At 43.6% G+C, this 64,240-nt stretch overlaps 1 protein-coding gene across 7 annotated transcripts; it reads left to right on the forward strand.

Moving 5' to 3' along the window:
• The first annotated feature begins 9,475 nt into the window (after positions 1–9,475).
• ARHGEF6 (Rac/Cdc42 guanine nucleotide exchange factor 6) lies at positions 9,476–60,296 on the forward strand. 7 transcript variants are annotated; one of them, XM_074962696.1, is made up of 21 exons: positions 9,476–9,628; positions 15,442–15,526; positions 21,912–22,039; positions 22,456–22,657; positions 27,679–27,749; positions 28,991–29,085; positions 31,638–31,733; positions 33,138–33,260; positions 35,408–35,546; positions 40,098–40,157; positions 43,469–43,615; positions 44,449–44,535; positions 45,509–45,587; positions 46,752–46,885; positions 47,990–48,127; positions 51,961–51,981; positions 53,122–53,215; positions 54,497–54,586; positions 55,956–56,055; positions 56,770–56,824; positions 57,713–60,296. In XM_074962696.1, exons 4-21 carry the CDS (start codon positions 22,459–22,461, stop codon positions 57,851–57,853), a joined length of 1,869 nt encoding a protein of 622 aa, XP_074818797.1. In that variant the 5' UTR covers positions 9,476–9,628; positions 15,442–15,526; positions 21,912–22,039; positions 22,456–22,458; the 3' UTR covers positions 57,854–60,296. The 7 variants fall into 7 exon arrangements, with proteins under 7 accessions (XP_074818797.1, XP_074818799.1, XP_074818800.1 ...); XM_074962698.1 differs by having other exon boundaries at positions 48,002–48,127; XM_074962701.1 differs by lacking the exon at positions 9,476–9,628 and adding an exon at positions 9,838–9,984.
• The last annotated feature ends 3,944 nt before the right edge of the window (positions 60,297–64,240 follow it).

The raw sequence follows: 64,240 nt of genomic DNA on the forward strand, positions 1-64,240 counted from the left end.
AGTGTTGTGTCCCTTTAACTCACATGTAAGCCAGCAGGCTGTGCAGGAATATAGGCTACAATTTTCAGAAGTGATTGTGGACGTGTGGGGGGGTTGCTCAATTTGTAACACATTATGGGGGGTTGATTTTTTAGAAGTGCTGAGGACTTTCATGAAAGTTGGGCATTGTTTGTACATTAGACACCCAAAACCACTAGTCATCTGTGAAAGTCTTGGCTGCTGCTTAATGGTTCTGGGGCTGTTATCAGAAGATTTTGAAAAATAAAATAACAGGAAATGGAATAACATTTAAAATCGAGAAGATCACAAGAGGCAATAGAATGGGGCTTTATTCCTGTGGAGAATCACACTTTTGAAAAAATGGGGAGTCTGAACTCATGTTAGAAGTTCCAGTGTATAGTAGAAATTTATAGGTCCTGAAATACCTGCCCACTCTCCTACCATGAAAATGCCACTTCATTGGATGCATATAGTGGGGAGATTTTATATACACAGAGAAGATGAAACAATGGGTGTTACCATACAGACTGTAACGAGTGATCAAGAAAGGATACAGACTAATGCGGCTGCTACTCTGAAATCTGAGAATAGACTCCCACATTGTCAGCTAAACAGGAAAGGAGGTACAAGTTCCACATGCAGAAATGGTCATGCAATTGTGTATCTGCAATTGCTTGGGTAACTAGAGGCACATTTTTGCTAAGGTCACACTTTCCCTGAAAATGGCACCTGTAGTAGTGGGTCTCAAACTGTCCATTAGTAATTAAAACTTTATTTTCAAATAGAGCTTATTCCTGCTGAGTGTTTCTCCCCAGCTGAGCTGTCAGTTACTGTTTTGAAGGAGATAGAAGTATCCAGCTGACCATTTCTGACTGACGCTTGGTGAGCCAGATTTCCTCTGCCATTGGGAAGCATGAACTTGTTACTGAATAGGATGCGGGTTCTGGCACTGCTGGTACAAGCTCTGAAGAGAACTATGAAGAGAACAGAAGAAAGGACAGTTGCCCTGTTCTAAATTGATACAAGCTCTTACGCTAATAGAATGGGCTTTACTCAGGGCCATCCTTAGGATTTATGGGGCCCTACACAGTATTATTAAATGCCTGCAGATCCCCAGAAGAACCCTCCTCCCCGCCACCATTGTTGACACACACTGAGCTTTGTATGCAGCAGACGCTGCAGCAGCCTGGGGTGGGAGGGAAGGACAACGCAGCAAAGTATACTGAGCTGTCCAGCCTGCCTCACGGTGGCGAAGAACAACAGTTCCCCGCAGAAACCCCCAAAACCTCCCTCTCATGCAGAATGCACTGACTGTGCTGGCACATTCGGTTCTGTGAATATGGCCCCTGCCTAAGGAGACTGCAGTGTGCGCTGGGTGTGCAGGAGCCAACCTGCTGTTCTGGTGGTGCCCCAAATTTTTGGGTTCCGTATGCAGCCACCTATGCTGTGTATGCCTAAGAATGGCCCTGGCTTTACTTTGTCCTAGATCTGTCCTGGGGAGGAGGGATAGCTTGGTGGTTTGAGCATTGGCTTGCTAAACCCAGGGTTGTGAGCTCAATCCTTGAGGGAGCCATTTAGGGATCTGGGGCTTGGTCCTTCTTTGAGCAGGCGGTTGGACTAGATGACCTCCTGAGGTCTCTTCCAACCCTGATATTCTATGTGAGTTCTTTATGCACACTGCAACTTTTAACTTTCCAAAGTACAGTGGAGTAGTTCATATGTGTTTTAGTATGGTGTGTCCTGAGTAGAACTTGTTGAAAATTGTTTAAACTCTCGTTTCCAGTGGAAAGTGTGCTTTCTTCTATGTTGTTTTGTGAAACTTTGTATTATCAGTATTTTTATCTAAAATGTTCATTTATCATTTTTCTGTGCTCAGAATAACTTCAACAGTGATATTTTTAACAAGGGGGGTGTGTGTGTGTACGGAGGGGAGGGCAGAAGAAATCTCACCATATGGCTAAACTGCCTGAAAAGCTCGTATTTCAGATTTTGAAAATGGAAAGATTCAATGTGTTCTATAAACATTTTATGTAAGATTTGTAAAAATTGTCTCTCAAAAAATAAAGTTATTTAAAAATGTTTTATGGATTTTTTTCAATTAAATTTTCAAGCTCTTAATTGTTGACAGCAGTCCTGATTCTGCACACACTTAAACATATGCATAACTTTACTCACATGTATTGCTATTGACTTCAGTGGGACTATACAAAAGGGTAATTACATACTTAAGATCTTGCAGGGTTGCTCCCCTATATAGGATAAATTACTCAGATAAGATACCAATGGATGTGATATAAATATCTAAACAGAGAGGATATTCATTTTTATTTACAAGCAACCGTCCAACCCAAAAGTTCTACTTACTTTCACCATATTTAAGCACAACAATAAAGGACCTGAAACCATTTATACAGCCACAAACTTGTTTCTTCATTTAGAATGAGCATAGCTTCTGTTTTTTTAAAAATCACAAGTTCAGAGGCTTTCAATGCAGAGTTAAAAGTTGTTTCAAGCTTTCGCTCTGCAGTCACTAGAAGAGGCAGGAAGATGCAATCACGGATGTGGGTTAGGGTTTGTAGCTGCACTAAACTGCAGTGAAGGCAGAATTCTTAACGATGAATTCAGAAGAGCGAATCGTGACATGGCTTATTTCATTAGGAGTTTTAAATTCCCCCAAAAAGATTATAGGTGATCCAGAGCAGTTCTTGAAAGCTTCTCTGAAAGATGGAGTAGTACTTTGCAAATTGGTTAATCGGCTTCTTCCAGGATCTGTGGAAAAGGTAACTTCTTAAGTGTATTTTGGTAGTCACTATGGCAGGAGCATCTTGCCACACTGTGCTGCATGTCTCTAATACTCTGAGAAACCAGAGCATGATATTTTACCAGCAGGCACTGTTTCTAATGACTCTGTTTTTGGAGGAGGGAAGAAAGGAAAGATGCCATCTGTGTTTCAGAGAGACTTCAGTATGTTATCTTGTGTCAAAGTTACTGTATTGTTAGTTGGATCTAAGTAAAATATAAATTTGGATTGTAGCTTTTTAAAATTTTGTAATCTCAGAGAAATTTTGTCAGCAACAAGAAACAAAACAAAAAAAGCATATTGCTTATATTTACAGTTGGAATTGGTTGAATTATGCATGCATGGCGTAAGTCCTGGCATGACTTTTATGCATGCTCTTGTATTGGAAGTAGAAATATTTACTCAACCAGAGGTCAAATCTCCAAGTCTTAGATAATGTATCTATGACTTGTAAATATAATGCTTGAATTTTAAAGACAATTCCATAAAGAATGTACTAATATCTTGCTAAGCAGGAAACATAATAGATAGAGAAGGGACTCAAATAGGAATAAAAGTACCTTTCATCAGTGCCAGTTTGTATTTGGTCTGGCCAATACATTTGCAATGTTTTGAAGCTGCTAAACCAAATCAGTACATCGTGTTATAGTTTTATTTGGTACGTAGGCAGACAGTTCAAATCAGCAATAAGTAACTGCAAACAGAAAAGCGGAAGGAGCTTGATGAGAGATAGGAAATGGCAACACAGAGGACAGGCTGTCAGTAAAATGATAGAAAAAACAGATTCCTCCCCATCCTATAAAACAGGAACTTTTAAAAAAATAAGTTGAACTAGCTGGATATATGTCTCCATTTATGTATGTAGTGGTGGTTTTGGGCAGTGTGCTGATAAAGGTCAAGCTTCTCACTATCACTTAGGGCAGTGTCATATGCTGACATTCAAAACAATATGCCGACCATTTAGATTTATGCATCATTTCCTCCAGTGGCTCTTCCTGGTTCAACAGCTTGCCTACCACCCCCGAGCCTCCCCCTAAAAAGCTTCCCTAATTCAGAATAAGATGCACATGTCAAATATCCATGCAAGTCTGGTGAGCAGAGACTTTCCTGATAGTAATACAATAATCATGTCTGGGTTTTGTTTCTTTAGTATTGTCTGGAGCCCAAAAATGAAGCAGATTGCATCAGCAACATTCAGGAGTTCTTAAAAGTCTGTGCCACACTTAAAGTGGAGGTAAGTTATTCCACTTATCTCCATTACACTTTATAAAATGATTATTCTGCTAATCTATTTCCCTTGTGAATGTTCCTAAAATGAGACCACGTAGCAGGAGATTAAATTGATCATTATTGATAATCTCTTGTTTTAGTAAAATACATGAGTTTGAATTCCTTAATATTCGGGACAGGGATTCAGACAAATTTTGCAAATGTAATAGGGTGTCTCAGAGTTGAATAGACTACCTTTCAAGCCTTTGAGATGGAGCTAAATGTTGAAATAGGAACATGTACTAAAAATAACATTCTTTCTAGAGAGAGCTGAGGAGTTTGATCCTGTTGAAGATTTTTTGGTACTAAAGAAAAATTCATTCAATCCTCAGCCCTGCTTTAGTTTTCCTTATATTGTAGTAATATTAAGACTACTTTACATTTATCCAAGGTCTTTCCTCACAAAGGGTTCTTGTGTTAATTGTGATAGAATAAATGGTTCCAGAGAGTCAAAAGTATTAGCATGACCCTGTCTCTGTACAACACTAAACGGTTAAATAAAACTTCCGGTTTTGAGTACAGAGACCTTGGCCTACTTAGTCCCATGTCAAACATACTAGAAAATTCATGCCAAAGTCTAGAAATTTGTTGATCAGGATACACAGGAGAAAAAAAGAATCAGAAGAAGACATTTTGGAATTCAAATTGATGGGTCAACAGAACAAACTTAATCAGAACCTATCTAAATCCCTTTTTCACATAGAGCATGTGTTAGTCTTTCTTTGTCAGGCAGCCCTTCTTAGTGGGGAAGAAAGGGTTGGAACTTTTTATAAACTTTCACCTACTTTCCAACAGCTAAACTTACAATTGGGGTAGGTCTGATAAACCCCGGTTATGACAACAGGATCCTAAAATGCTTTACAGATATTGGGCCTGATTCTGCAAAACATATTTGTATAGATATAGCCTTTACTCACACACAAAAAGTCAATGAAATCAAAGGAATTACTTACGTAAATATCATCTGATTAAATGAGTAGGGGTTGCAGAATGTGCCTTTTATATGGTCCCAAAGAGTGCAAGCTGATTCCTGTGCCCAAGCCTAGCCCCAATGTGAGTGGAAGGGTGTGCCCACCCACAAAAGGTTGTGGGATCAGGGCCTAAATGACTGTACTGATTCTTAAAAATAGAAGTTCAGTTAATTTTGCTATATACTTTCACACTGGTCATGTGGCATCCCTTGAGTTGATTTAAAAAAAAAAAAAAAAGCCTCTTATTTCACACAAAGGACATCTTACCGTGGAAGTTTATTTGAAAATTTGGCATTAACTTCCTCAGAGTGCTAATGATGAGTCTGAGGAAAAAATAGTGTTTTCAAGGGAAATAAGTAGAGCTGGTTGGGAATTTTTCAACAAAACTTTTTTTGTCAGAAAATGCTGATTAGCGGAAAAGTGCCAGTTTAGACTAAACTTTCTTCTGGAAGGCTTCTTGGGTCCAGGATGGAATTTCTGGTCAAAATGAGGGAGAAAGAGAGACCCATATCAGAATATCCAAGGGCACTCACCTGGGATGTGGAAGAATTACTCCAAATCAGGCAGAGTAGGAGCTTGAACCAAAGTTACCTACATCCCCAATAAGGGCCCTAACCACTGGACTGGTGGCTATTCTGTATATTAACTGAAGCACATGGCATTAATAAAAAGCCATTATTTAAACAATTTCTTGGTTTTCACATAATTATCAGAAATCCCAGAAACAGTCATACTGTAAAAACATTTCTAAAAACAGGAATTTTGCTTTTCCTTAACTTTAGCACAAAGGGGTCAGATACTGCAAAGCCTTACTCACTCAGGTACCACCAGTGAATTTTACTTATGGAAAGTATCGTCTCTGAGGCCAATAGGAGAATTGGCACTTCAAAATTTGAAAAATGTAAACTAGCTCTATAGTTAGTCAAAAATGGGAATTTAGCAAAAAAAAAATCATCTTTTCCCCCATTGTTTCCCAATTTCAATTTTCTGTCTAAATTGGAAGAATTTCAGCCAACTGTATTCAGTGGGGAGAGATGGGGAGGGAGATGGAATGACCAGTAAAAGTGAAGTCATTAATAGAGGAGCTCCTTCCAGATTTGGATTGAGAGACAGTGGCAGAGGGGTCTGCACTTACCAGTACCTGTGTTTCATTTCTGCTATGCATAAAGCTAGAGAGGATTCCATGCTCAGGGCTGTCTGACCAGCACCTTTCACAAGCATTACTTTCACTTGGGAAAAAAAAACAACTAGCTTTGGGACCCCCTGCAGCAGCTGTTTACAAATGCAAGAGCAAGTCTGAACTATGAAGATGTACACCTGAGCTTCAGCACTGATGAAGGTCATGGAAACCATGGCCTGTGAAGTATCGGGTTGGCACTTGGAGAATGGAGATAAAGGAGCACAAAAGAGGAGATTTGGTTGGGCAAGGCAGCAGTACTTGAGAGGCAACATCTGGATGGCGAACTTGGTGAGATGTAGGGATGGGTTGCTTTCCTCAGGGAAAGCTCAGACTCCCTCAGGCATGAGGGAAATGGCAAGCCTAAGATAGAAAATACAGAGAAGAGATGGAGAGAAGGAAGAAGAAAGAAAAAGAGTGGAAGGAAGGAAAGAAAAAAGAAGACAGGATATTGTATGTCATCTGGTATTACATAATCTACAATAAACTCCCCACCTCAGCATACCCCAGGCTTGTTCTGAAAGGACCATTTCTAGGGAGCGAGAAGGTTTCGGCACATTCCTTATTTTCTCTGTTGGGACTGCTGGGTGTGAATTACACTGGTGGTCTCTTGTGGAGTAACACCTGAACCTGATCTCCATGAACCGGAGTCAGACCACCAACTGTCCTCCACAGATCACTGGAAAGCCATCAAGTGTTCATGATGTTCAGTCACTATTGACTTTCTGAGTTCAAACGTGTAAACTCTTTTCCCACCCACCATGATTCAGATGTGAGGCAGGGCTGTGTAAGAACCAACTACAGTTGGGCCAAAAGATTTGTGATTAAATTGGGAACAATTTGAGGTGCAGTAGAAAGGACAATTTCTTTTGCATTTTTTAGGATGCCCTGGGATACAAAGCAAGGAGAAAGCTCCTGTACAGACTCACCAGATACCATGTACTCACATGTTTAAGGACACACTTAAAAGTCCAAGCTGGACCGAGTGATAAAAAGCGGCTCTTATCCCTTTTCCCATCCCCATTCTCTTAAGCAAACTCATCTCCTGAAATCCTGTTCCTTTTGAGGTCATCCAGCTTCTGCACTTTCTTTCTACCTCATGTCATAACATTTTGTTGGTGACTTCACATCGGTTTCCACAGCAATAGCGACACCACAAGCAAATCAAGGATAAGTTTATTCAGGTGGAGAATAAACAGTAGTATCTATTTTTGGTACCTACCATTACCATATTCTTTGAGTTCCTCACAAGCTTTAATGTATTTATCTTCACACCAGCCCTGTGTGAGAGGGCAGTTCTATTCTCCTCATACGGACAGGGAACTGAGACCCAGAGAGACTGAGTGACTTGCCCAAGGTCATGCAGGACATCTATCATGGAGCAAGGGATTGAATTTGGGTCTCCTGAATCCCAAATTCGCACCCTAGCCACTGGGCCATCTTTCCTCTCCAGTAGATTACATTTTACCTTTACATGCTTATGTGCAACTCCTAGCATGCACACACATGAGAAGGCTGAATTTGACTGGATGTTTGTTTATTTTAACAAGAAGGAGAACTTTATTTAGCAAGGTAAAATGGTTATTGGTGTGACAAAGTAGTTCCTACAAATGGCTGGATTTCTGAACCAAGCCAGGTACCTGCATCATTAATCAGATGTTTGGATTAAATTATATAGTCAAGAGTCAATATCTGGATAGTAGAGTATGGAACTTTGGTGTTGCAGTTCTGAGCAGTTGGAAATCTGGGCTGCAAGCTCTAAGGCCCTGATCCTGTAAACACTTTTGCATGTGCTTAACTTTAAGCATATGAGTTAGTCTCATTGACTTCAGTGGAACTACAAATCGGCTTAAAGTAAAACATGTACAGAAGTGTGCAGCAGGATTGGGGCCAAAATTTTGGTTTTTATATTAGCTCTCAGTCCAATACTTCCATGAGCCATTTCCTTTCCAAAATGCAGCCAAATACTTTGCTGAAGTGTACTGGGAATTTCACACTTCATGGAAGCAGGGTTGTAATTGAACATATGGACAGGAAGAGCCAGGAGGCTTTGAGGTTGCTGTTTGGGGCAATATTTTATTTTTTTAAATGTCACTTCCTTGATTAAATAGTGACTCTTTCCCAGGGCCTTGAATAGCAATTTGGCTCTCTTTTTAAGAAGTTGAGAAAAGCTGACACTTTCATTTTAACAGTCTGTTGTCTCTTTGCCTTTGTTCTCTTGATATTGGGCTTTTATTGGATTTTTTTCTGCCTTTATCCTACCTGGTTATTCGATCCATATTGGTTTCTATCACCTTCTCTTGATCGTTCTGACAGTTGTGTTGGTCATCACTACTACTAATTTTTCTTCTTAAGGTATTGTGATGGTGGGAACCACCAGCGTGTGCTGTTGTATCTTTTTCCTACCGCAGGAGCTCTGCTGGCTGGCTATGGAGAAAAGCTGCAGTGTTAGTTTGGTGGGTTTCTATTTGAGGGAGCTGTGGCAAGCGGTAGGAGAGCTGGTTTTCTTCCCTGACTGGAGTCAGTGCTTGGGGTAGAGCTGTTCCCTGGCAACCCTGCACTGGCGTTTGGGTGGAGATTCCCGACAGAAAGGATTACCTGGTTGATTTTGTGACCACTTTTGTGCCAGGACTGATGTAAATAAAACAATTTACACTAAGAAAATACTTTGTCTCCATGCCACAGACTTCTCCATCCCCAGAGAAACAAACTGCAAGGCCCCTGACAGATGCTACTCTTCGGCGGAGGGATGACAATATTTTAGAGGTAGTGATTAAAATAGATGGAAACAGGATGGGTGAGATCCTCTTGCAGCAGCCAGAGCGCTTCCCCCGTCCCCCAGCCAGAGCAAAGCAAGCGAGCTCCTTTTGCTTTGGCAGAGAGGGAAACGGAGTTTCTCCCGTATTTAACCTGTTCCCAGAGCTGCCTTCAGCGCTGGGCGGGTCTGAGAAGCGGCTACCCAACGCACCGAGCGTTTGGCGAGGCTGCGAAGCGGACACACTCGCTTTGGCGAGAGATGCACCGGGCACTAGAGGCATCTCCGGGCGTTGACTCTGCGCCAGCCCGGCTGGGGCTGCAGTGCGGGGGAGCAGCTCTGCGCGCTGGGAACCGCCGGTAGAGCGCCAGGGAAGGGGCCCCGGGGCCGGCCGCTGCTCGCCCTGGGGGCTGGGGCGCCCCGGGCCGAGCGCTCCTCGGACCTGGCCGGGCGCAGCGTGCGCGCTGGGGGGAGGCGCTCCCTGTCACTTCCCCTTCCTAGCGCCGCGATCCGGCTCCGGGTCAGAGCTAGCAGCCGCCTTCCGCACCCAGCAGCGCCGCCTCCGCCGCGGACAGACCCGGGGGGCCGCTGTCATGCCCCGGGGGTGGCTGTCATGCCGCCCTGCGCCGCACGGAGACTGAGTGCCCGCTCCTGCCGTGAGTAGCCGGTGCCCGCCGCGCCGCTCCCTGCCCTGGGTGCCCTGCGCTGTCTGCACGGCCCCCCGTGCTGAGTGCCCGGGGCCCCCTGCCCTGCGCCCACTGCCCTCTTCCCGCCGCGCCCGGCCGCCCGCTCGTCCTCTGTCCCGCAGCTGGTGTCTGGTGCCCGCACTGCTCGGTGCTAGGGCGCATGGGAAGTGTCGCACGCGCACACACACACACCCACACAGAGCCCCCTCCCCACAGCAGCCTCCTCTCGGCAGCACGCTGATTCAGCGGCAGCCTCCGCCACCAAGTCCCCTGCTCACCGCCTGCCATCGCAAACCCTTCTCTGGCCTTCCGTGGCAGCAGGTAAAGTAAGTCACAACTTGTGGAGCGTGGCCCGTTCTGACTGTTTGTGTCCGGCTCCCCCCGGTGCGCTTAGTGCATGCAGAGCTAGGGCAGGCCGTGCTCCGCCGTGACTGAAGCCGCTGTCTGAATATTTTAATGTTTGTTTGGAGAGAGGATGCAATCAAGGCTGGTGGGGAGCGGAAACAATTGTACCGGGGCCCTGAGCTCAGCCCTTCCCCCGTACCCCCCGCCATCTGTAATGGGTGAAATAGGAGGGGGTGGGGCCCGAGATACCAGGGTCCCAAATGTCTATGGACTGGCACAAGTTGCATAAGTGACATTTATGGTGATCGAATCTGAAAAGTGATTTGCTCTTTATGTGGAGAAGGTGCCATGCCTAAAAACGGTACAGCGTACAAGAAAGACTGGCCAGTACCTAGGGTGTTAGGAAAGGTGGAGGTGTGACCAAGGTAGTGCTGCTAGGACTGTGGGACCAGCTATTCTGTGCTGTGCAGAATCTTCCTTGAGGAAATTCTCTTCATTAGAACAAGGACTGGATAGTGCTGATTAAAACATTCCCCATTGTTCTGGCATATCTCAGTTTTGCTGGTTTTCACAGATATAATTTGGTATAATATACAGATATAATATTTTCACAGATATAATAGTTTGGACCTGTTCCTGCTTTCATTGAAATCCATGACAAAACTCTCATAGACTTCAGTGAAAGGAGGATTGGGCTCCTAATTGCCAAAAAGGACTGACTGCCTAATAGTTACAGCAGCAGGTGGGACTAGAGCTGGCTTAGTTCACAAACCTTTGTTCTGTTTTGGTCACTTGGGTCTGTATCCTTGCTGTCGGTTTCACTTTGAGTTTTGGGTTTGTGCTAATGGTCTGAGTTTTGTTGGTTTCATGTTAGAACCATGCAAATCTGCCTTTCATCCGAAGCTCTAATTCATTGTTAAAAGGTTCTTAACCCTTGGTGAACCTCATTCACATACTGGGTTTATATAAAACCAGATATTCCAAAACTTTCTCACACATCCCTGGGTTTTATTCCCAGTTAGTGACTTGCTAAATATGTTAGGGCCTGATTTTGAGAGATGCTGAGCGCCTACAGCTTTTATATAAAATGAGTGGAATGTCTCTCCCTTCTGCAGACCGTAAGAAATTAAAAATGGCTATGCTGGGTCAGACAATGGTCCATCTAGCTCAGTATCCTGTCTTCTGACAGTGCCCAGTGCCAGATACTTCAGAGGGAATGAACAGAACAAGGCAATTTATCAAGGGATCCATCCCCTGTCATCCAGTCCCAGATTCTGGCAGTCAGATGTTTAGGGACACCCAGAGGATGGGATTGTGTCCCTGACCATCTTGGCTAATTGCCATTGATGAGCCTATCCTCCATTAATTTATCTTATTCTTTTTTGAATGCATTTATATATTGGCCTTCACAACATCCCTTGGCAACATGTTCCACAGGTTGGCTGTGTGTTGTGTGACGAAGTACTTCCTTCTGTTTGTTTTAAACCTGGTGCCTATAAATCTCAGTGGGTGACCCCTGGCTCTTGGGTTATGTGAAGAGGTAAATAACACTTCCTTATTCACTGTCTCCACACCATTCATGATTTTGTGGACTCTATCATAACCCCCCTTCATCATCTCTTCTCTCAGGTGAACAGTCCTAGTCTTTTTAATCTCTCCTCATATGGAAGCTGTTTCATCCCTTAATTATTTTTGTTCCCCTTTTCTGTATATCCTTTCCAATTCTAATATATCTTTTTTAGCTGGAGCGACCAGACCTGCACACAGTATTCAAGGTGTGGGCATACAATGGTTTTATATAGTGGCATTATGATATTTACTGTCTTATTACCGATCCCTTTCCTAAAGGTGCCTAGCATTCTGTTAGGTTTTTTGACTGCTGCTGCACATTGTGTGGATGTTTTCAGAGAACTATCCACAACGACTCCAAGATCTCTTTCTTGAATGGTAACAGCTAATTTAGACCACATCATTTTGATTACATAGTTGGAATTAGGTTTTCCAATGTGTATTGCTTTGCATTTATCATCTGAATTTCATTTACCATTTTGTTGCCCAGTCATATAGTTTTGTGAGATCCCTTTGTAACTCTTCACATCTGCTTTGGATTAAATTATTTTGAGTAATTTTGTATCATCTGCAAATTTTATCACCTCACTGTTCACCCCTTTTCCCAGATCATTTATGAATATGTTGAACAGCACAGGTCCCAGTATAGATCCTTGGGGGACTCTGCTATTTACCTCTCTCCATTCTGAAAACTGGCCATTTATTCCCACCTTTGTTTTCTGTCTTTTAACCAGTTACTGATCCATTAAAGGACCTTCCTTCTTATCCCATGACTATCTACTTTGCTTAAGAGCCTCTGGTGAAGCTTTCTCAAAATTCAAGTACATTATATCCACTGAATCACCCTTGTCCACATGTTAGTTGACCTCCTTAAAAATTGGTGAGGCATGAGTTCCCTTTACAAAAGCTGTGTTGTCTCTTCCCCAACATATCATTCATCTATATGTCTCATAGTTCTGTTCTCTATTATCGTTTCAACAAATTTACCAGGTACTGTACTGAAGTTAGGCTTATTGGCCTGCAATTGTCGGGATTGCCCCGGAGCCTTTTTTAAAAAATCAGCATTTCATTAGCTCTCTGCCAGTCATCTGATATAGAGGCTGATTTAAGTGATAGGTTTCATACCACAGTTAGTAGTTCTACAATTTCATATTTGAGTTCCTTCAGAACTCTTGGGTGATACCATCTGGTCTTGGTGACTTATTACTGTTTAATTTATTTGTTTGTTCCAAAACCTCTTCCATTGACACCTCAATCTGAGACAGTTCCTCAGATTTGTCACCTAAGAAGAATGGCTCATGTGGGAATCTCCCTCACATCCTCTGCAGTGAAGAATGATGCAAAGAATTCATTTAGCTTCTCTGCAGCAGCCTTGTCTTCTTTGATTGCTCCTTTAGTCCCTGGATCCACAGGAAAGGATTGCTGCTCTTCTAATCTCCCTCCAGGCTCCCACCTCTATCCACTTCCTCTCTCCCCCTTACAGTTGAGGACTGGGAAAGCTGCAGCTGATTTTATCCTAATATGATGTCACCAGTGTGGCCACATGTTTCCATTGGAGAAAGCCAGGATCTGTTATTTCTAATGTAGGAAAAACACCATGACTCAGTTTGGGTAAATTGGCATAGGTCTGTTGACTTCAGTGAAGCTACACTGATTTACACCAGCTGAGGAGCTGGCCTCTTGTCTTTTACTATCATAAAGTATCGGTGGAAAGAGCCACACACACTTCTGCTTTTGGATTTGCAACTCATCTTTAATTAAGAGAACAAAAGTAGGGACTAGAGAAACAGAAGGAGTAGAGTTTATATCTTACAAGTAAGGGCTTGTCTACATTATTCTAGAATAAGGTATGGAGTGAATTTAAAGTGCAGTAGTTATTTCAGAATAACTCCCTATGTGGACACTGTTATTTCAGAAAGCTATTCCGATCAATTTCCCCCATGTAGATAAACCTAAAAGTTGTTTGCTTTCCTTCCATCATCTTCCATCACCTTTTGCACATGTGCGCGCACACACACAGAGGATATGTCTACATTAGACTTTTGTATCTCAGGTTAATTGAATGCCAGTTACCTCGAGGTGTAATGAAGATGAGCGCACCCATTCATTCTGGGTCTGGAGAGAATACTGCTTTCTTGAAGTATTTTTCTCATTCACTGCTTTAAAAAATATACTGATGCCACCATTGCAAGTCTGGGCTTGTTTTCTTTGGCTGCTGAAGTGGAAGAAAAGGACATGACCCAGAAAATGACACAGCAGAGAAAACATAAGCAAACGTTGCAATCCCAGTGTTTACTTTCAGAACGAAGCCGTGCTAACATCACATCCACTAGTCACTGCCAATGGGGTCACTATGCTCATGAGCTCTTTTAGCCTCCCTTTTGAGGGAGAAACTAATGTTGCTATTTAAAGCTGAAACCCTTGCTCAAGTAGCACCTACTGCAGAAAAACTACTTCAGACACCAGTAGGTAGTGTATGGCCCACTCCTGTGGGAGTCTTACAGAAACAAACCCAAGAACAGATTCAGCACACGCATTAGAAGATCTGCTTAGAGTATCCCCAATATATGTGGAAACTTCCTTCAATCTTACAGAGTTATAGAAGTATCAAAGGGATAAGTCTGGGTAGTTTGGAGTAGTGTCATTTGAAAAGGAAGCTACTAAGTTTAACACACTCTTTCATACAACTCTAAATGGGGAGGCTTCTGCTTATTAATTTTATCAGAGGTGGTTTTAATACCTCTTCTTGCAGATGATATTCTTCTAGATCCAAGTGGTTATATAGATTTTTAAAACCAAGAACTGCATGTTGTCTTCCTCACCTACTGTGTAGTGCCTACTGCTCAGATGCTCTGTGATGTGTGTGGCACATACGCTTAGAGAGAGAGAGAGAGAGAGTATAGAAGCTTGGATTCAGGGGAGGGCAAAGGCACGTTTTACTTCTGACTTTATTAGGAATTTGGTAAATGTGCCTGAGGAACTATATGTAGGAAATGAAAAAGGGCCACATCAAAGAGTAACCCTTCTTTCTGTGAGTTTTTTAAGGTAATGAATGATCTTGTGCTTGTTTTTCACAAAGTACTTTTTAGTGCACTGGGAGAATCTGTCAATGGATAGTGTCTGGCTGGACAGTGTCTAAGGCCTTCCGTGCTCATTGGCTTTGCAGAACTGTAGCTCTAGCCGCAGTACAAAGTATACCTCTTAATGGGCAGGTGGTGTCCACAAAGCTTCTTGTACCTCTTCAACCCCACTCAAGGTTTGGAAGCATTTGCACAGACCCTCCGCACTAAGGTGAATTTCTTCCATATCAAAGAGTGAGACTGTGGCTAGAGTGCTTTGAAAACCCAAAAAAATCTTTTTGAATGGAATGTCTTATACACTGGATAGTGAGTGCCTGCTGCCTGGAATAACTGTAAATATGTACCGCATGCTATGTTGTAAGTGCAGAACATCCTGTGTTTGGCACCATCGCTGTTAAAGTATTTACACTCTCAGGCCCATTAGCTTAGATTACTAAAATGGCAGTGAAATCATTCCTTCCCTCCAAGCAAGTGACAAAACTCTGAATGATTTCAAGGGGAGCAAGATCTGACCCGCATTTGCAAACGTCTTCCTTTCATGTCCATAGCATCCTGCTCTGAATGGGTACATGCACCTTCTTTCAACATCTGTTGCCAGTTTAACCTCACTAAGCTAAAAGGAAGTTGAACAAATCAACTCCAAAACCTCTTCCTATATTTGAAATGCTGCAAAGATGCTTAGGGGGTTTTGACCATTTAATAATCACTGTCGTTGCTTACCAGAGTGGGCCAGTAAAACTGGGATTATAAGATGTTTTGTGTTAAACTGACATAGTTCCTTTTTTACAGCTCTTTGATGCACGCGATCTGTATGCCGGAGGAAATTTCTCCAAGGTGCTGAATACCTTAGCAGCTGTAAACAAAGCTACTGAAGGTATGAAAACTTTTATCTTTTTTTTAAAATACTACCTCTAAGTATGGTCTACTATTTTTAGTAACTCATGATTTCTAATTATTTTCAAAGGTTTGGCAGACCGGACTGCCCACCTGGAGCATGTGGTACAGTGGGATTAACATTTGCATTTCTAGTGATTTAGGACTGAAATGTGCTACCTGAGATATGCATTTTGGAGGTTAGAATCTTCTTTACACTATGGCCCTTTACGTGGTTCTGGCTGTATAAATGGACCTTCCAGTGCATCAGCATAAATCGGCCTTAATATAAATGAGACTCTAGCCCCAACAAATGCAAACATCGAATTTTAAATGGTACATTTTAAAGTTTGAACAAAAAAGTAGACCATCCGCATTGGACATTTGTTGAATGTCTAAACACACAGAATTGCCAGACGCTCAGTCCAATGTGTCAATGACCTTTGCTTTTCCTTGTTTAGGTCTGTGAAGTGTCTCTCCCTGATCAGGAATCAGATGCCTGATATATGCACTGTGCCACTTACAGTACTGTCTGCTCTGATCAGTGCAGGAGCAGGTCATTCAGGCAAAGCAAATCTGGGTTGTCCCTTCTCAATATTTAGCTGTTCTCTAAAATTTTCCTCGTTCTTATTTTCTGTCAAATCAGATATAAAGTGAGAAAATTCAAAAGCAAACCACTAAATACCATGAGCGTGGAAACAGTCTTACTTTATTAGGTAGAACTCCCTGCACCCTGTACTGTCTGTAGGAAAGAATTACAGTCTATTCTGGGGAGTATGGGGGAGGGAGGAGCAGGATGCCTTAATGGGTAGGTTTGGTGAGAGATCTGCATTTCACAGATCTGAAAAGAGGTTGGAGGCGGGAAGGTAGTTATGGCCCCAATCTTGCAACTGGATCTGCACAAGCAGACCTCTGTGCCCAGTGGAGTCTGTAAGGTTACAAATGGCATACTTTAAAGCCTCTCATGTTTCTTTATTATGTTGCAAATTGCATGTTAGGTTATTCACACAGAAAGAATTTAAAAATCCAATTTAATTGTCACCCTTCAGGCCCTTTGTTTACTTTTTGCATTTCTCTCAGGGTGGGAAGGGACAATATGCCCACTCTTGCCTAGTTAGTTGTGCTGTCGAGTCCTCTTGCACTAGTGCAATGCTGCAGGGGAACACAGGGGAACATACAAAGAAGAAACTTTCTATAGCATTTTAATTCCAATGAGAAACGTTGCTGAGCTGAGATTTTATAAAACCACATTTATACAAAACCTAATTTTGGGGCCTGAGTTTACCTGACAATGCCCCTTTAAAAGAGCTCTCTCTTTTCTGAATGCTGCTCCTCTTAGACAGAAAAATGCAAGTTCTTACCTCCAGGTCTCCAGCTGATCCACTGCTTCTGCTGGTTAGTCAGCTGCCTGAGAAGCCCATGAACAGCAATTCATCCTCAGTGCATCTTCGTAAAAGGCCCTTAGCGGGCCCATTAAATCAGAAGCCCTTTGGGGGCCAATTCAGAAGATCCTTGTGGGCCAATGGGATGCTAGTACAAAATGCAGGTCAGTTGGAAGGTACGCAAGGCAAATTTGCATGAAAACAGGATCTTTTGGTTTCAGTTTTCATCTGCTCTGGTGCTTTTCCCCACCTGAACTCAGCACCCTCTCTGGTATTGACTGGTTGGCTTTTGAAATTATTATGACATCACAAATGAAGACTTATTTCAGCTAAGGGATGACCTGCAGCAACAGCTAAATATTTAAGACACAAAGATCCTATTTTCAGCCAGTTGAAACCATCTCTCGTATCCATTAATTCTTTAGTGCCTTTGGATGTACACAACATATATCAAGCAAACTAGTTCCCATATGGCCTCAGCATATGTCATACATCTCAGAATTGGAAAGGAAGAAAGTCTGATATGGTAGCAGAAATGTTAGCAAACATAATGTAATTGGAAAAAGTTCTGTAGTGCCAGCAAACTTAATAACAAGTGATGTAATTATAGAGCTAGTGCCTATATGCTATACTCTGGATTGTTGCATTAGATATTATTATTTATTTATTATTATTATTTATTATGAAAACATAAATAACAGGAGGACTATTTGCCAGCAAACTAGATGTTTTAGGAAAGAAGGTTTCTGCCTAATACATTTGGGAGATTGTTCAAGACTATTCTAATCTCTTGTCTGTCTGCTGCATATGTCTCAGGTATTTCCAGAGCACCAATCTTTATAGTGTTTAGGGCTGATAACAATAGTTTTACATTGATATAGCACCTTTCTGTCTGAAGGATATTATCTGTCTTACAAACTATTTACATACAGAACATCTGAAATGCTCTGCTGTGTAATAATCACTGTTGTTACTTTGCCATAGGGGCCAGTGAAACTGGGATCATGGGAAGTTTCATGATAAACATCAGTTTGAACACATGCTTTTTCTGTTAAAAGTTAGCATAGCTTGGTGCCTGTGACATAATTAATCGCTCAGAGGGAGAAAACTTTTGGAAAAAGGAGAGAGGTAAAAAGCTATAGTTCTAAAATGTCAAACCATTTGGTGGCTTGGCCCAGTTCCCAGGAAACAGGAGACCTTGTTCCAGAAACCACCGCCACAGATGGCACAGATTGGCTCCCAGGCGTGTGGTCTCACCAGAGAGGCCCAGAACTAAGGGGATGAAACGCCTCCTCACCCTAGGGTCCCTCCAGTTCAGGGCTGAGTCATGTTAATGGGACAGTGCAGGGAAGCTTGCCCTAATGCTGCCTGGCTGTCATGTGGATAACAGAGGTTCCCCTTAGTGGCTTCTCTGAGCACATGCTTCCCCACCCACTCCATTTCCTCATGCAGAGGACTTTGTGCTAGCCCTCAATGCAATTGCACACCCAGACCAGTGTATATTTGTGAAGCCCACATGCATGGTGACTTCATGGATGCAGTTGTGGAAGGTAACTCTGATTTTCCATAATAGTGTGTAAAGGTAGAATGCAGGACCTCTCTGCATTGCATATCAAGTGTTAGGCTTTCATTTTAGGGGAAAAAATCAGGCTATAATAATATGATCTATCAGGCTGTGATGATACGCCTAAAATAGTATAATCGGGCTCTGAACGGAAAACTCAGCTAGTTTAACCATATTTTGACAACATATGGCGAGCTACCCACAGCAGCATTCCATTTTGGAGCAGGCGTAAAGTAGGATGTCAGTTTGATGTAACATAAATTATAGGTTTTGCTGCCAAACTGTCAGTCAGTTTTACATTTGTCCCTGGATATTTACATACGTACAGAACTAGTAATACAAGGAGGTAAAAATTTAAAATCTACAGTAACCAAATAATTTCCTTGATACTGTTGTTCATGGCTTGGATAGGTTGAGGAATGGAGACTTGTGGTTTATGTACTCTGTCTTTTCAAAACAAATCATGGGGGAAAACATCTAAAATTGGCCACATGCCAGTCCTGCCAGTTTGCCGACCCTCTGAACACTGAAAACAGCTGAAACAAGTCTGATCAAATGTCAGTACATTTTAGAGAAAAACACCCTGTATTTGCAAAGTGGGTTTTCATCCTGTTAGTTATTGCTACCAACATTTCAATTCAAGGAGCTAAGAATTAGATTTCACTTTGTGTGCATCAGGCAATCCTATTACATGGGGGTGAGGAAAAGAATTCAGTCAAGAAAAAGTGGTAGAATTACTCATGAACATTGCCACAGATAAGTGGACCATAAATCGTGCTAACCATTGCCACAAACATTATTTATTTTATTATTTGTATTGTGATAGTGTCTAGGAGCCCCAGTCACAGACCAGCACCCCATTGTGCAAGGTGCTGTACAAACACAGCACAGAATGACTGTCCTTGCCCCAGAGACCTTACAGTCTAACTATGAGCTTGAGCCAGTGCCCACTGAAGACAGCCATTGAGTCCCATTCAATGGTCATTTATTGGATCAGGTCTAGAAAGAGTAGTATGATTATATTACAGAAAATCCCTGGGGGGAAAAAAGACCTGACTAAGAAAAATCGTTCTCCCAATCCTCCAAGATGATGAGCTCCTTTAGCTCCAATTGAAGTTCCTTTCGGAATCACAATGACAATGAGAGTTAAGGGCAACCGGTGCCTTGCAGGACAGGACTGGGCCCTTTATTTTCTAATTTCAACAATGTCTTTTGCAACAACCTTTCCTGAAGGTGCTTGATATTTGGAGTTCATCTTCCCCTGTTGCAATAAAGCAACACACTTAGGCTTTGTCTACACTATGCAGCTCTTAGTGACATGGCTGTGCCGCTACAGCAGTGCTGCTAAAAGGTACGCAGTGTAGCCGCGGTGTGTCGGCATGAGAGAGCTCTCCCACCAACAAAAAACTTCCACCCCCCAAGAGCATTGGTAGCTTTTTTGGCAGGAAAGCGTTCCTACCGACAAAGCGCTGTTCACACCTGCGCTTTTCGTCGGCAAAGCTTTTGTTGTTCAGAGGTGTTAAAAAAACACATTCCTGAGAGACAAAAGTTTTGTCATTCAGTTGCCAGTGTAGCCAAAGCCTTAAATGATCTGGAAAAAGAGGTAAACAGTGAGGTGGCAATATTTGCAGATGATACAAAACTACTCAAGATAGTTACGACCCAGGCAGATTGCGAAGAGCTACAAAACTGGGTGACTGGGCAACAAAATGTGTGGCTGGACAACAAAATAGCAGATGACATTCAATGTTGATAAATGCAAAGTAATGCACATTGGAAAACATAATCCCAACTATACATATAAAATGATGGGGTCTAAATTAGCTGTTACCACTCAAGAAAGCGATCTTGGAGTCATTGTGGATAGTTCTCTGAAAACATCCACTCAGTGTGCTGCGGCAGTGAAAAAAGTGAACAGAATGTTGGGAATCATTAAGAAAGGGATAGATAATAAGATAGAAAATATCATGTTGCCTCTCTATAAATCCATGGTACGCCCACATCTTGAATACTGCCTGCAGATGTGGTTGCCCCATCTCAAAAAAGATATATTGGAATTAGAAAACGCAAATGATTAGGGGTATGGAACAGCTTCCGTCTGAGGAGAGATTAATAAGACTGGGACTTTTCAGCTTGGAAAAGAAACGACTAAGGGGGGATATGATAGAGGTCTATAAAATCATGACTGGTATGGAGAAAGTAAATAAGGAAGTGCTATTTACTCCTTCTCATAACACAAGAACTAGAGGTCATCAAATGAAATTAATAAGCAGCAGGTTTAGAACAAACAAAAGGAAGTATTTCTTCACACACCGAACAGTCAATCTGTGGAACTCTTTGCCAGAGGATGTTGTGAAGGTCAAGACTATAACCGGGTTCAAAAAAGAACTAGATAAATTCATGGAGGATAGGTCCATCAATGGATATTAACCAGGATGGGCAGGGGTAGTGTCCCTAGCCTCTGTTTGCCAGAAGCTGGGAATGAGCAACAGGGAATGGATCACTTGATGATTACCCGTTCTGTTCATTCCCTCTGGGGCACCTGGCAATTGGCCACTGTTGGAAGACAGGATACTGGGCTAGATGGACCTTTGGTCTGACCCAGTATGGCCGTTCTTATGTTATATTTAAATGGAATAAGAGTACCTACAGAAAGCCTTTAAATCCCCTATACTTTACAGCTTTTTGAAATAACATCTGCCTTTGCTTCATTTGCAAATGACAGCATATGAAACTCACATGATCTGATTATTTTTCCGATAACATGGAAATGTGAAACAGTAGTAGAGGGTTAATGAGAGCGATAATTTCTTGAAACATGATTTCTCTGCTTGGAAGCATACAAGTGAAAATTCTGTTGTGCAGGGGACTGGATAGTTCATGGGATTGATAGTGGTATAAGCGGTTTCTAGTACTTATGCTGCTGGTTTAAATGTAGCTCAGGTCTATAATGACCAACAGGTTTTTATCACTTGACAAATATTTTAAGTGGCTAGAGTAGAAACAAGTAAACTTATTGGTCATGAAATATAGCCATAAGTACCAGCCACCCACTTATCTCCCACATCTCATGCAGGTGGCATTGAGAATAGAGACAAAGAACTTAATTCCAAAACTGCAAGCTCTGTCTGTTGGGAACGGAGGAAGACTCTCCATTAGCTGTCTGTAGGGATTTATGTTTTCTGTCAGTCATTAGAGGGTGACATCTCATAATCTCTTATCATGCTAAAATGTAACACATTTTAAACTATTTATTTACATGGTTAATGGCATTGGTCCAATCAAAATAAGTGCTGCAGCATTCAGCTGTCTGCTCTGAGCCCCTAAATATTTGGGGACTGTATAGTTCTGTGCATTTATTTGTTCTCTTAATTGTGAGGAAATAGAGACAATTTTGTAAAACACAGATTACATTTCAGTTTATGTTTTTCCTTCAACAGATCAGCCATCAGAAAGGCCATGTTCACGTTTATCATCTCATAGCTCGGCTGCCAGCAGCTCCCAGACTAATTTACACGGAACAGCATCTCAAACTTCAAGAGTGTTACGGAGGCAGTCGAAACCTGTGGTACTCTTGATTTAAAATCTAATATCAAGCATAATAGTGACAACCATTGATCTATCATAGAAAGAGGGAGCACATTCTAGTGACAAGAGCAGAGGACTGGGAGTCAGAGTTTAAGTTCTATTCCCAGCCCTGCAACTAGATTGCTATATGATCTTAAGCAAATCAAATGGCTTCTCCGAGCTTCAGCATATCTGTCTGCAAAATGAGTATACTAATACTTATCTGCCTCTCATGCTATTGTGAAGGTTAATTATTGCTTGTAAGAGACATTAAGATCCTCTGATGGAAGGTTTTATATAAGGGGGTGGTGATATTGCTGTTATAAAAATGCAAACAATAGTATCCGCATGACCTTAGTATAATTCTGGTTACCCCCTGAATTGGTTTCTAATACTCTTTAATGTTTGTTTCCTTAGGAGATGGTCGAAAATGGCAGTTATCAGTTGGTGGTAAAGGCCAGGTTCAATTTTAAGCAGACCAATGAAGATGAGCTCTCGGTGAACAAAGGAGACATTATTTATGTCACCAGAGTTGAAGAAGGGGGCTGGTGGGAAGGTACATTGAATGGAAAAACAGGCTGGTTCCCCAGTAACTACGTCAAAGAAATCAAGTCCGCCGGTAAGCAAATCTTCAGTGGCTCATTGAATAACAGCATAATGCAGTTTGTCCCCTGACGCCTTCCAGAAACTGCAGTTGTTTGTTAAGCAGTGTCAGCGTGCCCAGTGCTGTACCAGAAATAGTGGCAGGAATAGGGATAGAAGGAGACAGCCCTGCCCTTTGCATACCTTGCTCTGCAGCTTCTTCCCATCTCAACTCAGCACTCCTGTCTGAAACAGCAGAGCCCCAACAGCACAGAATGGGAGCAGAGTAGCTTCCATGGCTTTAGAAACGGGAAGAGCATGCTGGGTTGTCTCCATGGCATTTGCCTTCAGTTTTAAGTGGGGGCCAGTTGCTCTCTCCAGTTTCTAAGCGCAGAGCTTGCTTTCTGTTGAGGACCTTTCTATGTGTCCGGTGCATATTTTCCTTTCGATGTAGCCATTCCTGGGAGCAGTATAATTAACGCTCAGAATTTCACTGTGGAAGCCAGCAATAACTACATGGCCATAGGGAATGATTCCTTTGTTTATACATAGCTCTGGCTGATTTCACACAGCATGCTTTATCTAAATGCATCTTCAGCTGCAGGCAGCATAAGAGAAGAGAACCTGCCTGATGAAATCTTAACTCCTTTCAGTTTTGCCTTGAATTTCCTGTAAATTTTCAAAAAGAATGAGGAGTACTTGTGGCACCTTAGAGACTAACACATTTATTTGAGCATAAGCGTTCGTGGGCTAAAACCCACTTCATCGGGACATGCATCCGATGAAGTGGGTTTTAGCCCATGAAAGCTTATGCTCAAATAAATTGGTTAGTCTCTAAGGTGCCACAAGTACTCCTGTTCTTTTTGCTGAGACAGACTAACACAGCTACCACTCTGAAACCTGTACATTTTCAGAAATCTATGCAACAGTCATGACATCAGACATCATCCTGGTTAACTGCCCTCTTGTGGTTCCAATTCCATTTAAATAGAGCTCCCCATGTTAGATCTGTTATCCTTTCGGAGCCACTTTGTGATGATGAATGTTGTATTTTTGAAAACCAAGTTTTACCTTTTAATTATTATTGTTTATTACAGCAGGGTCTAGAAGCCCTAACCAAGATCAGTATATTATTGTGCTAGGGAGGCTCTGGACATAGGTATAGTTAGAGATAGTCCCTGCCCTGAAGAGCTTACAATGTAAATAGACAGAGTGTGTGTGGGGGGCGAAACTGAGGCACTGAGCGAGGAAGTGACTTGCCCAAAGTCACCCAGTAGGTCAATGGCAGAGCTGGAAATAGGGCTCCCTATTTCCATTCCAGTGCCTGGGTCACTAGCCCACACTGCCTCAGTGTGTCTGTGAGTTTATTTCATTCCTGGTGCTAGTGGTGATACACAGAACACATCACTTGGATACAAGCGAAGTTACAAGCAGCAATATAAACCTGGCCATGAGATCAGTGCTTCCGCCATTTCCCTTTGTGTAAGGAAAACATAACAGCTGCACCAAGACTTTACGGTGAAGTTGCAGGGTCCGTCTCCACTGCAAGCTCCTCCACCCCCCACGGCAGCGAATCTCAGGGTCTGGGTCAACTGAGTCGGGCTTGTACAATGGGGCTAACACTAGAAGGGTAAATGTTTCTGCCTGGGCTCTGAGACCCACCCTCCTGGCTGGGTCTCAGAGCCAGGCTCCAGCTGAGCGGGAACGTCCACACTGCTGGTTTTAGCTGGGGAGTGTGAGCCCAAGTCAGCTGACCAAGACTCTGAGACTTGCTGCTGCAGGTTTTTCAAAGAATGCGTCTATCAGGGAAAGCTGGGCAGGGGGAGGGCCCAGGGGCACGACGACAGAAATGTCAGTCACATGAAGCAGAAAAATGAAGGTTTCATAAAGTAAGAGAAAGGGGCCTCACTGGAGCTAATCTCAGATCTCCCAGTGAGCCCAAAAGGAGCATGACAGCCTTTTGATCTGTGAATCTGTTAGCCTCCAGTCCTCTCGCTAGCACCCAGCTCGAGTAGGGATTCACTGGGCAAAGGATGCAGGGCAAGAGCAGCATTAATAAGTAGCCTGTTTGCCAGCTCTAGCCCCCACCCTCCCCATATCTGGGGATGGAGATGGACTAGACCAGGGGTTGGCAATCTGCTGCCCGCGCTGCTGGTCTGGGGTTCTGTCCGCCGGCCCCACTCATCCACTGCCAGCCCGGGGTTCCGTCCATCCAGGCCGGCAGTGGGATGAGCGGGGCCAGCGGCCGGGACCCCAGACCGGCAGCGTGGGCGGCAGACAGAACCCCAGACTGGCAGCGCGCTGAGCTGCTCAGCCCGCTGCCGGTCTCGGGTTCCGTCTACTGGCCCCTGCCAGTTGGGGTCCCGGTCGCCGGTCCCACTCAGCCTGCTGCCAGCCCGGGGTTCTGTCCATCCAGGCCGGCAGCGGGTTGAGCGGGATTTCAGACCACTGCTGGTCTGGGATTCCATCTGCTGCCCGCGCTACCGGTCTGGCGTTCCGGCCACTGGCCCCTGGGGTTCCATCAGGGAGCCCTGCAAATGTAAAATTTATTACTGGCATGCAAAACCTTAAATTAATGAAGACTTGGCACACCACTTCTCAAAGGTTGCCAACCCCTGGACTAGAGAATCCACATAGCTGCTGAACCTGTAACCTCACCCTGCCTCCTGACACCCCCCATTCCCAGCACCCTGGTTCATGTGGTTATGCCAGGAGCCCTTCCAGAGCTGGGCATGCAGAAGAGATTGGCTGTGTTTTGTCAAGGGCCTCCAGGCATATGGAGGAGTGGGCAGGTTTGGGCTGTCAAGCAGGAAGCAGTTACCTGTTTGCCAGGTAACTGCAGACTGGCTGGTGACGTTTGAGTAGAGGTAGGGGTGGTTTCAGGGAGCTGCCTTCCCGCCTCGTGCGCCGAGTTTTGGAATCTGGTTTCAGCAGATTTTTAAATAGTGGAGAAAGTTTTCAAAGACGCGATCTTAAAGTTAGGCCCTTAGATCCATATTTAGGCACCTGCCTGATCTAACTCTCATTAAGTCAGCTGGAGTCTTCCCATTGACTTCAGTGGAGCTGAACCAGGCCCTTTGTGGCCAGAATTTCGGAGGTGAGCACCGGCTGTTGCCATGGATTTTTTCCCTATTTTGGGGATAGATGGACCTTGTGCTGGCCCTCTGCACAGGCTTGACAATAGCCGAATGTTGACAGGTCCAGGGATGCTGGAACAATTTGTATAGTGGAGGTGCTGAGAGCCAATGAACCAAACTGTAAACCCTGTATATGATGGAAACCACTTCAACCCAGGGGGTGCAGTAGCACCCCCAGCACCCGTAGTTCCAGCACCTATGGACAGGCCCTGTGCCTGCTGCTTTGCTAACGTTTTGCAGGGCTGACCCTGCACAGACACTCTAGTGTCATGCAGGGACTGCTCATTGTGCCAGGCTTCATGGTGGGTTTGCAGTTTGCACAGAAGGGGACAGCCTGAGTTCTTTACCTGTGACGTCTGCCAAGACATGGACTCTGGTATCCTGAGGGAAAAAGCCAGTACATACACACGCACCCCCATCCCCGAGAACCCTCAGGGCCTAAAGCAAGTTAAAGTTCAGAAAGGGCCTGAACCAAAGTCCCCCAGGTCAAGTTAATAGAGGCTGTAGATAAATTTGTTGCAGGTTTATAATTAAAGTCTCTAAATAACATGACAGCAGACATTAGAACACCGACATTAACTCTCATTGATTCGGTTACCATTGCAGCTTGATTGCGTCTGCATAGTGTCGCTCTGCCTTTTTTCAGTGCTGCAGTCGCATGATGCTATTTGCACTTGCACTGTATCCTCAGTGTATTTTTTGGGACATAATATCTACTGGTGTGGAGTAAAGCATCATCGAGTGTTTTAAGTGATGCACAGGGACCCTCTGTGGAGGAGACAGGAAATGCTGCAAGGGCAATAAATAGAAAATACAACAAGCTGCAGTTTGAAATATGCTCAGTTTATCAACTTCAGCTTTTCCCCCATTGTCTGTGTGACCGAGAGGGTGCTTTGGAGGTTGCAAGAAGAGCACACGCAAGACAAAATACCACTGTCTATTCTGCCTGGCAACTCTCAAGCTCTTCCTACATGTTCAGAGCTCCCACTAACACCAAAGGGAGCTTGGTACACTAAAGGAATGCAGGAATGAGCCCATGGGCAGCCCATGTATGGGCTGATTACCTGTACAGGTGGAGGAGCAGGGCATACCATCAAACCCGTTCTTCTAGCCAGAGGAAACAACGCCCAAAATGGAAACGCCTCCTGGTAATTACCATGAATTCACAGTCATAATGTGATTTCTTAAGCCCTTAAAGTTAAGAGCAGCTTAAGGCAGAGGTATTGTTCTCTTCCTTGTGAACCCACAGCGATTTGTCACTGTGTGTTGTTGGCATGGTTAGCTTTTCCTTGGGAAAAGAGCAGTGCAACAATGATTGGGGCGGGGGGGGGGGAACAGACCAAATAGATAAAAGGGGCTACTGTAAGTCATCTTAGCAAATGGATGTATGAGAAAGATGTACCGTAGGTTGAACTTTGAGCCTTTCAGCTTTGGTCTGTTCCTTATTCACTCAAAACTCCCTTAATTTCAGTGAGGATTTTGCCCTTCAAAGGACTGCAGGGTTGGACCTCAACTTGCAACTTAATAATAAGGTGTGTTTCAATAAATCATGAATTAGAGATGGGCCCACAGCAAAGCCCAGAAACCCAGAAGTCCCCAGAGTTAGGAGTGTATGAAGTCTGAATTCTGCAGATTGGCTGAAGCAAACCCCCCCAGCTGTTGCATGGTTGCCAGTTATTTCAGAAAAACTTGTAAATATCATAGAATGGCTGTACTGCAGTTCTGTCCAGACTTATACAGCTGTCAGTTTCAGGCATGCATTCACTTTGCTTCAGGTTTCATTAAAAAACCCCTGCAATTGGGCATCTCTTTTTTCTGTGACTTTTTGCAGTCTGCTGGACAAGATACAGATGTGGATTTTTCTGATGGCAATTCTGCTTTATAATTTACAGGGTTTTTTGTTGTTGTTTTTTTTGTTCAGATAAACCACTCTCTCCCAAAGCATTGAAAGGACATGAAAGCCCTCAACTTACAAAGAATTATTATACCGTGGTAAGTTTTAAAGCACCGATTTTATATTTTAATAAGCAGGGTATTATATTTATCCTCTGGACCAGATCCTCAGCTGATATAAATTGTCGCAGCTTCACTGAAGTCCTTGGAGCTAATTTAATTTCTGCCAGTTGAGGATCTGGCAGTTTGTGTTTAAATTTAACTATTGAGACTGCTCTGGTTCAAGATATCTACTTGGCTATCGAGACGATAAACTACACATATAAGATGCTACAGTATGTGAGAGAGAGAGAGAGACTCAAAATAGAGAGCCCAGATAGAAGAGCGAAGATGGAAGTCTAATAAGTTGCGAGATTGGTATTTTAAAAAAAATAATTTGCTTTTGTTCCATTTTATTATTTCTGATGTAAATAATGTACCTTCATATAAGTCAGAAGGTTTGTGATGGAACAAGGCAAAATAAACTGAGAGGTAAAATAAGCATTGCCCATGGCATGAGAGAGAGTTAAAATGTCTGCATTTGGACATACAGACTGATGGCGGAGGATAAATGCATTTGTCAGTTAAATATATTTTGTACAAACCAGCTGAAACAGCACATGCCCAGGTGCTGAAACCTGGACTAGGAAAAGCCTCATCTGTCTCTAGAGCTTGATCTACAGTAAGAAAGCTGCTGTTCGCAGACAAAGGGTGACTGTAGTGGGTCTTGCTGCACCAGTGAGAAAAGAGATTAACTGCTGAGGTAGGCAGGCGAGGCATGAACCAACTTCACTGCTCTTTCATCAAGTGAAACAGTGGGAAACTGGGTTTCATCCTGTCTACTCTTGCAGTTAAACTGTTTCGATCTAGCACTAGTCCAGTTGCATGTGATTTGTGTGCAGTTACTGTGCCTGCATGCAAGCCCAATCAATACTGGCATACCCAAGTAGCCACTTATGCATGCAAATCGCCTTTTGTGGGGGCAAATACCTAATCTGCATGTGCATTTGTATTATGTTCCAATAGCAAAAAAGAGAAGTCGAGAAGGAGCAGCTTCTAAGGCTTATTCTTACTGCTTTCCTGGGAAACTCTGCACCTCATGAGATCAAATCTGTAATCTGAAACCTCGTGCCTGTTTTATACAGTTTCTGTCTTGCATTAGCATGTTCTTCAGGCATTAATAAGTCAGAGGTGGATTTAAAATATGTTTCCAGGTTGCTCTGTTGTTGGAAGCTGATGTTGTAGTCATGTACCTAGTCATTGGTGCTGAGATCTGCTCTTTGTTCTGTCTCTCACTCTAGGTACTGCAAAGTATTCTGGAAACAGAACGTGACTATGCTAAGGAACTACAGTCACTTCTGGGAATTTACTTGAGACCCCTCCAATCCTATGACAAGTAAGACCCAAGTCAGTCTGTAATAACAGAACACTTCAAAGCCTTTTCACTTTTGAATGTTTAGGGACCATTTCTGCTCTTTAAAGGCACTCATGCAAAACCTCAGAATGTCTCTGTGATCAGGAAAACAAAGCTTGTGATAGCTTCTGGCGCTTCCTTTTCCTGTATTTTTGCGTAGACATCTGATGGTGTGATGGGTTATTAAATATGCAATTTTGATCGACATGATCACTACAGGCTCATACAAGGAATTGTTCTTTCATGTGTATTCCCCTCCAGTGTGCCTTATTTTGCCTGCTCATCTTCAAATGGGACCTCCCAGTCATTCCTTCAGGGGACATTATTTAGACGGGGCGATGATCTAGGAATTGCTTTAACGATGGTTAGTCTGGCTCTTGTTTGTTCTGAACTTGCTAACTAGTAAGCATTGCCCTGCCCTCTGTACATTGATCTGCTTGAAGTGTTTTCTTGTTCTCTACACATCATCCTGCAGTTATTGATAGCCAAAGTGATGTATGGACAACTGAGGGTCATAGATTCATAGATACTAAGGTCAGAAGGGACCATTATGATCATCTAGTCTGACCTCCTGCACAACGCAGGCCACAGAATCTCACCCACCCACTCCTGCGAAAAACCTCACCTATGTCTGAGCTATTGAAGTCCTCAAATCGTGGTTTAAAGACTTCAAGGAGCAGAGAATCCTCCAGCAAGTGACCCGTGGCCCATGCTACAGAGGAAGGCGAAAAACCTCCAGGGCCTCTTCCAATCTGCCCTGGAGGAAAATTTCTTCCCGACCCCAAATATGGCAATCAGCTAAACCCTGAACATATGGGCAAGATTCACCAGCCAGATACTACAGAAAATTCTTTCCTGGGTAACTCAGATCCCACCCCATCTAACATCCCATCACAGGCCATTAAGCCTATTTTACCATGAATATTTAAAGATCAATTAATTACCAAAATCGTGTTATCCCATCATACCATCTCCTCCATAAACTTATTGAGTTTAATCTTAAAGCCAGATAGATCTTTTGCCGCCACTGCTTCCCTTGGAAGGCTATTCCAAAACTTCACTCCTCTGATGGTTAGAAACCTTCGTCTAATTTCAAGTCTAAACTTCCTGGTGGCCAGTTTATATCCATTTGTTCTTGTGTCCACATTGGTACTGAGCTTAAATAATTCCTCTCCCTCTCCAGTATTTATCCTTCTGATAAATTGTCATTGTCAGGGTCTAGGTGCAGAAATAAGATGTAGTCCAAAATGTTTTCCATCACTATCATGAGAAAAGCTGGTGTGAATTTCAGATTCCATCTACATCCAGTCACAAACGTAGGATTTTATCAAACCTTTGTTTTTCATTTGTCCAAACAATGGCATGTAGATATCTCTCTGCCTACACATCAATAGGCTCAACGTGCATAAATTATTCCCATTTCAGTAACCTGTCTCTGATGCTTACTGCATTGGTTTTATAGTTATCTGTCCTAGGGAGTAGCATAAATAGGCACAACATGCATGCTTGGATAATTCCATCTCAGAGTCTGCCACCCCCTCTTTAGAAGTTGTGCAGTTGTAAACGTGGAGTAGCGGTTTCTCTGGATTCTGGTGCAGCATACTGTGAGGAGAACGTAGAACTCCAAGAGGTTATAAGCGCAGAGGTTAAACACAGAGACTTTTTCCAGTTTGGAGAGATCTGAGGGTAGAATCTCAAGCCCTTCATATTTTCTATGGGAACAAAGTTTCTGTTTTTTAAGTCACATGGTGTCCAGATTTCCTCAAACCTTTCGAAATATTTGTGGGGATAAATTCAGCAATGGAAAAGTCTCAAGACCCCAGCCTTTCTTCCCCACAGGATGCATGCTGGCCTTCTTAGTCACAGTTCTTATCATGGGATCCAGGGGCACAACACTAGGTGATGTGACTTTCTCGTCTTGCTGTAACAATCGTATCTAGAAGTCTGATTGATCACAGAACTGTAGAGAGCACAAAGGGAAGTAAGGCTGAAATGACCAAAGGTGCTGAGATGATGATGGGAAGACTAGCAGGAAGTGCAGGGAGCATAGAGATGGTCATTGTAATTTGTATGCAATAGGTCCTAAATGCCAGGTGCTGTACAAAGTCCATCCCTGGAAGAGGTTACAATCTAAAGCTCCGATCTTGTAACATGAGTCAGGGTTGGCCTGCCTATGAATACTATTCTGCCCATACCTCTGTGTCTACATCTTCCTTCTCCGCCCCCAGAAGAAATCCTGTCTATATCAATGAGGACAATTAAACAATGTGAGACGATTACATGATTAAAATACAATTCAGTTAATCCTTGAGAGCAAACATCTTCTATAAGGTATTATTTGTGTATCATGAATTTTGGTTTTGTATTTCATTACATTAATTCATGTTTCTGTTGAAACAAATACTTTAAATCTCCCATATTTTGAACAGGTTATTTGGAGATGTTCTTAGATGTCTTTTTTTTAAATAAGAGATTTGTTTTGAACCATTCCAAAGTACCTATCAAGTACTATTTCAGTATTTTAATTCTTTCAGGCTAAGTGTGGTGGATATTGCATCTTTACTGGGAAATGTTGAGGAAATATGTTCATTTCAGCAAACACTGAATCAAGCCTTGGAAGAATGTGCAAAGTAAGCATCTGTCATTGCAATTAAGGGTGATGAGTTACTAACATGTGGTTAAAAATAATACAAAGGCCTATTTATTAACTTTGCTCCTAGCTATTGTCTGCACATTTGTTTTAATATAGAAGAAAACAGGAGGAGCTAGAGAAGGCTGTCATCAGTGCTTAGAGGGTAAGAGAAGGCAATAAAAATAGTGGTGTGTGTACCTCTGAGGTGTCTTCTGAACTGCCCTGCTTAGAAACAGAAAGTTAAGACTGGCATTTGCCTTTAGGAGACCGATGCCCAGTCCCATTGGAAGGCAGAGGGAACTGAGTGTCTAACTCTCATAAGCCTTTTTGAACAGCATCAATGTAAATCTTTTCCTTTCATCCCAAGTGAATGTACCATCCCCAGCTGTCAATATGACCAGGGCAGAGCCTGGACTAGAACTGGGAGAAATGGATAGTTCTGTCTCATCCCTCTTACTGAAAAGAGAAAAAGAAAGCTGACTAACAGGATAGCAGTGTGGGGAAGCTGGGCAAAATAGCAGAATAATTTCAGACTCTGGGCTTCCTTTCTCTCTCTCATCTCCTATTCAAGCACTGCACAGAGCTTCTGAGGGAAGGAGCCATGCAGGACAGAGGCTCCTTTGCCCCAAAGCAACAGGCCAGAGATGTCAGAGAGAACACTCCCACTTTATTAAGCAGCCACAGCAGAGACCTGAGAGGCACTTCCAAGTGTGTCCTCATCTATGGAGGGTTTGACCACCTAAAGTTATACCGCCCCAGCTAGAATTCTGAGTTAGAGCTGTCACTGAAAGGCTCCAAGTATGTACTTAGGGTGAGCTAAACACTCTACACCAGTGGCTCTCAACCTTTCCAGATGACTGTACCTCTTTCAGGAGTCTGATTTGTCTTGCGTACCCCCAAGTTTCACCTCACTTAAAAAACTACTTGTTTACAAAATCAGACATAAAAATACAAAAGTGTCACAGCACACTGTTACTGAAAAATTGCTGACTTTCTCATTTTTATCATATAATTATAAAATAAACTAATTGGATTATAAATATTGTACTTACATTTCAGTGTATAGTATATAGAGCAGTATAAACAAGTCATTGTCTGTATGAAATTTTAGTTTGTACTGACTTTGCTAGTGCTTTTTATGTAGCCTGTTGTAAAACTAGGGGAAATATCTAGATGAGTTGAGAGACCCCCTGGAAGACCTCTGCGCACTCCTAGGGGTACGTGTACCCCTGGCTGGGAACCACTGCTCTACATACCTGAATTTCTACCACAGCTAGCACTGGCAGCTGGTTATGAAATATAGTGTGTCCATTTCACTGATGCTTTGACGTGTCTGAGGACCTGGTTCATTAACTCTTGTTTCAATGACGTGCTCTGAAGATGTTGCTGCTTATATTTGCAGGCTTTCTGAGAACCAGCAGAGAGTGGGAGGCTGTTTTATGAACCTGATGCCACAGTTCCGATCTCTGTACCTCACGTATTGTGCTAACCACCCTTCCGCTGTTAACGTGCTAACCCAACACAGGTCAGGAATGGCTCGTGTCGAAAGACCAAACCATCCGTTTTTTAATAATGGCAAGTCCAGCTAGGGCCTTTGCCTGGGATCTCGACAACAGGATCCCAAGGCAACATGATTGCACGGAGTCTTTCCAAAGACCCTGTGTGTGTGCGGAGGAACCTGCCACCGTGCTGATCAACCTGTGCTCACCTGCTTCCCTGCAAGAACACACAAGCATCCCACATAACTCTGACATGCTGACATCAGGGGTCTGATCATGTGAGGTTCAAACACCTTCAACTTGCATTCACTTACTTGTGGGTGCTCCACACTTCTCAGGATCAGGCCCCAAATACGGCATGAAGAGGCTTGAAATAGAGGTTTGCTCAAGCAAACGACAAAGAGGCCATGCAGTTCTGTACGTTATTGCACTAATCATGGCAACATTCTCATTCACGGTGTGACTCCTGGACAGACATCTGCATGTGCCTTAGCTGTAAACTCAGAGCTAAGAGAGTCCTCTGAGGTGACAGGCTATTGCTCCGTTCCCTCCAGTGCTTGCTTAGCTCTCCTGCACACATCTGTGAAAGCAGTGATCTCATCCCAGGGTCTGAGTTCTTGTATTTTTAAAATGGAGGCCTTTACAATGTTTCTCTTGTAACACATCTGATTGTAATTTAGCGTAATTACAGTCCTGACTATTGTCAGTGACTCCTTCATTCAGTTAATTAGCCAGAGAATGTTTAAAATGCGCATCTAACTGATCTGTTTTGGTGAATATGCTGATACACACAAAATGTGCTCTCCAAAGTGTTATGAGCCAAAGCTGGCATGTTTTGCATGTTTAGTAGGTTCCAAGGCCAAAACAGACCATTGTGATCATCCAGTCTGATCTTCTGTAAAACACAGATCACAGAACTTCCCCAAAACAATTCCTAGAGCAGAGCTTTTAGAAAATCATCTAATCATGCTTTTAAAATGGCCAGTGATGGAGAATCCACCACGACCCTTGGAACAACTTCCAATGGTTAATTACCCTCACTGGGTAAAATTTACACTTTATTTTCAGTCTGAATTTTTCTAGCTTCAACTTCCAGGCATTGGATTGCGTTAGACCTTGGATTGTGTTAGATTGGATTGTGTCCACTAGATTGCGTTAGCCCTTTCACTGCTTGATTGAAGAGGCCATTTTTAAGTATTTGTTTCCCACGGAGGTACTTATAGACTGTAATTAAGTCACTCCTCAACCTCTCTTTGTTCAGCTAAATAGACAGAGCTCTTTGAGTCTGTCACTGTAAGGTGTGCTTTCTAATCCTTTAATAATTCTTTGACTCTTCTCTGAACCCTCTCCAATTTAGCAACATTGTTCTTGAATTGTGGACACAGTCTTCCAGCAGTGGTCACTGGTAACTTAGTGATCTCTATCAAGTGTGTTCTCTAGAAAGGAAACTCTGCTCACTATTCCCAGTGGGTTGTTCAAGCACCCAGCAGCAAGTGGATCCAGGATACCCATACCTCACACCACAGGAGAGAGGCCTAGTGGTGATAGGCAGAGCCCTGACAGTACTTGGCATGCCTACGCTACAGCAGCCAGTAACAATGGTCCCTACTTGCCATCTAACATGAGCAATTGTCATTACAAATGTGTTCTCTGTACATTGGGCCTGTGCTGTGTCTGGGTCCTGGCACAGGTATGTGGGGGTGGGGGAAGGGTGCTAGGAGCCATCTCTCACTGGGGACGCCATGCAAGGATCAGTTGCAGTGGGAGGGAGCACAGGTACTGCTCCTTCCTAGTGTTCCTGGGGTTCAAGTCACCCTAGGGGAACTTGGTTTCCTACCCCTGGTGAGCTGGCCAGTGCACTAGTGTGGGGAGGTGGCTGCACCTACCCATGGTGGTTGCACAGAATGCACATGCCTGCTGAGCACCAGGGTTTTCCATGTCCTCCCCTACCCCTCTGAGCTCTCCTTGGGGACGAGTGGCCTTGATCTGCCAAAACCCCAGCCTGACCCTCTCTGGCCCACTGTGTTTGCATCAGCTGGCAAATGTAGAAGAAGCTGGATTTCTTTTGCAATGGGATGTAGCTCAGAACTGGGCCACCATTATTTGGACAGTGAAGGCATTAGTAAAACATGGCCCTTAGAAGCAGGTGAACTTTCCTTATCTCTGTTTATAGTGATGAACTGGAGAAGTTTATGGAGAACCAGGGCGCGTCCAACCCAGGGATTTTGATCTTAACAACAAGCCTCAGCAAACCCTTCATGAGACTGGATAAGTACGTCACCCTTCTCCAAGAACTGGAGCGGCACATGGAGGTAAATGAAACATAGCATCTGCCAGGCAGATCATGGGTGGGGTTTTGTGCTGCCAAAAAACTGCATTGAGAATTGCTTGTACCAGGGGTCCTTCTGTCTAGATATCGAGGGGGGGGCCTGCTACTGTAGTAACTGAGCATCCCACATGCTTCAATATATTTCTCCTCACACACTTCTGTGAGGTAGGACAGTGCCATTATCCCTGTTCTTCTGGCACAGAGGAATTAGAGGCTGGACCAAGGTCACACAGGAAATTTGTGGCCAAACAAGGAACTAAACTTGGGTCTTCCAAGTCGGAGACTAGCATCCTAACAGCTGGGCCATTCTTACTCTCAGGCCTTATAGCTGAGTCTAATCATGATGCTTAATCAGGTTCAAAGTGCTCTACTCTAACATGGGTCAGCTGAGCAGTGAGGGCAGGGCGCAACTGGGTCACAGCCACTGTGCTGTAGCCTATATAGAGACTTAGTGCATCAGCTTGCCCTCCTCAAAGCTACAAGCTCTCAATCCCCCATCACCCACCACCTTTCCTGTGGAGCATCGTGACCCTGAGCCCTGTTCTCTGGACACTGCAGCAGCAGGAGGGAGGTATGGGAGAGCAGGGGGCTCTTGGACACCATGGCAGTGAGGGCTATGAAAGTACCGGGTGCATAGGCTAACGAGATAGGAGGTGAAGAGGGGAGGGCAGCAGATTGGCCAGCAGTCTCATTTTGAGCAGGACAGATTTTGGCCTCTGTCCTGGGTCCCCATGTTGTGTCCTTGAGGGGCTGAACCAAAATCGCTGTTTTGTTTGCAATTCTTGCCTGCAGCCACGAGAGGCCACTGCTCCCAGTGTAGCAACCAAAGGCTGCTCTGCTGTTGCTCCGGGCTTCTCTCGGCACAAGTGCGCTCATACCAGTGAGGCAGCTGCTCTGTTCATGCACCAGGTTTATGCATGAATAGACCCTCCCAGTGGCAAGCAAGAATGCTGCAGGCAGCAGGCGCATACAGTGGGGAGAGGGCAATGAGGAAGGAGGGTATACAACCAGGATGGGGCAGAGGAAGAGTGGAAACGGGGCTAGTGCAGGCAAGGAGGAGCTACCCTAGGAAAACTGCTGAGGCACAAGCAGACCTGGTGACACCAGATGGGGGTAGGCCCCTAGAGGGTGGATAGGAGAGGCTGCTCACCCGTTGGGGGGTGGGGATTTCTGGAGGAGGGTCTGGTGAGGCTCCAGTGTTAGGCCCCTCTTCCGGAGGGTTTGCCCAAGGCAGCTCCAACATGGCTGCTTGTGGAGTTGCCGCTGTCCAGTTTCCCTGCAGCACTGGGTGAACTGGCGAGCAGCTGTGGCGCTCTGCGGCAGTCATGGTGGGCCACGTGTGGTGCTGAACGCACAAGGTGGCAGACAAAACATCTATTTTGGTTCAGCCACTCAAGGACACAACATGGGGACCCAGGATAGTGGCCAAAATCTGTCCTGCTCAAAATGAGACTGCTGGCCTATCTGCTGCCCTCCCCTCTTCACCTCCTATCTCGTTAGCCTATGCACCCGGTACTTTCATAGCCCTCACTGCCACGGTGTCCAAGAGCCCCCTGCTCTCCCATACCTCCCTCCTGCTGCTGCAGTGTCCAGAGGGCAGGGCTCAGGGTCACGATGCTCCACAGGAAAGGTGGTGGGTGATGGGGGGCTGAGAGCTTGTAGCTTTGAGGAGGGGGAGCTGATGCACTAAGTCTCTATATAGGCTACAGCATAGTGGCTGTGACCCAGTTGCGCCCTGCCCTCACTGCTCACTGGCACCAGGGCAGGGCTCTGAGAAATGCCCAAAGCAGGCTCAGTTTTGAGGCTCACAAAATAAGACATTTATATTTTTGGAAAGCTGCTATAGTTCCCCACAAGCCCCCATGTCACTGGCTTATTTGGAAATTTGGCCCTAGCAAAATCTATCAAATGCTGGCAGCAGCAGAGGGGTGAGAGAGGGGAGATCAGGTCACCTGGTTACGGCACCGGGATAGGATTCAGTCCCAGAGGACACATTTTATCGAGACTTTTTATCCAAAATACGTCTTAACTCTGGATGGGCAACTAGAGGCTTGTTCACACCACAGAAATGTCCTAAAAATGTCCTACCCTTGATAACCTAGGTTCAGGTGAGTTGCTGTGGTGATAACATTGAAAGCCCTAGTACAGATAATCCGTCTGGTTGCTGATCCTGTTTCTGCCCAGGCCTGCTATGTTTGTGTAACCCAGTGGTCTCTACCTTTTTATGCCCAAGATCACTTTTTGAATTTAAGGGCAACCCAGGATCTATCCTGCCCCTTCCGCAAAGCCCCACCTCACTCACTCCATCCCCCTGCTTCTCTGTCACTCACTCTCCCCCACCCTCACTCACTTTCCCCTGGCTGGGGCAAAGGGTTGGGGTTCGGGAGGGGGTGCGGGCTCTGAGCTGGGGCTAAGGGGTTTGCAGTGTGGGAGGGGGCTCTGGGCTGGGTCAGGGGGTTGGGGTGCAGGAGGGGGTGAGGGGTGAAAGCTCTGGGAGAGAGTTTGGGTGCAAGAGTGGGCTCTGGGCTGGGGCAGAGTGTTGGGGTGTAGGAGGGGGTATGGGCTCTGGGAGGGAGTTTGGGTGCAGGAGGGGGCTCCGGGCTGGGGCAGAGTGTTGGAGCGCAGGAGGGAGTACAGAGTGCTGGCTCTGGGTGGGGAGTCAGGGCTGGGGTTCAGGGTGCAGGAGGGGGTTCGGGGTGCAAGAGGAGGTATGGGGTGCTGGCTTCGGGAGGGGGCTCAGGGCTGGGGGTTGGGGTGAGGCTTCCCATCGCGCAGCACTTACCTCTGGTGGCTCCCGGTCTGCGGCGCAGTGTGGTTGCCGCTAATGCAGGCTCCCTGCCTACCCCAGCCATGCCACTCCCAGAAGGGCCAAGGCACCCCTGGAGGCAGGGGGCATGTGGCTCCACGCGCTGCCTCTCTCTGCAAGCACCGCCCCCGCAGCTCCCATTGGCCACAGCTCCCCACTCCCGGCCAATGGGTGCTTTGGGGACGGTGCTTGCAAGCAGGAGCAGCGCATGGAGGGAGACCCCTGCCCCCCAACCCTCCGGGGCTGTGTGGGCCGCGCTGGCCACTTCCGGGAGCGGCGTGGGGCCGGGGCAGGCAGGAAGCCTGTCTTAGCGGCAGCCCTTCTGCGCTGCCAGAGATCGCGATCGACTGGTTGGTGACCACTGGTGTAACCCCTGCCTGCTTGGTGTGACGTCCTGTCTCCCTCTAGTGGCATCTAGCCCAGCTAGAGATTGATGAGTCAGCTACAGCCTTAGCTAAGAGGCATGTGGCTTTTAGCTCATGCAGTAGAGGCTCATATAGTAAGCTTCAGAGGTCCCAGGTTCAATCCTGCCTGCTGATGACTGGTGTCTCTCCGTGTTACATCTGCTCCTGGGACAGCTCAGGCATGTTTTCTATAGCTGGGCTAAACAGGGCTTGGTCTGGTCTGCACTTTGCAGTTGCGCACATCAGCAACGGCTAATGTTTCTAGTGTAGGGCCCAGGCTAGAGAAGGAACGGGGAAAAGAGAAACTCCCCTAACTCTCTCACTGACTGCAGCCCATGCTCCTCTGACTGCATGCCCACAGCTGTTGTGGCCAACACCCTAACCAAGATGAGAGAAGAGCTGGAGGGTTGGTCAGACGCAGGTCACCTATTTTTGTTGGTTTCTAGATTGTGAACATGGTGAGTGGATTTATATGTGCTGCACTTTGTATGAGTGTATAAATGTGATAGAAGTGGGAGTGGCTGTATGTTGTGAGCTTAATTTGTGCAGGGGCTTGCCAGGGCTGAGCCTCTGGGCTTGCTGCATCAGTTATGAAAGTAAAACAATTTTGCTTGAGCCCCCGGCACCTGTTGAGTCCCAGCACCTCTTTCGTTGCACGTTAAGCACTGTCCTTGGCCCATCTTCCCATGACTGGCCCAGCTATTATGTCCAGCGACTGGGCTCTGGATTATGGTTGTAAAGAGTATATAATGTATAGGCCAAATTCTGCCCACAGATCTGTGTGAAATACTCCAGTTGTCCTGCCCTGATCTCTGCCCCTCTAGCCTTCTGTTCTCTGTGCAAGTGCAGAGCTCACAGTGATGTTAATGGGAATTCCATAGATGGGAGGTGAGCGGTGGAATATTTCATACGAGAGTCAAGATCTGCTTTGTGGACAAGAGAGCAGAACTTTGCCCTATACAATCTGGCATTGGGCTGTAGATTTCTTAAAAAGCAACGTTTGGTTGAGCTGAAATGGTATCTATCCTTGATCCCTTTTCTTTTGTTGAACAGTTTTGCATCAGTGCATCACTTAGTTGCTTTAAATCACATTAGGCTGACAAAGGCAGCAGAAGAGTGAAGGGGCGGGGGGGTCCTTCACCCCATTGGGATGTGTAGTTCCCCTGGGCCATGTTGCATCCTCCCTGTGCTGCACTGCAGCAACACAGCTTCACATGGCCATACAGAATTTCCATGGCTTTTAAACCATGGCAGGAATGGGGGAAATCTGCATTTCCAAACGCTGTTGCTCTTCATAACTAACAAAGATTTCTTCCTTCGCTAGGAGGCACATCCGGATCATGAAGACGTTTTGAAAGCATTCACATCTTTCAAGTCCCTTGTGGTAGGTGGTGATTCTCAAAATAGAGCGCTCCTTCTCTGTGCTGTGTTTCACAAAGAGTGAGTCAAGCCTGACATTTGTCTCCTTGTGAAAAGGTCTTTTAGAATGGAAAAGACAGGTTACGGAGACACCTTATTTGAAATTTTGCCTGACTGTGCCATCTGGTAGCGTGTTCCAACACTTGCATTGTGATCTCTATAGTGTAGTAACTTCACTAGATAAAGAACTTATTTTAAATGCGTGCCACGTAAGGAAGCCACGTGTGGGTGGGGAGTTTCCTTTCATCTCTTTCCCCGTTACACCTTTGTCATTTTTGCTACATGTAATTGTACAATTCCTTACTCATTAAAATGAGCTATGAAGGATTAACACAAGTATATGACTCAACTGCAACTTCTAATAAAGAGATGCATTCTGGGCCTGATCCAAAGCCCATTGATTTAATTGGGATTCTTTCCACTGGTATCCATGGACTTGGGATCAGGTCCTTGTATATTATAAACATTTATAACACCATGTGAAATGGCAATAAGTAGAGAAGTTATTAGTCTACTGTCTCTTTGTGTCTTTACAAATAACAGTAAAGCAATCAGTAGCAATTCAATAGTGAACATATTTCAATGAATCATTCCAAATCACTTTAGAACCTTTCTGCAAATGAAAGGAGAAAGAAAACCTTCCACATGGTTGACTGTTTTACTGGGGAAGATTTAATGCTCAGTTATCAAGAAAGTTATGTTCTGTGTCTCTTAAGCTACTGAATACCTTTCACTATAACCACTCCAGATGTGGTCCAGCTTCCTTCCTTCCTTAGCAGAGAAGATGTAAGTTTACAATGATTAGCAATGCAGATGAAGAAAGGAGGAAGGAGAAATTTCATAGAAAACAGGAAACAGGGTGTTGTTACATTTACTTAGAAGCTCAACAATTTGCATTCATTATAGCAAATAATAGGGAAGTAATTCAGTTATATTAACTTCAAAATGGCTTTAAGCTTTAGAGATGCTCGTAATTTAAGGAGATTTGTACTTGAGCTATTCATGTACAGTATTAAGTCCTATTGTTAAACTGTCTGTGCATAAGGCTTCAATGGGATTTGCTGATGCTCAGCACATCTCAGGATTGGGCTCTTACTTATCACTGTAGTGTACTTACTATATGTCTGAGGTGAGATGGTCAAAGAGTTAAATTTTGCCTTCAGATATGCCAGCATGACTCTCATGGAGTCAGGGATCAGTCAAGTGTATGCTTCCAAGCAAAGCGTGTGGGTTGCAGAAAGCTAACGAAAATGCTATTTGTAGCCCTGTCGTAGCAGCAGAGTGATAACAGTGGTTTCAGTTTATAGGGATTGCAGAAAACTTTTGTAGGTTTTATGTGGGTTTGCATCTCCTGAACTGCAGGTTCAGCCAATCAGGGTCACAGAAGACCCATCATGTGACTTGTACCGCATGACTTTTGGCACAAAGTTTTGCAAACCAAAAAGGAAACCACTAAACTCTGGTTCTAAAAATGAGTGTCTCAAGGGGATAGCCAAAAGGGGCTTCTCCTTCAGTCACAGCGAAAGGGTCACAGCCCCTGGAGGATTTGTACAAAACTGGGTCAAATCCTGAGTTTGAAATGGAGTAAGAAATAAGAGCTTGGCCAGCGTGAGGACTGAGTAAAAACTGAGCCAAGGCTTGGCCTTGCAGGATTTTTCCTCCCAAGTCATCAGAACTTCACCCTATATCAGGTTCCATAATGAAATGCTTGCACAGCCCCACTGAGTAGCACATGAGCTTTAGGACAATATCCTGCAATCCTTTCTCAGTCAGCACCTCCAACGACTTCACTGGGAATTTTGCCTGTGTGCATACTGTATAGAGACTTCAGGAGTTAGGGCCTGATCCAAAGCCTATTGAAGTCAATAAGAGTTTCCCCATTAACTGCAGAGTGCTTCGGACCAGGCCCTTTGCCCTCAGAGAGTGAGACTGTGTGTGTATAATCAGTACTCCTGAACCGAGATACAATTAATAAGATAAAATTTATAATGACATTGTTAGGTTTTTTTAAAAGTAAATTTTTCTGAGCAGCTCTGGCATTTTCTTTTCCATTTGCATCTTGTATAATTATTCCCATATGGCAATTAAGGCAGCTGGAAAGAAGAGCAACACATGGAGCTCATTGGAGCTATATGGATTTAGACAGGCTGAGCGTTTGGCCTATTCTGTTGAACTATAACTAGATATTCTGGTTTTAGGTCAACTTAAATGGATTCCTTTTAAGTTATTCTATTCCTCTGTCTATGTACTCAAGATGTGCAAAATTCACAGTTTTTGTTATGCAGTATTTAATAGGAAAATATTTGCTGATCTGGTTCATGCAGTTTTGCACCCCTTCCAATTTGACTTTATTTACAGTTTGAACAAAATTGCTGTTTTCTCATTAAAAACCTACAAAAATAGAAAGTTCACAATTCCTACTCTGTGGCCATCTTGGCTTAGAAAATGGGTACATTTTTCACTTAGATACAGGACTGGTTTGACAAAAGAACATATACCTCAGTGCCCCTTTATTTTCTCTTTTTCTAATTTTCATTTTTAAAATATCTTCTGACTTTGTAATTCATCAAAATGTTGTTACTTTAACAAACTTAGTACAATAAAGCAAATTTCAGATTTCCTGCTTGCATGAACACAATTGTATAAAGCTGAGTGATGCTGTTGATTTCTCATTGGGATAATTGGTGGTGGCCTGGTCTCTTCTGGTCTTCCTCTAAGGCCAGATTTTTGATACTTTTTATTAAGGGGCAGTTACAATAAGCCAGAATCTTTAGCCAGGTTTATGTGATCCTAAATAAGTAATAAGTAATATACAAAGTAGAATGTTAGGGCCAGATTTTTAAAGGTATTTAGGCACCTAGTTGGATTTTCAAAAGCACCCACGCACCTAACACCCATTGAAATCAGGTTTCAGCGTAGCAGCCGTGTTAATCTGTATCCGCAAAAAGAAAAGGAGTACTTGTGGCACCTCAGAGACTAACAAATTTATTTGAGCATAAACTTTCGTGAGCTACAGCTCACTTTATCGGAAGCATGCATTTTAGATGTCTAGATGCCTTTGAAATTCCTAAATACCTTTAAAAATCTGGCCTGTAGAAAGAAAGACATTCTCCTTGTGAAGTGGTCACACTAATGACTGCATTTGGTGTTAGCCATCAGAGTGACAGGAGCATTGCCAGAAAATCTCCTCTTGGTGGGCTAGAGAAGGTTTGATTCTGAAGTTTCCTGTTCTCATTTTAACAAAACTTTTTTTTGTCTGTGATATCGGCTTTACAGTCACAGTGCCAGGAGCTGAGGAAGAGGAAACAACTTGAATTGCAGATCCTTTCAGAGACCATTCCAGGATGGGAAGGAGAGGATATCAAAACCATGGGCAATGTAATCTATATGTCACAGGTCATGGTACAGTGTGGGGCAAGTGAGGTAAGGTGTTTAACATGGCAAAAGTCCTTCTCTCCCTCTCAGTGCCAAAATGGAAAAAGAATGCTCAGGTCCAAAAATTTTCTTTATCGTGGCATTGTTTGTGAAAGATGCTAAGTGCTCTGGCCCCAGGCCAACAAAGCACTTAAGCATCTGCGTACCTTTAAGTTCAGGATTCAGTGGGACTGCTCATATTCTTAAAGTTAAGCATGTGCTTAAATGCATACCTGGATCAGATCCTGAGTGCTCAGCACCATGCAGGCTCATGTGCTATCTGACTCGCATTTATCTCTCAGACAAAAAGCTGTTTTCGTGTTGTCAAGCGAGCATGCTTCTGTCATCAATCTATATGCACTACTCCTGTTGCCGTTACCAGAAGTTCTGCGGGTAGAATCATGGCAGGTTTTGACCTTTACGTTTTAAATAAACAAGTGAGACATGGTAACCTCTAATGCTCTCTCTCTATGTATTAATATATGTGTTATATATTCTATTACATATATATGTGTATGTGGGTGTGTATTATATATGAGTAATTTCTTACTACAGTAGCTCTTACTGGTTTTGATTATTTACCTATTAGAGCATTGGTACTTCTCATAGCCAGCCAAATTAATGCTTGGTAGTATACATGTATCAATGTTTATAGACTCTGAAGGGATATTAAGTAAAGAAAATAAGTAAATTTTAAATTAATAGGCCCAGTTCTGGTGTCCTTATGGTCATTGGGAACATTGCCATTGATTTCAGTTGCAACTGGATTGCGCCCATTATACTAATGTCTCTGAGGAAAATGTATGTGATGCATTATAAGATGGATGTATTTTTCACTTTAGGAGAAAGAAGAGAGGTATTTCATGTTGTTTTCCAATGTTCTGCTAATGTTGTCTGCAAGCCCTCGGATGACTGGGTTTATCTATCAGGTAGGCAAATTTGATTTGAAGTTGCAAGTATTTGCGCGTAAAGAAGGAAACCAAATGTCTGTAATCAGATTAAATTCCTCTGCTTTCTGAAATTTCTCTGTTGTGGTGCAAACACCCCACCGCCAGGAAACAGAGAACTCTAGTTTATCATACATACCAGCATGGGGAGTCGTTAGATAGTTTCCACAAGCATGAGTGCCCTTAAATTAAAATATCTCACTTTCTTATACTCAGAGAGTTCTGAGCAATTACTCTGGTGCATGCACAATAAATGCTGACATGGCTTTACCATTCTGAACCCAAATAGAAACTTCAGACTGGGTGTTGGTGGCGTGTACCACCCCCATCTCAGTAATGCCTGGTTAAAAGCTTTCGTTATGACCTTTTTTTTAACCATAGGCTGATAATTTCCATTTTACATAATGCAATGCTCCAGGCAATGCATTTTTTGGGGGCTTACCACACTACTGAGTGGCGGAAGTCATTCTGTTTTGGCTTTAATCCCCACAGCCTACTGGAGGCATGAAATAATTCCCAAGAAAGGAACAGCCTCGTGCTGATTTATCACACTCAAGCACACATGTACAAGAGCAATCATGACGATAGTAAGGAGTCATGATGGGCATTCTTTGGCTTTGATTTGAGACTGACAGCTCAGTTGTGCAACATGACTTTTCCTAAGAGAGGCTTATGGAAGTTAGTGAAAATGACCCTCCTTTGTAAAGCTTTTGAGATCTATGGAAGAGCTAGGTACTATAATTTATTATAATTCAGTTAGCATGGGAGTTCCTTTAATGGACTTGACCTTGTGTTTGGCCTGCTAAGGACAGGGAAATCTAGATCCACAGACTGAAGGGCAATCTTTTCTGGTTTCCTGAAGCCTTCAATGATTTCTGGTGGTGACTCCTGAGAAACGCAAATTGGCTAAAAATGATAGATGTAGAGTCTGAATCATGCTCAATTCTTTTTGTAGGGAAAACTGCCACTAACCGGAATGACGCTGACAAAACTGGAAGGAACCGAAGGGACCGAGCAAGCTTTTGAAATCACAGGTCACTACACTTGTTGCATGTCCTGTCCGGGGGGAGCAGCAGCTACTGTATAAGTAGTTCTGAGATGCTCTACGCTTTCACTGCGACGACATGCTAATCTGTTCTTGTTCTTATGCTGCTGTGACACCTGAGTTCTGTGTGTCCAGCTCCCTTGATGACCAGAACGGGGTCTGCTTCTGACCCATTTGTGTGCAGTTTAACCTGCCAGGACTGTGCTCAGGCTGCTTCAGACTCCATTATGGGTTACCAGTAGCTTGTATGCTGAGGAAAGAGGGGAGTTTAAGGTACAGCCAAGGTCTGCTTAAATTGGTACAGTCCTCTGAAAATGTTGGGAATCACTTCCGTAATCTACTACCAGTTGATTCACAAGCCACTACTTCTGCGCATTGAGTCAGAGTATCATCAGAGCTAGAAATGGAAAAAGACCTGGATCATCCAATCCATCCCTGACCAGTGCAGTGTTGTTTCCTGATTTATATTTCCTAATTTCTTATCCATTCTAGTTATAAATGTCTTATGCTCTGGGGTCCCTTGACAGATCATTCTACAGCCCAAAACATTTCACGGCTAGGATGCTTTTCCTAATACTCAGTCTAAATTTCCCTTTCATAATTTCATCCCATGACTCCTAGTTAGACCAACCTTGTATCATGTTCAGTACTTTGGCTGCATCATTAGCATTTGAACCCTGTAAATATTTGTAGACTTTTATCATGGCCCCCATTAGTTACTGCTTAGTGAAGCTACACTTAGCTTTTAATAATTCCTCACACATTTATCCCTCCAGTACCCTGGTCATTTCTGCTGATCTTCTCTGAACTCCCTCCAGTTTGTCAATATCTTTCCGGCAATGAGGTGCCCTGAATTGAGCACACTATTCCAGATATAGTCATCCCAGAGTCACAGAGGGCTTGATCCCCAAAGCCCACTCACGCTAGAAGAAAAGCTCCCACTGACTTAATTGGGCTTTGGAACAGGCCCATATAAAGGGACTTGTACCTTCCTCCTCTGGGATGCGGTGCTTTTTTTTTTTTTTTTTTTTTCCCAGCCATATCGCACTGCAAACACAGGAGGTGCTTCTTGTCAGAATGAGTTGGGCTGAATTTCTCTCTTTGGTGGATTGATGCCATTTTATAAGGAATGTAATTTAATCCTCTAATGCAGGGAACATGATAGAACGAATCACAGTGTCCTGTAACAGCAGCCAGGATTTGCACGAATGGCTCGACCATTTGCAAAGGCTAACCAAAGGGACGTGCAGCACAATATCAAAAACACAGTCCTGGAGTGCTCATTCTGTAAGTATGTTGTACCATTCCAGTCCTTTCTGAACTTATTGGATCTCAATATTGACGCTAGGCTTTCTTCTTACCTAATGTGACAAAAGCAGATGGTTTTGTATCTAGCTAGTTTCACAGAATCATAGAAATGTCGGGCTGGAAGGGATCTCGAGAAGTCATCAAGACCAGCTCCCTCTGCTGTGGCAGGACCAAGTAAACCTAGATCATCCCTGACAGATGTTTGTCCAATTTGTTTTTAAAGCTTCCACAGTCTCCCTTGGAAACCTATTCCAAAGCTTAACTAGCTTTGTAGTTAGAAAGTTTTTCCTAATATCTAACCTAAATCTCCCTTGCTGCAGATGAAGCCCATTGCTTCTTGTCCTACCTTCAGTGGACATGGAGAACAATTGATCACCATCCTCTTTATAACAGCCCTTAACGTATTGGAAGACTGTTATCAGGTCCCCCATCAGTCTTCTTTTCTCAAGACTAAATGGTTTTCTAAACCTTTCATCATTTTCGTTGCTCTCCTCTGAACTCTTTCCAGTTTGTCCACATTTTTCCTAAACAGTGGTGCTCAGAATTGGACCCAGTACTTCAGCTGAGGCCTCACCAGTGCCAAGCAGAGCGGGACAGTTACCTCCTGTGTCTTACATACAACACTCCTGTTAATACACCCCAGAATCATATTTGCCTTTTTTGCAGCTGCATCACATTGGCCACTCCTGCTCAGTTTGTGGTCCACTATAACCCCCAGATCCCTTTTGGCAGTACTACCGCCTAGATAGCTACTCCACATTCTGAGGTGGTGCATTTGATTTTTCCTTCCTAAGTGAAGTACTTTGCACTTGTCATCATTGAATTTCATCTTGTTGATTTCAGACCAGTTTATAGAGCTACAGGATTTTTCACATTGAGGTCATGGTTCTGAGCCCTCATCATGCCTGTGACTGTTGAGTTCACACCTAACACTGTAGCTAGCTATTCACGTCATTTTTCTAATGTCCCTTGCTATCTTTGTGGTAAGCCATGACCTTACAGTAGTTCAGATGGAGAAAGGTCTTTTTTTCCCCCCTCTCATATATTGTATGCGAAGGCAAACAGCTTTCACCATCTCATCAGGTATTTTCTCAGACTTTTAGTTCAACTGGACAGCTTCGCGGACCACTGGAACCACCCAAAATCCTTAAAGCCTGGACCTTAAGTTGTCTCCGACCCGCTCCTCCACTCAGACCATCAGCAGCTCTAGGTTACAAAGAGGTAATCTTGGATACATGCAGGATATTGTGCCTTTCATAGAAATCTTTAACATTTGTGCACAGAGTTGTTTTGCATGATGATAGTAGAAAGGAGTAGGTTTAATGACCTTTAACGAAGATAGGTGTTAAAGGACTGCACAAAATAAAGCCCTGATCCTGCAAACACTTAGCATGTATGTCCCACCAAGTCAGTGGAACAAAGTTTCGTGCTTTAAGTTAAGTATATACATATTTGCAGGATTGAAGAGTTTATATTTTCCACTGATTCCAGTCCTGCAGTCTTTAGGCAAAGCCTCCATTTGAGAGTTTTATGTACATGAGGACTTCAGAACTGGGCTCAACACAGAAAATTGTGGGAAGGAAACCACTATTAATTTTGATTATATTTCTCCACCCTGTATTTTTGGTGCTAGATCACAGATCCCCTGTTAGTATTATCCCCCTGAAAAAACTCAGTTTCCAGGGCTTAGGTGACACATGGGAAGTCGGTGGGGAAGCCCATAATAGAACCCAGATCTGATTCTTAGTCCCCTGTTTTAACCACAAGACTATCCTTCCCTCCCTTAAAATAAACTGAGTAATTGTTTAATGTTCCCGGTAGCAGTAGATGACTAAACAGCTGAATCACCAATCATCCTGGTTACAACGAAGGTGTGAACATTACTGTCTCATGGTCCTAGACGCATCCTAGGCTTGTGTCAGCCACCCTTCTGTTATAACAGCTCATTCTCAGGGCCTGCAATACTCTGAAACCTGATGGGCGCGGGGGGGTCTGTGGGCTGCAGGAGTGAATTATTTAGGATGGGGGTTGAGACATCACGGTGGCAGTTGAGATGATTTTTTTAATTAAGAAAAATCAGAAATTTTATTTTGGAAACTAAATTGGGTTTTAAGATCCCTTAATCTTTCCATGCTCCGAGTCCCTAATGTTGACTAACCGTTTTCATATATAACAAACTGTTGCCCATTTACTGCATTTTAATCTAAGGATGAATCACTGCTTTGCAATAAGAAATGAATTTTCTTTTAAAATAGGCCAAAAATGTCTAGGTTGACCAATATAACTATTGACACCACAGCCCTTTGAATCCCATTCACAAGTTATGACTGGGTAATTGCAACACAGCACATTAGACTATATGTCTAGAAAACAGCTTAAGATTTCTCTAGAAGAGAATTTATTAATGGTGATTCCATAACAACTGTTGTGTGATAAGAGAATGACCATGTGACTGGTGCGTGAAGCCTACAGTACTGTGAAAAACTCTCTGCTGAGCATGGGGCAGGCTGTGATGATCCCACACACAAAGTGGATGTCCGCAATGCCCTGTGTGCTAAGGAGCAACGTTCTGGTGGCAGCCCCCAGCCCTCACCCACACAAACCTTAATATGACAATGTGTAAGTGAAGCTAGTGTTCATGGAAAGATTCCAGGTTGTCAATTAAAAGCCACTTATTTAACGTCTACGGATCAGGCACAGCATGTGTAGCTGATGTGTGTCTCACTGCCCTATCAGCATGCCTCACATGCATTTTGCAGGGTTGGATCTAGGAATGAGCCATTCAGCTCAGGCCCACCCTACTGAGGTTGCTGGCAGGGTGCTCGTAAGCGCCAATTGTGAAGAGGGTTCTTGGGAAGTGGACCTCATCTGCTAGGATCTGTATGTGGCCCCTCCCCTGCACCATTTTGTAGCTTAAAAATAAAAAACCTTTTCAGAATCGTTTGCGTTTTGCAAATCAGAACCCCAATTCCAAGTAGAACCAGACCTGACACGACTCATCTGGAATGTACACTAATTGATTGGCCCACTCTGAGCAGGAAGGAAAAAAGTAAATTTTAAACACATTCTGATCTTGGTGTTACACCTGGGTAAATTCAGATGAACTCCAACTGGAGCTATGTTCACGCACTAGAAGCCAGAATTTGGCCCTGTTTTTAAAGGCATAACATTTCTGTTCACACACTAAGTGGCTCAAAGGGCTTCAACACAACGCCTATGATTCTTAATTCACACCTCCCACAATTACCTGGTGGACAGTAATGGTTTTGAACAAGACCTTTTAAAATTTAGGCTGAACCTCATGGATAGAACCATGTAATGGGGATGAGAAATCAGACCAGGTCAGGTTCCTGTTATGAGACATATGAAAATGATTTTAAAAATCCATTTCTGTAAAGAGAATTTAGAGCTTCAATTGAAAGAAATTCATTATTGTCTGGGGGGGAGGCGCAGAGTTTGATGGAAAGATACGAGATTTTTAGACATCCACTGAGATTTCAATTGGTTTCTTGTTCGTAGGGCGGAATTTCACATATTCATGTGCTCTTTCTCGTAGCTAGCTGCATTCAGGAAACCCCAGAAGCCTGCTTACGCACTGTGTATCAGTGTCGCCATTTCCATTTAAACTGGGTCATTTTTCCTGTTCTGTTTCTAGTCATAATTTGAAATTACAGAGCAGGTGCCCATCAGTAAATTCTCATGTACGGATTTGGGGTAATGGGGTGTGACACACATTTCCTAGTTTGAAAAATTACCTGCCTTGCACGACTTGCAAGGTTTCTTCTTACAGCAGCACATTTCTGTGCAAACAGCAACTTCTGTTGGGTCAGAGGGCACCACGTGAGTGCACTTAGAGGACGAATCTTGCCTCAAAACCCATGTCATATAGGGTCTCTGGGTCTTTCCCAGAGACCCCACAAAAACATTTGTAGTAAGAGCTGCTTCTAGGAGCAAATCTAGCCCTCAGTACTTTGGCCATGAAACTTGTCTAACTGCTGGGGAACACCTGACTGCAGGTTATCAGGCCAGGGAGCTACTCTGCTAATCCAGCCTAAGGACTGGAATAGTTTCTGTGGCCTTTGCAACCCACACTAGGGAAGACTAGAGGTTCAGTCATCCCTGTCCACTCCACACTGTCCTCAGAGCAAATGGATACCACAGAAACCTATGCTGTGGGCCCGTACTGGATGCAGCATGTGTGGACACCTCCCTGCAAAATCTTCTGGCACCTTCCTGTCCTCTTCTGCAACAGATCCACAGTGGTTCCACTGTGTTGAGAGCCCAGTGTGTCTGCTGAGGAGAGGGCAGGATTTGGGCCATATTGACGATGATTATAGGGGAAAAACTATTTCTCGTGAAGTAGAAGGAAAATTCTGGTGTATTTCAATGCCTCGCACTGTAGCAGTCTCCCATTTAGGGGGATGTTGATCAGGAGAAAAAATAATTTCACTAGGAAAGGGTCCCATTCTACTTTAGAAAACACAGTTCACAGCACGCCAGCGGGCATTGCCACCCTTACACCAAATGTTCCCTCACCCCCGCTGACTTGAAGAAATGGTTACTGTTCTTGAAACAAATCTGAGCATAGAGCAAAACCCCTGAGCCTGATCCTACAGCTTCTCCACAAGTCTGGGTGAGAGTTGTGCATGCAGAGCAGCTGCAGAATCAGTGCCTTAGCTTGCATATTGAGGTTGGATTTTTCGTGATTTATTGCATTTCTAAGATGTATGGTTATAAATAGGCAATATTTACTGACATCCTACTACTACTCATTGAAGCATGATTACTTTTTTTCCTGTATTAGGAGTATATTAATGCCTGCTTGTCATGTATTTCATATTTAATTAATTTTTCAACATTCATAATTTTGCATGAAACCATGCTCTTTTTGGTTCTTTTGCATGTTGATATTGAGGGTGTGACTATCCTTGTAGCACATTAATTGCAACACTAACATTTAAATGTTGTTTTAGAACTATTGATTAAATGGACTTGGTCAATAAAATCATCGACCACTCACACTCATCTTCTCTTTCTTTACATATTCATTTTAGAGGATGTCTTATATCTTAAAGGTAAGGGTAGATACATCTCTTTGGCTTATTGTAACATAGAATGCTTGTGCCGTGACCTTTATTAAGCAGATCTTTCCTCTCCCGTTTGCTTTTTCCTAATTGTGCCTGCTTTTAATAATTTACAACACGATTCAATTCTGATTGGTAAATACATTTTGAACGGGCTCACCAAAAATATTTAGAACTGTGACACAAAGGCTGCATTGCATGAAAAACATGACACCCCTGTTATTTATTTAGTTACTAGATCTTTTACCCTTGATATTTATATTACACATAACCTGTCATATACAAATGCTTTCAAAATCAATAAGAATGATTATGGCTCAACAAAAGAACTAAACACTTGTTTCTTATCTTTACAATCTTATCAGACACTAACTCTGTGTGCATATGCCTATATTTCATATATATGTGTGTGGGAAGGTGTTTATAATTTTATACACACAGATATAGTGTGTGTGTATATATATAAACAATATATAATTTATGATATGTTCTGTGTTATAAATTGTAGTCTAGGAATTAACATGTATCCAATTCTATAGGGAATTTTATAACTGACCACAGAAAAGTTGATCATACTGATATTTCTAGTGAATTTATGTGAGTCACTTATCAAAAGATTATATTTCATCTGATTGTGTTTTATTCCCCTGTCATTTGCCTGAGACACATGCACAGTTCCCGTTGCTTTTACTGGGATTTGTGCACACGGACCTAGTGCAGGGAATAGCCCTAAGTGCTGTGAAGTTTCCTTAACTTTATAACTGCTTACAAAGGAATTTAGTGCATAATGCAATGAACCAAATTCAGTCAGAATTGCTTTGCTATTTTAAGTATCAGAGGGGTAGCCGTGTTAGTCTGGATCTGTAAAAGCGGCAAAGAGTCCTGTGGCACCTTACAGACTAACAGACATATTGGAGCATAAGCTTTCGTGGATGAATACCCACCTTGTCAGATGCATGAGCATAAGCTTTTGTGGGTGAATATGTCAGATGCATCTGACAAAGTGGGTATTCACCCACGAAAGCTTATGCTTCAATACGTCTGTTAGTCTATAAGGTGCCACTCTTTGCCGCTTTTACTATTTTAGCTATCTTTGGCTCTTGTTTAGAAGGAAAGTCTGTTTCTCTATAGGATTCCAGCAAGAGTCCAAAGACCATGAAGAAGTTTCTTCCTAAAAGGAAAACGGAGAGAAAAGCATCTGATGAGGAGTTTGTTATTAGAAAAAGTAAGTGTTTCCTTTTCTGTAGGGGAGTTCTGTTTGCAACGTAATTTACATGAGATTTTAAATGAAAACAGAGCCATTTGTTCAATGCATCATATGTTGCACATAAATAACTAAAGGTACTTTGTTTCTAAGATTTTTTGAAAGCCTTCATCATACTCATAAGCTTCCCACTATGCCATGCACAGCTACCATCTATCTTAGTTTTGAGAGACCCTTGTGGGAATGCTTAGGATTTATATCACTCTTACCATTGATTTAAGCATCACAAAATCACGATGAGGTAGGTAGGGAAGTTATTATCCTCACCATACAGATAGAGAAACAGGGACCGAAAGGATAATCTTCAAAGCAGTTAATGGTTTAAATTGAATTTCAATCTATGAACTATCACAATAGCTGTGCTCTTCTAGGACAATGCAGATCACAAAGCCCAAGAAAGAAGCCTGTGAGAGCTGGGGGCAAAACATTCTTTGTCAAGGGGGTCTGGCTATGAAATTAACTCTCAGAGGAGATCAGGCCAGTCCAGCGTCTGCCCATCTTTAAGGAACATTGCAAAACCTATCTCTTCAAAAAAGCTTTCCAACATAAGAATAATATTCCCAATGCAGGCGTCTCCTTGTACTGCTAAACCCCTGCCAACAAAAAAGAAATTGATAAAATCTAACTCCCCTTCTTGCCCACCAATTTTTTTTTTAATCCCGTTGTGGGAGACCTGCTGGAGACTCCATGAAGTCTACTTGGGACATAACTTGATTTTCACATGGAAGTGGATCAGATACTGTGGTGAAGAGTGGCAGTACAAAACCCTAAAATAGATAAATGACTTGCCCACAGAGTGAGAGAGTGACAAAGCCAGGATTAGAAATCAGGACTTCCTGAGTCCTAGTTCTTAGTTGTACCTCTCTCAACGATCCTGGCAGTGGGGTTTTAAGCCTGCAACTTCTTAACAAATGCACTTATTTCCCCTGCAAGTCCCTCATACCGTGGGTAGTAGCTACCTGACTCTTCACAGCACTTGCTATCCAGGATCCCCGTCCTTCCTTTAGTCAGACCTCAGCCAAAGGTAGGCGCCACTCCACTTAATTGGCCTTCATGTGAAATGCAAAGCTCTCCATTCCTTTGAATTGAGAGTATCACCTCTGCCCCTCTCCTAGAGACAATACCATTTGTCATACAAGCAAGGCTGTCTCTCCTCGTAAGTGAGTTTGTTGCAAGGGTTTTGAGAGAGAAAAAAGAAGCCAAAATATATTGCTTTTAGCCAATATTTGCAATGTTTTGCAGGTACTGCTGCACTAGAAGAGGATGCCCAGATTCTGAAAGTTATTGAGGCCTATTGCACTGGTGCAGGTTTTCAGCAAACTCTCAGTTCAGGTAGACACACAAATATATTACATAATTCACAAGGTATCTGAAATGATGATCACCTCTTAGGAAAAAAACAGTGTTGCAACATACGGCAGTCAAGCTTGTGCAAAGAAACCGTGGTGTTTGAATCATCAAGATAAGAACATTTCATACATTTAGTGGTTTATTTGCTATTGTTTTTCTTCTGTCACAGAGGATGAACAAGTAGGAGGTAAGATGGCAGATGCTCTGGGTTGTAGTACACAGCTACTTCACTAGCACTTGGTAGGAATTAAACAAACTTAGTTTGTGCCTGTGGCTGTGAGTAAGAGAAACTGATGCTAATCTCAGGGTGGTAGGTAGCTTTTGAAAGGAAGCTTGAATATTATCTCTTGATCAGCCGCGTGTTTAAGAACAAGCTGCTTCATGAGAACCTGAGTATCTAACATTTTCTGAAACTCTGGAACTACGGCTATTTATCAGTGCTGTTGAGAGATCAGATTCAACTGGTGAACTATCTGATGAGGAAACATTTTTAAATTGGGATCCATGAAACATGTATCTTCTAATGGTTCCTACCCTAAACAAATACTTTAATTTATAAGCAATCAGATAATTTTAGATTCAGCGAGCGCCTCCAACAACTTGCCATTTGCTGCTTTAGCCCCAGTTAACTTAAGCACGTGCTTACGTCCATCCTTGCTAAAGTCCCATTGAAGTCAATAGGATTTAAACACATGCTTATATATTAAAACGTGTGATTTAGTGCTTTGCTGAATTAGGCCATTGCCCATTTTGTACCTTCTTTCCGTATTCCTGATGCTTAGATTGAGAATGGCCACAGCTATCATGGGGAATCACTCAAAAAACAAGTTTTTAAGGGTGCTGACTCCATGTGGGTATTTAACATACTGCAGTGTAGGCACTGTGGGGATCTAGAGGAGTCACTTCTGCTCTCGTTGTTAGCAGGCTTGACGTGTCTGGCTCTGCACATGCTGTTGAAAGTTTTACTCCTGGATGCACAATGTTTGCGCAGAAACTAGTGTGTTATCAAGGCTTAAATGGCAAGTTAGCTCAAAGGAGGAATGTTGATCATGGCATTTGAAGAAACCATCTAAGGCAGGGGACATGTGTACGCAACAGGGACCCCATCCTGACCGGAGCTTCTGGGTGCTACTGTCCTATAAATACTAATGAATGAATGCTAGCAGGCAACACAAGGACTTAGACTTGCTCTGAATGGGGGACCCAATTCCACCTCCAGCCGTTTCCCAATGAACTATCCTAATATCGACTAGGGTGAGCCAGTTCACAATTAGGCTTGTTATTTCTAAATGGTGTCAGCTGTTGTGGAAGGTTTCAGTTTTTCTTTTTGTTTGGCAACTCTTGTTTATAGGCTCTCGTAAAGACTCCATACCCCAGGTCCTACTGCCCGAGGAAGAGAAAATCATCATAGAGGAAACAAGAAGCAATGGTCAGACTGTCACGGAGGAAAAGTGCGTGAGGCTAGTCAGCTGCTTAGAGGCTTCCCTATTTGTGTGTTTATGCTTTAAACTTTATGATAAATTCCAGTGGATTTTGGATGATACCTTAAAAACCAAGGCCATGTCTTCTCTGTGTAGTGTTATTGGAAGGATATAGGTACTCAGGTCAGAATATAGCCAGTGCATCCTTTATATTCACTGGGAGTTTCAGGTGGCGAGGAGTACAAGACTGATTCCAATTTGTATTTAGCTCCTTTTCTTTTTAAAATTGGAGGCCAGATCCTCAGCTGGTGTAAATCAGCATAATTCCATTGGAGGTTATTTATTTGTAAAACCATTACTGCTCCGGCCGAGCCCCGACAGATTCATTCTTGTGGCCATCCATCCATATTCCATGCATACCATTTGATGTAAATGCCTTGTATGTTTTGTTGTTGAGACCTAGATAAACACATGTTCTGGTAACTGTTTTGATGGCTGTGACGTTTAAATGCTCCTCTGCTGAGACTCCAGAACAAGGTGTTATGGATGGACCCTCAGCACTGAGGTGCTGGCACATACTTAACTCAAGAAATGTTAATAGCCCTGCTGAAATAAGCAGCCTAAGATAAAATACAAACTGCCAGCACCTCCCACAACTAACTCTTTATTTGTATGCAAACCTCATTCTGATGTTGATTTACTGCACCTCAGCTCTCTTATCTTAATTTTCTGCTTATTTTCTAGAAGTCTGGTAGACACGGTTTATGCACTGAAAGATCAGGTCAAAGAATTAAAGCAGGTAATTAGAGCATTTCTGCATGTGCTGTCAGTAAGGAGCAGTGATTAAACAGGTGACCTTGCTCTACCAACATTCTATCAATTAGCCAATCTTTGTTTGAGGGCTGAGATGGCTTCAAAATTATGGGTCTGATCCTGCAGCTGCCTGACAGGCACACTTCCTATTGACGTCAGCAGGAGTTCTATGTGCCAAGTGGCTGCAGGATCCGTGGGGCTCTATACTTTGTGTCAGTATATGAAGAGTACAGAGCAGGGTTTAGCCTCTGGCAGCCATATATTGGTTTTTTAATTGTCCTGTCTCCTTTAATCTCTACGGACCTCAGGGTTCCTTTTATAGGATTATGATAAACGGATGTAAAAATTAATCCCCGTTGGGGTAGGAGAGGGAAGTATCCCTCCTTCCCTTCCCCTGCACCCCAGTTCTGGATCTTCTTGACATCACTCCACTACCAGAGGGCCTTGAAGTCGTGGTCCTGGAATGGGATTCCTGCAGGTGGATGCTTATGCCCATGTGAAGTCCCAGTAACTTCAATGTGGATCTGTAGAGCAGCAGGATCTGGCTGAGCAGGATCAGGCCCTTAGTGTATTCCAAACCACAAGTGACCCGGTCTGTGACTCTTTGGAAACCAGCACTAAATTTTGTCAAATGTCCCTGCTTTGGGTGTGTTTGGGTTTTGGGGGGCTTTTCCCCCCACCACTTTTAAGTGACGATTAAGGCCATGCTACAGCAAAACACTTAAGCACATGCTTATGTCTACTACTATTCAGCAAAGCACTTAGGCATGCACTTAACATTAACCGCATATTTAAATGCTTTGCTCTTTTGGGCCTATGAGGTTTTTGAACTTTGATAAGAATAAATATAGTGGGTTTTTTCCTCACCCCACAGGAGAGTAAAAAAATGAAACAATGTTTGGAAGAAGAGCTGAAATCAAGAAAAGATTTAGAGAAGTTAGTCAGAAGGCTATTGAAGCAAACTGATGAATGTGCCAGGGATGAGACTGGGCGCAAGTCCTCGGTTTTAGCTTGAATTCTGGATGAAGCTGCTGGCAGTTGCGTGTGACCTCAGGCGTTCTTGGGAAGCAGAACTGGATGCTTTGCTGCTTCTTGCTCCTTATTTTATTTTGTTGTGGTGGGGTTTTTTTGTTACAAAAAAAAAGTGGTAGTGAAAAATAGTCTGTTTCTATTCCATAAGGATATAACACATACCACAAACAAGTAAATAGTCAACAGCTAAAATGGTCAGCAAGGGGTCTACGATTCACAATTCATCTGCAGCAACTAATACCTCATTGTACCTGCTACTGGAAGCAAATAAGAAGTCTGCAAATGACTGCCACTCAGAAGAGGGATTTGACAGTGGTTTCCTATAAAGGAAATGTAAGCACTTTTTATGCTTTCCTTTTTATTCTTTTTAACGTGCCCGGTACTTAATTTATTGAATGGAAATGTTATTGAGCTGGAGTCAAGTAAAAACCAAAAAGCAACTAGCACTTGTTTTCTGAAAATCAAGAATGGAAGTTTTCCCCTCCACATATTCCTCTCCACCACCCTTAGTTGTCTGTAGTGAGCTAGTGCCCTGCAATAGTGTGGTTCCCATGTGGCCTTTATACAGATGAAAATGTGCAATTAACATTTTAAGACATTTTTAATTTAACTCCTTGGAGCAGTAGGAACTTCTTCTGTCATTAGCACATCAGGAAGTCACATTGGCTGGAACTGCCTCTTAGCAGCTAATGGTTAACACAACAGTTAACTTCTCTTTTGCCCAAAGGCCTGTTTCTAATGCATGACCTCTAATACTTATGTCCTGTTACATTTTCACGTTCTAAATGTCCATGTAGTGAATAAGCTTTATATTTTCCCAGTCCTTTTACCTTGCCATATGTGCTCCCCTCTTTATGGAATGCACACTTGGCTTGACAAGGGGTTGCTAGGTTTTTTTCCCCCCTACTTAAAACATTTGCAGTTCCTTCACCTTGGTTATGAAAAAAGACAATGACAACTAATTACTCCGTCCACCCCAAAGGGGCTTTATAATAGGAAAAAATGTTCTGTTGCAATAGGAAAAATATTTACATTTATGCTTTGACAAGAGCAGCAATGATCAGTCTCCCTCCTGTATAAGAATTTATACAGTTTTTACAAATTGCTGGCAGAAATACCAGCACCAACACATACGGTGTGTATATATAGACTGCATATTGCATTTCCATCTGGCTCTGGGTTCCCCTTGTTTTGTTATTGTTGCCTTTTTTCCTTTGCTAGCAATACATCGTTAATTTTAGCAGAAGGTCTGGAGTATTCTAACTGTTAAGAATGAATATCAAGGGGCAGTGTGTCCCAAAGAGATATAGACACATATCATAGCTCATTACTCTTTAAGTTCTTCATGAAGGAAATATTACAGGGAATAATTATAACCCTCATATTGCAATTAAAGTTCAACCTGAGTGGGGCAAATTGCATTTGGGAATGAAAAGCAATTAGGCTGAAAAGCTGGATTCTAAAAACGGTGGAGCATTTTAAAATGGGTTTTCATTTTATTGTGAGTTTGTTTGGGTGATCTTGTTTTGTTTGTTTGTTTGATTTTTTTTTAAAAATCTTGGGCCTTGTTTGCTCTGGCCAGCATTCACCATCCCTGTCCTTACTTCTCGATGGTAGGTGGTCCCTGAAGCGACCAGCTCTCTGACTCCTCGCACATCAGCAGTAAGTGTGTGAAGCTGAACTGTACTAAGCTGACCACTGGCCATGGCAATCTGTCCATGCCTCATTGCATGGGCACTGGGCTTTAACATCCATTCACTTGTGAAGGGTAGAAGTGTGAAATGTTGGTGTGTGGCTGGGTGTCATGAAGCTGGTTCTCCCACTTCCCGAGTAACATCCCTGTGCTGCTCCTGTCAGAGTAACTTCACTGAGTTTTGGGGAGCCAGGGTAGGAGAGGCAGTAATCTACCCCATGCTCCGGCAGCAGCTCGGCTGTGTCTGCTGTCTAGCTGGCATTGCACTTATGCACACACCCAAGCAACATTTGGCTCATGAACTGTAATCAATAAGTGAACTAAACCAGACTGTGACTTATAGTCCTGGGCAAAAGGTATAAATATATCCATCTAGTTCAGAGTTTATTTGAACCCATGCTGTGTACATATGCATGTTTATAAGATTTTTAATGTGCTGGAGGATGTGCTAGTACGTTTTTGGAACAGACGCATGTACTGAGCGTAACAAGCCAAAAATAAAATTAAATTAAATAAATAAAGGAAAGGAAGCCATGTCAAACGGATAGCAGTGTTGCCATAGTTACTTTGTTTACAGTACTTTGTAAATAGGTTCTGGTTAGTCTGTCTTAAGATGGATGCTCCGTGTCAGCTGCCTTCCACTTGATCTTTTGTCATGTAGATTTATTTACTTATGCAAGTTCAATTTTTCTAATGTTTTTATTTTGAACTATTTTTAAGTGACATTTTCAACAAATAAAGAAGGATAAAAATTGCTTCTTTGCTACATCTGTTGATTTCTGTGTCCAGTTCCCCTCTTCCCCGGGACTGGTATCCGCAAAATACAGCACCTGTTCGGTTAGCCTTTCAGTGCTGTGTCACAGGATAGCTGGTTTCTGTGGACAGACTGAGCCCAGTGCCACTGCACTGGAGCAGGGTAGCCCAATCCAGCTAATTGAAGAGGGCTGAGCTACACCTGGGCCTATAAAGTGCAGCTAGTAGGCAGCTGGTGGGATAGGACTGAGACAGGTTGAGCCCAAGTCAGCAGAGGTCACACTGGAGTGGAGCTGACAGCTGTGGTGGGTCCCTTGAGCAAAGGGGCAACTCCACAACCTCAAGAGGGGAGTGGAGCTGGAGGAGACAAAGTGCTGCCAGGAGCTGGAGAGCCAGAGACCTCTAGGAGGGGTGACTTAGCAGCCTGGGGACCAGGTATTGGCTTAAGACTGTGTTCTCTTTGTTTGTTAACCTTTGTTATAAAAGAATAAACTTCCTGGACTGGGCCTGGGCATGGAAGCGCATGCTTGGCGACAGGGCAGCATTCTCTCCCCCCCCCCCCCCCCCCGACAATCTGGCATTTGGCCCAAAGGCCATACCAAGAACGAGTTGCCAATGTAAGGCTAGAGTTTGCAGGCTCAGGGTCCTAACTTATCTAGGATACAGGCTGTTGGCAGGCTCTGGCATCAGTGGATTTTACTGAAAATCCTGCTGCGGTGAAATCTGGAGGTGTTCAAAATACTGCCCACAGTCAACCAGATTTATATGGAACAGGGGAGTTTTGTAAGGATTGCTGGCTGATTCTCTGTTACATCCTCTGCAGCACTGGGAGGGGTGGTGGGGAGCTGGCCACTGTTGAGGAGCTGGCCGCTCCCTGAGTCTCTGCCTGATTCCAGCCATGGGTTAGAACAGCCTGCTCAAACGTATGTCAGCTGGCGATGGTCCCACCCTCCTCCTGTCATGCCCCCTGTGCTGGGACTATAGGGATGTGGGTGGAAAGAACTGGCTGAGCAGGTGCATGTTCACTGGGCACTCCTCCATGCTGGGGGAAATCCCAGCAAGCAGAGGAGCTGAGTCTCTGCTCCATTTGGATGAGGATATGCTCCTTCACATGCCAGCTTACAGTACTCACCCCTGGTCCTTCTCACTGGCTTCGGGCAGTGTCAGGATGTCCTGCATGGACATCTATCTGGGTAAGTTACTTACATGGCCCCACTACTGTAGTATCTGAGTGTCTCATTATCTTTTAATTTGTTTATCGTCACAACCCTCCGTGAGGCAGAGCAGTCCTATTAGCCCCATTGTACAGAAGAGGAACAGAGAGGCTAAGTGACTTGCCCAAGGTCACACACGAAGGCGGTGGCAGAGCAGGGACTTGTACCCAGGTTTCTCAAATCCCAAATTACTCAACCCTAGCACAGATCTGCTGTAATTTACCTGCACAAGCCCTTGCAACATTTACCACTAACCCGTCACACTCTGAAAAATGAGAAAAGCCCTTCTAGCTAGGACACGTGAAGACAGTAGTGAAGCTTTGGGTCTCAAAACCTTGCCTGTGCCCCATATTCATTCTTGTACAGGTTTTCTAATTAGGGTATTTTACAGAGAAGTATCTGTTCTTTCTACTGCATCAGTCACTTGCCTGTTATATGTACAGTATGTTACTTTCTGTCCAGGTGGAGTTTATTGCTTCTCTGATGATGGGGAGTTGCAACGGGATTTCTGTCAGTTTCCCACTTGGACAAAACCTCTAGTACATGCCCATGTTTCTACTACATTTGTAATAGCACATTGTGATATTTATTAATTAATTCAACCATCCTAGAGGAACTAGTGCTCCCCATAAGTGGTTTATTGGTGTAAATTCAGGCCTAAAGTCAGTGGGGAGAGCAGGTGTGAGGGTAGTTGTGGAAGGGAACAAGTTCTTGCATAGTGTGACAATCAGCCTCCAGACCCCCTACCGGTGATGCTTTCATGGGGCATCCAGAACAGTAAGTCACCTTGTTACCCTTCTGCCGCAGCAAGAGAGAGATTTGCTGCTGCTAAACTGCATCAGCTCCATGTCACTCCAGACTGTTAGCTAGCCTAACAAACTCCTCAGGACTCTGCTAGTCCTTGCCTTGCCTTGCAGGTAACTGTTGGTGCCCCTAATTCCTGAACCCCGCTGGAAGAGCGTTCCTCTGCAGTATCCAGGCCTCTTGCTGGACACGCAGAAATTACTAAGCCTGCTATCTCCAAAGAGACAGAACGCACACCAGCCCGCTGGCTCACCAGAGGATGCACACATCCCTTTTATATAACCGCACTGAGATGAGTTCATAATAAAACTAGTTTATTAATAAAGAACAGAGAGTTAAGTGATACCAAGCAGAGATAATAGAAACAGAAAATGATTACAAATAAAACAAAAGTATAACATGCTTCTAGGGGACTCCTAGCAGGCTCGACGCTTTGTCTACAGTTTCTCTTCAGCATCACCAACCCACGTAGCAGGGAGAACCCACCGTTCGGAGATACAAAGAGGGCCTACCTCTTTGTTCCCTCAGTGATGGATGCCAAAATGGCTTTTTTTCTTCTCATGTTTCCCAAAACTCATTTTTGTACACAGAGACAGGATGACTCCCACCCCACCCCCGCGGTTCTTCTCTTCTTCTTGACTCCTGTGTAAATGGGGCTTCCAGTGTTTTGGTTCCACAATGCTTAATTTACAGCGCAGACAGGGAGATAGCTGCCTGCCTTCCTGCCTGGGAGAAAGCCTTTCTCCCTTTGCTTGGTCACAGACTTTAAAACGTAATATCCTCATAATAGCCAGAATTCCTCACATAGTGCTAAAACATACAGGTCACACTGATATTAATCACCAGTAAAAGACCTTACAGGATACACTTTTATAGGACAATAATATTGTATGCAATCAGTTGATTCCATTGCTTATCCTTCAGGGTTCAGACCCCTGTTCTCCCCATGTGGTGTCTGGACCGCGATTGTCACAACTCCCTTGTGAGTTTGAGGCTAGAGTTTTGGCCACTGGCCATGATGTAAGCTTCACCTCTGCCCCCTCTTTTCTCGACAGGGCATTGACTGCTTTGTTCTCCAATCTCACAATTGGTTTAATGACATCTGAACTGACCATCCTAAATAGGGTGACCATATTTCCCTATGCTAAACACGGGACACCTGGTAAAATTACTCATATTCAAGTGCGTTCAACGGCAATCAATCAGAACTATGCAGTACAAACGTTCAAATTAACATCAAGTTGACTAAGACTGCGCAAAAAAGAAATACTGCAGAGTTGGACTCTTTTTATTTACTTTTTTATCTTTAAGGCTTTAGGGGTCACATAGGGAGGGGTGACACACACACCTCTACCACACACACACACTCCTGTACACCTCTCTCACACTGGGGGAGGGGGTGACCAACTGACTCGACTCTCCCTGCCCAGCGCTCTCTGCCCTCCATGCCTGGCTGGGCCCTGGGACGGACACACCTCTCCCAGTACCTGGCACCGTGTTGTCCCAAAGAAACACGTGGGGGAGCATGCAGGGTCACATGGCCCCCCACCAAGATTCAGGAAGATGGGCTACGTGGATTGCAAGAGATTCTTTGCTCCTCAGACTCTTCGGTTTTGTCCATGTCTGAGACAGCCATATGAACACGGCTCCAGGGCCACTTCGCTCAGTCCATGGCAGCTTTGTGCATTTGGGGTGGGGGACTCCAACTGGGTCTCTGCTCTCTTTGCACTGGATCTTTCTACCCCTTTCCCTACATTCTGCCTCTAGGATTCTTCGTGGTGCCAGTCTCCTGCCTTGGACTATGGACTCTTTCTTCTTCAGTGCCTTGCTCTTTCGACTGGTTCTTTGTATCCTAGGGAACTGTGGCAGCTTGTATGCACATGATGCAATATCCATTCTCAGGAAA

The sequence above is a fragment of the Natator depressus genome, chromosome 9 (genome assembly GCF_965152275.1).
Source record: "Natator depressus isolate rNatDep1 chromosome 9, rNatDep2.hap1, whole genome shotgun sequence".
In the NCBI taxonomy this organism is placed as follows: Eukaryota; Metazoa; Chordata; order Testudines; family Cheloniidae; genus Natator; species Natator depressus.

Bases quoted from the DNA above. Each gene is read 5' to 3' on its own strand.
- ARHGEF6 (XM_074962696.1), top strand. From the start codon at position 22,459: ATGGTCGAAAATGGCAGTTATCAGTTGGTGGTAAAGGCCAGGTTCAAT. The intron at 27,750-28,990 runs GTAAGTTTTAAA...CTCTCACTCTAG, and splicing joins CAAAGAATTATTATACCGTG to GTACTGCAAAGTATTCTGGA. The intron at 31,734-33,137 runs GTAAGCATCTGT...TTATATTTGCAG, and splicing joins GCCTTGGAAGAATGTGCAAA to GCTTTCTGAGAACCAGCAGA.